The 72,089-nt window shown below is 39.6% G+C and overlaps 1 protein-coding gene across 2 annotated transcripts; it reads right to left on the bottom strand.

Moving 5' to 3' along the window:
- Nucleotides 1-14,920: 14,920 nt before the first annotated feature.
- On the bottom strand, nucleotides 14,921-69,714 carry EMC6 (ER membrane protein complex subunit 6). Of its 2 annotated transcripts, none has more exons than XM_067143705.2 (5): nucleotides 69,519-69,714; nucleotides 69,167-69,327; nucleotides 54,771-54,863; nucleotides 43,068-43,126; nucleotides 14,921-14,978 (listed from the first exon to the last, which is right to left on the bottom strand). In XM_067143705.2, exons 1-5 carry the CDS (start codon nucleotides 69,559-69,561, stop codon nucleotides 14,936-14,938), a joined length of 399 nt encoding a protein of 132 aa, XP_066999806.2. In that variant the 5' UTR covers nucleotides 69,562-69,714; the 3' UTR covers nucleotides 14,921-14,935. The 2 variants fall into 2 exon arrangements, with proteins under 2 accessions (XP_066999806.2, XP_066999805.1); XM_067143704.2 differs by lacking the exon at nucleotides 14,921-14,978 and adding an exon at nucleotides 29,667-29,915 and having other exon boundaries at nucleotides 43,107-43,126.
- Nucleotides 69,715-72,089: the final 2,375 nt, after the last annotated feature.

Genomic DNA, 72,089 nt, shown 5'->3' with positions numbered 1-72,089 from the left:
TGCATATTCATCACTGGTCATTCCCAACGATTCCAGCGACCTAAGATGCGACTCTAATCGATCATGGAGTTGCAAGGGAGTGAGTTTCTGAGTCGCTGTGAAATTCTGAATAACTAATCCTAACAGTTCGCGAACATAAAACTCCACCAATAATTCTTCTCTTCCGAACCTACTCTGCAAACACTGAACTGCTTTCTCATAGTTATCAGCTGTAGGCGAAAAGCTATTTACGACGTCTCTCGCCCTACTGCCCTCTGTAGTAGCTTGAATTAGGTACTAGAATTTATCTTCCCTTTCTATGTCCGGATCATCGTGTATCCTACGGAACTGGCTCCAGAAACCTAACCAGTCTTTAACTTCACCACTGAATTTCCTCAGTTCGATCTTAGGCAACTTAAGTTTTTTCTTACCGGAACTGGAATTGTCACTCAATACATCGACACCTTCACTTGAGACAGTTGCTACATTCACTGCATACGAGTTCTCTACCTTCTGACGTCCTTCGTCTAATTACCGCGGTATTCTTGCACTTTATTGCATTCATTTTCATAATCCGCGTCATCGCTACTGTTGAGAAGCACGTCCAAAACTTTATCATCAGCTTCTTTCAGTTCAACAGCCAGTCTTTCTAACTTAGTTAAATATAATCTTACCTTGTCGAGTTGTGTTTCCGTCATCAATGAGTCAAAAGTCTTCGTAAATGCTGCACGTATGGGTTTTCTCGACTTTACGAGTCTCTCCATCTTGACTTACTTACAGCTTCTTCACGTCGAATCGAATCTGTCCAGTCACGGTCGCCACTAATGTTCCATTCAAACCAGAAAACCTACCTGGCAGACTGGTTCGTCAAAAATGCAGGCACTTCTTATTTTCGGAAACAGTAACAACAAATTACTTTATTCAAGGTAATATTGTGTTTCCGACACATCTATATACACAACATAATCATGACCAACGAGCTAGAATTACACAGAGAGGCGGAAGCGCTGCCTGGGTGAACCTAATAGAACGAACGTCCGCCATGTTTCCTGTTGTCACACAAGCAAGGGGGCATGGCCTTTAAATGACGAAAAGTGTAGAAAATGCGCATTTTAGAATCGCTGGGGGAGAATTAAAGTCCGCTGCCGAAAGCTTGAAGCATGAAAGCAAATACCGCCACTTCATCATATTGCGGCACGAGGCCAACATCACAATCAGTTGATTGTAGGGTAGTTCGAAATCATCGCACAGTGACATACGAATAGGCCTCGAAATCGGAACAAGAGCGTTACCTTGCTTGGCTGTTGTGGTTAAGCGTAAATAAGAATAAAAACGATGGACATAAATATTTATGACAGGAAACCTTAAAATCATAGGGACCTATAATAGGTTACAACCTCATTCTGTTAATATTTTTAAAATTATTGCAGACTCATGAGTACTGTGTTCCTTTCTTAATCTGTTTACCCTCCCGGGTTGGTTTTTCCCACGGACTCAGCGACGGATCCCACCTCAAGGACAGTGTTCTGGAGCGTGAGACACTGGGTCGGGGGATACAACTGTGAGGGATGGCTGCACCTGCTATGCTGAACAGGGGCCTTGTGGGGGGGGGGAGAAGGAAGCGGCCGTGGCCTTAAGTTAGGTACCATCCCGGCATTTGCCTGGAGGAGAAGTGGGAAACCACGGAAAATCACTTCGAGGATGGCTGAGGTGGGAGTCGAACCCACTTCTACTCAGTTGACCTCCCCAGGCTGATAGAATCCCGTTACAGCCCTCGTGCCCCATTTCAAATTTCGTGGCGGAGCTGGGAATCGACCCTGGACTTCCAGGGGTGGCAGCTGCTCACGCTAACCAGTGCACCACAGAGGCGGCCCATGAATACTTTACCACAATAATAGTTTAGTGTAATTATTTATTATAATATAGGGGGGATATCATGTTTCTCCCATTACCATATCATACTGGGATTACTAGCTTGAAAGTTGTCCATTATGAAGTGTGGCATAGTTTTAAAAACCAAGGCAACAGAAATCTACAATAAAGGCTGTATACATTTCAAAAATAGCAGTAAAATGCTGTATTTATCATACTTGGTGTACGTTTGAACGAAATAAGTGATTTTTTGTGGTTACGTTTTCTTGGTGGTGGGCGTTCCATTTCCTTTATTTGTAAATGTGAATGAAAATTAAATAGGGCTGGAAATGTACAGAGCATAAGCAACTGAATTGAGTGGGATACCATTTATCTCTTTTCGCCTTCACAACGCATTGTTCAGTTAATTCCTTGTTCTTTAAACGAAATCTGAAACAAAATTCGACAAATAATTACCGTGGCCATCCGTACTTTCGCTAAGTAAACAATAAAATGGATTTAATTACAAACAGAAATTACAAAAATGAATCTCGGCTATAATTCAGTAATACTTACTTAAAGTACGATATATCCTTGGTTTTATTACTCCGATTAGTACAACCATACGCTGAGCTTACGGCTGGCATTCTTGAAAGCGAGAATCTATCTTTTCACTTCTTAAAACTTAGGGAATTAAATTGGCATGCACGATCACCCTGTCACCTCAACATATGCTCTCGCACCAATTCGCTTTGTTTTGACAACTGTTGATATGGCTGCCCCTTATCAACTTGCTTCAAGCAGGGAGCGCTGATGTCAGGTATACAGCCCCTCTATGTTATTCTAGCTCGTTGATCATGACTCTAAGACTGTAACAAATGACTGTCTCGTGTCCGTGCACCAAAGCCCGTCAAACACAAAGTTATTTCACTCGGCTAGATCTCTACAAAAGGACAGAACGTGACACATGAATTGCAGTATTGGAGGCTATGAGGTTGGTGCGAATTTCATCTGGCTTGTTTCACTTATTAGTAACAATGGTGGCTGTGAAAATGAACTAAAGCGTCGTCTGGCATTGTCCAGGGTGAGTGGCTCAAACGGCTGAGGCACTGGCCCTCTATGCCCAACTTGACAGGTTCGATCCTGGCTCAGTCCGGTGGTAATTGAAGCCGCTCAAATACGTCAGCCTCGTGTCGGTAGATTTATTGGCACGTAAAAGAACTCCTACGGGACTAAATTCCGGCACCTCGGCGTCTCCGAAAACCATAAAATTAGTTAGTGGGACGTAAAGCCGATAACATCATTGGCATTAGCGAGAAGCTCGGTAATCATGCTACCAAATAAGTAAAGATTCAGCGCTTTTTCTCAATTCCAAACTCAAGTTAATGCAGATCGTAGTTTTTTTCGATAGCAACCTATGTAACTGAGACTTGGACACTCGAAGTAAGAGACTAGAAAAAAAATCGTCTCCTTCGAAACGTATACATGCAGAAGAATGCTAAGGGTATCTTAGACCGAACACCGTACCAACGGAATGGAAATAGACTTTCCTATAGAATTAGCAAAAGATACTTGAAATGCATTCATGCCTTTGCTGGCGAGACCTACAGTACACTGATCGCCGGGCTGAGTGGCTCGGGAGCATACGGGTCAATAGACTGTTCGCAATAAAGTGGGCATTTAATTTAAATATCCTGAAAGAAGGGTGCTCTATAACATGAGAGGAATACACTATATTACTGAAATGAGAAGAATGTTTGTTCCCAATTAAAAAACATAAATTTAATAAAACTGATAGAGTCACAAGAAACCAATGTACACGAGAAAAAACATAATTATACACATATAGAAGACATTTCTCGTGAAGCAATCATGGATTTGAGGAATTGTTTAAGATACAGTTGCGCACACTTCCTTAACTATGAAAATCATGTCGCCGCTTATCGCTCATAAGGTTTACTTGATTACATTAATTACATATTACATTATCACATATACGTGTTTCTCCGGGGTACGATCTTATCCTACTATATTACAAAGCGGACCCATACAACGTTGGTATCCTGTACACCACCATAAAATATCATAGAATACTACACATTCATGAATATGAACACACGAAGGATGAGAAATCACCTGTAAACACATCCGACATACAATACACTTCACACACTTAAATGCATTCGGAAACTGTGACCCTTTCAGTCTCCTGGTGTGGATCTAGGACCGTCGATACCATCCGGGATCGAAGCCGTGTTCGTTGGGCTTCGAGATGTGAGTCTGGAAACCCTATTCCGACTTCATTTAAATAAAAACTGGGGCGGATCACGTCATCTATTGAATCATAGAATCTACAAAGCTGGTGGTAATATATTATTGGCATGTGAATACCCAATACAGTGAGGGAGAATTCCTATATCAATATTACAAGCATTGACAGACGAAAGGACCCACTGCAGGGGTTTGGCATTCCTTCCCGTTATGGGCCATAAATATTTCTCTAAGTGGTAGCCTGTATCCGCCAGCTGGGAGCATTACTTTCACTTCGTTCCCCAAACATATATACGGAATTCTATTCTCAATTCTCTCTGACTTTCTCCAGGTACATAATTATTCATAGCTACCAAATATAATTTCTCAATGTTCCGGCCATATTCAGCCTTATCCATCACATCGCTATGATTATAGTAATTCTTATTCTCCTTTTTCAATCTGTCATCATAAACACTGTCACACATGGCGTCTCATCCCTGCTTTATACACGTGTATCTCAAACTCACATTATGTATGCATTAAGAAGATTCTAATCCAATGGGTAATTTAATTAATACAACTTCACCCGCGTAATTATATATTCTTTATTCCTTATTTTCCTCCAGATCTACAGTATTTACTACCTTAGTAATCTATTAATGGAGAAAATATTATTATTATTATTATTATTATTATTATTATTATTATTATTATTATTATTATTATTATTATTATTATTATTATTATTATTATTATTATTAATGGAGAAAAATAACAGTGCCCAATCTAGGCAAGCTCTTTCAACTTAAACTCTCCTAAACCTAAACAATAATGAACCAATAAGAATAAGAAGTAGAAGAAGAAGAATACAAAACCATAGAATAATTAGAATCAAATGTCCCACGGGCGACTCCTTTCCGGAGATCCGATAGCCAAGGTAAGCGTAATTATATAAATCACGGTTTGCACCTCGAGCCGTTATCTCTCCTTCTTCCAAGGGTAATCATCCTTAATATTTAAGGGAAGTAATTGGACGCATGCAATAATTTGTGAAGCATTGCAACAGAATATATTTGAAATATTGTGAAGACCCATATGGACGAATGGAACTTGGAATGAATTATGACGTCTGTTAAAGTATCAATTCCACACTTAAAATGCTTCGCACACATATAAACACCAGGGGTCTTAAAAACTACTTCACGCAGGAAAAATCTACAGAATAAATTCGTGATTATCCATAATCACAGAAGAAACACCCAAATAAAAATCGAATTAATAAAAAGCTTTACTCCCTTGAAACATACAAACAGCGTTCACCTACACTTTATAAATGTACATGCTAGAAAATGTTACATACATAAATTCTAGATTTCAAGTGGCTCTTATGATTTCCATGCATAGAATAATGAAGTGTACTCAACATTTATGTGTGTAGTCATGATGCCATCTGAGGGTACACCTCCGAGTTTAAGCCTCCATCACTGAAGACTCGTTAGCTCAAGCGATTCCAACTGAGGTGCTCCTACGGCCCCGGCAGCAGCCCCGGTGCTGTGCTAGCACCGTTGAGGTGGTGGAGAAAGGAGGGGAAGTGACAGAGGCAGAACCAAAGAGGATAGAATAGAATAGAGATGAAACTCAATGATAAATTTTGGTACTAAGCCACTCGCCGCTAGTAGTTTCAGTCTCTCACCCGAGATAGCGCCACAGTGAGCATTTTATACACTATCTTAACGCTATTATCAACAGATAGCGCAGAGAAGCGACATCCGGCGCAGTGACGCACATCCGGGTATGATTACGGCTCCTCCCCCCTCCTTTCCCCTGCCCCTCGACCCCCCCCCCCGCGGCAAACGGCGATAATAATGCAGTTCCACTACTTCCATGCCCAATACATTTGTGCCCGCTCGCATCTCGTAGACCATTTACAAAATGGCGGCGTAGGAAGGTATGGCCCATGCGATCTATTAAGGCAATGAACTTCTTATTAATACAGCATATAGGAGACCATGCACGTAACGGAACGGACTGATTTGGAAGACACTGCAGGACAGTAGAGGCTCATTTTGAATTGTTTTGAAAAAAATATAGCAGCGGACTGATTGTTTAAAGATATACTCTAAAAATTTCAACTGCAGAAGTAAGACGCAAATACAAGCGAAGCTTTACATTTGAAGATTATCCTAAACTCCTGAGGAAGATATTGACTGTTTTACGATCGGCGATAACATCTGATAAAATAATTCACCGGCGTATGTTATAAAAAAAGACGAGATATTATAGAAATAAATAATTTGTGGTGAGATACGTCTGACTTGGATCCGGTGAGGAACCACTCTGCGATTGAAGAAAAAGGACTCACCATATTGCAGAACCGATAATTTCGTATGAGAAGAAAGTTACCCCTGTGGTTATAAACTTAATATCTATATACGGAGAACTTATTCCAACCGAAGAAAACTTCGTTGTTTAGAATAGCAGTAGAACTATGGAATATATCATGACTGATTGCTCCGCAAAAGGAATTTTCTACGCTGTCTGCAGATTTGGAATGATGACTGCTTGCTAAATCTACATGATGGACTGAACTGGGGATAGACACCGGACAGCCAGAGAACCGGATGATGAGGATGAGCACCGGCGAGCCAGAGGACCGGCCGATGAGGACTGGACCGACCAGCCATGTGACCAGCCGATGATCAGGAAGACGTTATCCAACCGGAGATCCAGATCCTAACAGAGGGTCTAACCACAACCAAGGAATGGGGCGACAACCAGACCAAACGTAGCATCTGACGAGCTAAGTCCATACATTTTTTTTAGTAGAGTAGTTTCTTGCAATCTACATCCTCACTCTAACTTCGGCATGTGCTGATTAATTGGTGATATTTATGAATTTTTGCTAGGGGCTTCACGTCGCACCGACACAGATAGGTCTTATGGCGACGATGGGATAGGAAAGGCCTAGGAGTTGGAAGGAAGCGGCCGTGGCCTTGATTAAGGTACAGCCCCAGCATTTGCCTGGTGTGAAAATGGGAAACCACGGAAAACCATTTTCAGGGCTGCCGATAGTGGGATTCGAACCTACTATCTCCCGGATACAAGCTCACAGCCGCGCGCCTCTACTATTTATGAATTAATTAAGAACGTGTGTGAAACATAAAGTGAAGTGTGAGATATTTAAGGCTATAAGATAAGATGGCAGTGTAGAATTAGAATTCAATTATATCATATACAGGCTACCGCACTTGCATACATACAGTAGAAACTAGCATGAGTAAATGAAAGAAGTGTTACTTGTGAAGACCTAAATAGCAATGAGTCTATATAACTAGTGAAACTTCGATTAATCTCGTTTACCTGTACAATGATTACGTCACGAATTTACCTGCGCGACACAGATGAATATAGTTAAGTTACGTATTCTTTTCTTCATAGAAAGAGGGCATTGAACTCAGACTGCTGTTTTAAAGATGAGAGGTTATTTAAAATGCGTTTATTACAAGGCAATTCTAAAATGTTTGGCATATAGTTTTGGGTGTAATCGGCTATATGCGTACGGCAATAAGTATGCCGGTGGTATGATAGTGTATATTGGAATGGTGTTGAAATATGGTTATTTATTGGAGCATATTAAGGAATATTTGGAATGCAGATGTTTATTTATGTTCTGCGGTATGAGATTGAATTGCTATTCGCCAAGGAAACGTTGTGTTAGATTTACATGAGGTGAGTTTCTGTGCCATATGGAAAGAATATGTCAAAGTGTGAACATCGCGCAGATGATCATTTTAAGGTAAGATTGACATGTATTATGGTAGAATTGTGAATCGTGACAGTTTTTATCTGACATTGGTAAATGGCATGTACCAAGTACAAGAGAGTTCTTTAACATACGGTTTAGTAGGCTCATGACTAAGTATACATGTGATATTCTTTGGTGCGGTGACGTTTCAATATAATACGTATTAATTTCATTCTGTACTGTCCATACGAGTTGTGTAGCTCGTACACATGAGAGATATTGAGTAAGAGCAGTTAGCTAAAGCACATTGAGCCGTTGGTGGAGGAGTGTGTGGATCGGAAACTACTTGAACAGTTAGATAGTTGTTCATTTCTTTTCACGCAGATATGATTTCAGTTGTAGTGTTTTAAATATAAAGAAAATGATAATGGTTAGTTAGGAGCCATATGTCGTAGGCTCTAGGGAGGTATTGTCTTATCCCGTAAGTTGTTATTTATGCGTATTCAAGATGAGTGACCAAATAATCAGAGTTCAGATTTATGAATGGGAAATTTTGAGAGCAGTTTTACGATTTCATACTCACGCAAGAGTTTGTTTGGGAAATACATACGTAAAGATATGATCAGATTTACATTCGCAATCTGACTTTATCCCATTTAATTTTTATTACGTTTCAATTTAGCAAACCATCCATTTTATCACAGTGAGATGACTTAAATGTGGTGAGAATAATTTATATAATTAGCGTGACAGTATTCACAACGAGTATTTATATGGATACCGTGATTGCTCAGTGATCTCTTGAATATAATTAGAGAAAATCAAATACATTTCGGAACATGGCTACGAATATAGAAGTAAATAACTAATATGAACTTGAACATTAAATGAGAAAGAATGTAAATAATTTAAAGCTTAATTATTTTACTTTTATTTGAGCTAGCGCTGACTCTAATCCTTTATGCTAAAATGTTATTAAGATAATACTACCCAGAATTCACAGTAACTTACATTGAACATGTTTTATTCAATAAATTTTCTTATATTTTTCTTTTAGAAAGTGACTGTGTTTTGACTTCCTTTTGGATAACGGCTAGTTTGTAAGTTAGCTAATAAGTTTTGTGGATATAAGTAATTGATGAGTATGACAAAAAGAAAGAGATTCTTTTTGTGGTTTTCGACCACAGGTCCTTACTTGAGCGTATAGGTATTCCCATGATGTGCATCTCAACAGACCGAGTCTCTTCCGAAACCACGTAAAAAACAAACCCATATAAAATCACAGATTTTATGAGCGATAGATAGAATACCCTGAGAAAAAATTGAGTTACCGGGAGAACTTGGCACTGACCGCTCGATAGGCGGGTGCACATTGTAATTCATATATTTTTATTTCCAAGTACTTACTACGTTGTAAATAATGATCTGATACCCCTAGTTCGTATGGTTGATATTATAACAAATAAGAAATCCTTTCGAAAGCAAGACAACAGAGCACACCATATGCAAGACAATGGGGTATCACATCAATATCCAAGTACCACAGGAAAATAAAAATAACAGAATTAAATGCACTGAGACAGGAAATATATAGAACTACATTAATAGAACCATTCAGCTTTCAGCCCCTGAGGTGTACTCAAACAGGAAATACAGGATTTCAGGAGGACTGGCGAAGATATATTTCAAATAAACAAGCACAAGCAACAAAGATTTACAGTTACATCACAAGCACATGAGCACTTGGAATTCAAACAACACAAATACTGTAGCATCATGGGAACTATCGATTAAAATCGATATAAGTTCGAACAAGGTTAATCAATTGGGTAAAGTCGAATTCGATGCAATCCAGCAATATTATCTCCACAATGCTTGACGTTATATGACTAATTAATTTGTTAGAAGGGCCCACTGATTGAGGTTAGACTTGAAATACTTTAAATACTTCGAGACAAACTGCCTTTAATTATTAACAACGCTCATTTCATGCTTACTTGCGTGCCTCCTACAGAGCGTGTATATAACTATTTACACGTTATGAAAGACCTCCAGCGCCATCTAAGAGGAGAGACTGAAACTACCTGAAGCTAGCTACAGATTGGAACCAAAAGCTCTATTAGAGTTTCACCCCCCTGGGCAGAACCACAGGTCGTCAAGTCAGCGCGCAGCTTATGAAAACAATATTATTTATGACAGTTCTGTGAACACATAAACACACAATTTATTCTGTACATACTTTGCGTTTGCCTTAATGTACATTTAGAGTTTAAGTCGATTGCTGACATCGTTTTGTGGCAACTAATTTTCCAATAATAGGTACAATCGATTTGGCAGTAGAAATTCCAAGTACAGCCTCTAAGTCCGCATCAGACAGAGAAGTCCTAGTTCTCCATTTATTCAAATTCAGAATTGAAAACATCTGTTTTTTTTGCAATTTTCAGAGCAACAATAGCCCATAACGTGCTCGAACTGCGCCTTCTAAAGTATTGGGTTCAAGTATCTGTGGGACAGGGAGATAAAATAATTATCCTTTGTGGGTTCTTTTCTGCAATAGGTCTTACGGCGATGACGAGAGAGGAGGCTATGAATGGGAAGGAAGCAGCCGTGGCCTTAATTAAGGAACAGCCCCAGCATTTTCTTGGTTTGAAAATGGGAAACCAAGGAAAACCATCTTCAGCGCTGCCGACAGTGGGGTTCGAACCCACTATCTCCCGGATGCAAGCTCACAGCTCAGCGCCCCTAACCGCGCCGCCAACTCGCCCGGTGTTTTTTTCTTAGCACCACTTCTAATTCTAAACAGTTCTTAATAATACAAAACCAAAAACGAAAACAAATCTCCTAAATTGCATGTAAAACAATTCTTAATGAGTAAATTATTACGTATTTCTGAAGAACTTAGCAATTCCGATTTTAACTTAGCAATTTGTTCGGTTCTTGCTGCGCCAACAATGTCATCATAGGTGGAAACATGTTTATTGTGGTAGTGTCGTCGAACGGTTGAAGACTGTACACTTAAAATGACATGACAAATTAAACACTGAGCTTTCCCTTCGGTAGTGAGAACAAAATATGAAGGATTAAACGACATTTTTAACGAAGGTGAAACCAACTGCTCCACTGTCTGTTCTATCTAATAGATTCTACTGAGAATGACACACACAGAGAGAGAATGAGAATGAATGTACTGTCTCTTACGCACACATGCACCGACCACTGCGCGCGGTAGGTGGGGAAGGAGCGGAACGGTGCTGCTGAGTGCAGCGCTGGTGTGCCCCAGCAATAAGTGCTTGAGTTGGAAAGGCCTGCGTTAGCTCATAGTCCTTGGTTCATCTTCTTCTAGGTCGCGTACATGATGTGCTGATCTGCAACTTTCGGTCGGAACTCCTGGACGGTCCCTGAAGAGATGATTGCAGGCACAATGGCATGTTCTGGTCGACTCCAATCCTGGGTTCGACGAACACTCACATACATATGGGCAAATGGGAAACTGGTTAGTAATAATAATAATTTCGTGTGGCTATTTCTAGCCGGGTGCAGCCCTTGTAAGGCAGACCCTCCGATGAGGGTGGGCGGCATCTACCATGTGTAGGTAACTGCGTGTTAGTGTGGTGTGTGAGTTGCAGGGATGTTGGGGACAGCACAAACACCCAGCCCCCGAGCCATTGGAATTAATCAATTAAGGTTAAAATCCCCGACCCGACCGGGAATCGAACCCGGGACCCTCTGAACCGAAGGCCAGTACGCTGACCGTTCAGCCAGCGAGTCGGACAAAACTGGTTAGTGAAGTACTGTCTATGCGTCTTCAAATAACATACTATGGCTAGACTCACTCATGAACTCGAATGGACCACCCGATTAGCTGTTAAGTCCCTGGAGATCGCTACTCATTTCCCTTTTGTTGTCAGACGACACGATTAATGATTGCCGTTATTTTTATGTGAGCGTCACTTGTTCAATCAGACATCACTCCCTAGCTAATTTAGCACTTTCTATTAGTTCAATTAGCGTCTCCTACTACTGCACCTGCCTTAATTCCGGCCAGTAATTATTAGTAGAATATAGTCAACATCTCACTACGTCTGAGCGATTATCAGAAGTTTTACCTGCTCTTTAAATATTATGCATGTGAGCCGCTACTGATTTTAACATTTTGCATTCCCTTAATATGGGAATTACAGGCACCCATATTCGCACACCACAATCATTATTTTACACCATAAGGTCTGATCACGTTATCGGTCTAACACAAACACATTATTCTTCAGTAGCCCTGAACCACAATAACTGAGCACAATGGTTCACCGTGACCGACGAAGTTTCACAGCAAACGAACGCGTAAAGACTTTGGTAGAACAAATCAGACGCGGAAAACGGTATATATTACTTGACTTCATGGCATGCCTAATAGCATGGTAATGAACGGTTACAATGCATATATACTGACCCTTTGGTGGTCCATAAGGGATACCTACCTTCCTTACCTATCAGCAATTTGCAGGAGATCTGTCTCTTGGATCGTTACGGGCTCTTCGTCACTTGCTGAGGTAAGGTAGGGGTTCATATAATTGAATCTAGCTACTTGAATGAAGGGTCTGCTCAAGAAATATTTTTGTGTTTATTAAAGAAATAACGAGGAAATTTTTAGAAATCAATATATAATTTGGACTCATCTTGTCCCATCAACATCATAATAATTACAACGCATAGGAGCAGAATACTGGTTTGAGCCTTTGACTTAACTGCCTGATGGGCATCCTTACTAGAAACCATTGTCACAAATTATGAATGAAGAAAAGAAAATCTTTAAAAATCCTTAAATTCGGCTTCCATGCGAGACTGCATGTACCACCATAATGATTCGTGATGGTCCAGCCCTCGTAACACGAATTATGGACTCTAGGTATAATTAATGCAGTTCAATCGGTGTGTGCCACACAGTGGTTGTACGGCATGGACCCGTAATTGAATCGATGTGACCGGCGACTATGTCATGGACCGACAATTTTTTTTTTTTGCTAGGGGCTTTACGTCGCACCGACACAGATACGTCTTATGGCGACGATGGGGTAGGAAAGGCCTAGGAGCTGGAAGGAATCGGCCGTGGGCTTAATTAAGGTACAGCCCCAGCATTTGCCTGGTGTGAAAATGGGAAACCACGGAAAACCATCTTCAGGGCTGCCGATAGTGGGATTCGAACCTACTATCTCCCGGGTGCAAGCTCACAGCCGCACGCCTCTACGCGCACGGCCAACTCGCCCGGTGGACCGACATCTAAAATTTAATTTACTTTAAAGTCATTGTGGATGATGACCGCAAGGAAACGATGCTATGGTGGCATATGGCCTTAATCTAAGTCACTGAGGCTGATAACCCCTTGGCCATCCAAGTTTCTAAGCTGAAGCCTAAACCCAATTAAGTTACACAGGTTGATGAGCAAAGTTTCCACTTTACAAATCTCAGCACATTTAATGCTCAATCACAGTAAAATAATACAACAACGCTCACAATACTTTGTGGCAGTAAAATCCATTACCTTCGGACATCAATCAATCAATACTGATCTGCATTTAGGGCAGTCGCCCAGGTGGCAGATTCCCTATCTGTTGCTTTCCTAGCCTTTTCCGAAATGATTTCAAAGAAATTGGAAATTTATTGAACATCTCCCTTGGTAAGTTATTCCAATCCATAACTCCCCTTCCTATAAATGAATATTTGCCCCAGTTTGTCTTCTTGAATTCCAACTTTATCTTCATATTGTGATCTTTCCTACTTTTATAGACGCCATTCAAACCTATTCGTCTACTAATGTCATTCCACGCCATCTCTCCGCTGACAGCTCGGAACATACCACTTAGTCGAGCAGCTCTTCTTCTTTCTCTCAATTCTTCCCAACCCAAACATTGCAACATTTTTGTAACGCTACTCTTCTGTCGGAAATCACCCAGAACAAATCGAGCTGCTTTTCTTTGGATTTTTTCCAGTTCTTGAATCAGGTAATCCTGGTGAGGGTCCCATACACTGGAACCATACTCTAGTTGGGGTCTTACCAGAGACTTATATGCACTCTCCTTTACATCCTTACTACAACCCCTAAACACCCTCATAACCATGTGCAGAGATCGGTACCCTTTATTTACAATCCCATTTATGTGATTACCCCAGTGAAGATCTTTCCTTATATTAACACCTAGATACTTACAATGATCCCCAAAAGGAACTTTCACCCCATCAACGCAGTAATTAAAACTGAGAGGAGTTTTCCTATTTGTAAAACTCACATGTCCCCTTAAGCGTTACGTTAATATTTGAACTTTCCCAGAAAAATAAATTAAGATTTCCAGAATGTACCTTCAAGTTATTCACTTGGTTTAAGTTATTTCACAAATACAGTCTCCACTGAATTTAATAATTTAAAAAATTTAAATGATTTTACGAATCTTAATTAACAACAAATTCTACCTCCGCGGACGAATGGTTTCTTTAACAAGTCCCTACTCAAACTCTGATGTAATTAATTTTAATTCCTTTATAATTGTTATCGTGCAACTGGAAGAAAATTTACATCATTTATTTCCAGTATTATATCTCGTTGCATGACATCACACTATAAGTTTAATCTAATACTAGCAATTATTAATACTTGGGTAACCCTAATAATTAAGTACAAAAATCTGCATAAGTAACTCGTCATAAAATGTAAGCCAACTACTATGTCATATCCCAATATGACATTTTCATAAATCTTCGTGCACCCCTCAAAATAAATTAATCACTACTACCATCACTCTATTTTGGACACCTTGAAATTGGCTAACTTCGCTCATTATAGTCTAAATTCGTGGTTTCAAATATACATTCAGATCTCGGTTAAACAAATTAATATTATCTAATAACCTACACGTTAATCCCGGATGAAAATTTCAACTAGTTCTCGCACATTACGGTCTCCATTCTAAAGAATACAATCTCATTTTCAACATGTAACAGGCAGCACAAATACAGCTGTCTTCGAGCAGCAAACAAACTCGATCAGCTGGCGGCATCGGACACAAGCGACCCTCCTTGTCAGCGCTTTGAAATAAAACACCCGTCCTATGTTCACGCTTAACTGGTCTTGAAGGAATGAAATCTTCGTCTTCGCAAATTCCTGAAACAAACAGATATGCACATAGATTTACTTTTAATATGTCATTCAAGTTATTATACACGTCGCTAATTAACACTTACGTGGATTCTCTCACACTTTACCATCTCAAATACCGTATTATACAAATATCTTCTCGGGTTCACGCAGAAATCCCGGCATCTTTACAGGCTTCTAATCACCTGATTCGCAAATCCTACCTCAACTATACGGCAAATCTAACCTCCTGCCTCAAACTCGACAAATCTCACTGACAAAAGAGCAGAATAATAATCCTTAGAATCCACGATGCATAATTTCGCACAATACTTTAATAACGAACTACTTCTCATAACATGACCTCGTATTTTAAAAACTGGATTTTCACCAAAATGACTAACTTTACTGTTATTTATTATCAATCAGACACAATTTAAACTGACACAGAATAACCACGGATATCTTGTACTACCTTCATCATCATTCATACATACATCATCATTATAGACTGTTATGCCTTTCAGCAATCAGTCTGCAAGCCCCTGTGAATTTACTAAACGTCGCCACATTTCTCGATTTGCAACTAGTGTTGTGACCTCATTTAGTTCTATTCATCTTATCTTTAAATCGTCAGAAACTGAGTCTAACCATCGTCGCCTTGGTCTACCTCTACTTCTCTTACCCTCCATAGCAGAGTCCATTATTCTCCTAGGTAACCTATCCTCCTCCATACGCCTCACATGACCCCACCACCGAAACCGGTTTATGTGTACAGCTTCATCCATCCAGTTCATTCCCAAATTAGCCTTTATCTCCTCATTCCGAGTACCCTCCTGCCATTGTTCCCACCTGTTTGTACCAGCAATCATTCCTGCTACTTTCATGTCTGTTACTTCTAAATTATGAATAAGATATCCTGATTTCACCAAGCTTTCGCTCCCGTAAAGCAAAGTTGGTCTGAAAACAGACCGATGTAAAGATAGTTTGTCTGGGAGCCGACTTCCTTCTTACAGAATACTGTTGATCGCAATTGCGAGCTCACTGCACTAGCTTTACGACAACTTGATTCAATCTCACTTACTATATTACCATCCTGGGAGAACACACAACCTAAATACTTAAAATTATCGACCTGTTCTAGCTTTGTATCACCAATCTGACATTCAATTCTGTGGAATTTCTTACCTACTGACATCAATTTAGTCTTCGAGAGGCTAATTTTCATACCATACTCATTGCACCTATTTTCACTGCAGGCTTTCGGTGCAATCTGCCATTAAGACCAAATCGTCAGCATAGGCCAGACTGCTTACTACATTTCCACTTAACTGAATACCTCCTTGCCATTTTATACCTTTCAGCATTTGATCCATATAAACTACGAGCAGCAACGGTGAAAGATTACAGCCTTGTCTAACCCCTGTAAGTACCCTGAACCAAGAACTCATTCCACCATCGATTCTCACTGAAGCCCAATTGTCAACATAAATGCCTTCGATTGATTTTAATAATCTACCTTTAATTTCATAGTCCCCCTGTATAGCGAACATCTTTTCCCTCGGTACCTTGTCATATGCTTTCTCTAGATCTACGAAACATAAACACAACTGCCTATTCCTCTCGTAGCATTTCTCAATTATCTGGCGCTACTGAAGATCTGATCCTAACAGCCTCTCTGTGGTCTGAAACCACACTGGTTTTCATCCAACTTCCTCTCAACGACTGATCGCACCCTCCCTTCCAAGATGCCAGTGAATACTTTGCCTGGTATACTAATCAGTAAGGTACCTCGATAGTTGTTGCAATCCTTCCTGTTCCCTTGCTTATAGATAGGTGCAATTACTGCTTTTGTCCAATCTGAAGGTACCTTACCAACAATCCATGTTCATTTCATCCCTGACTTCCCACTATAATTCAGCATCTATTCCTGCTGCTTTATGACAATGGAGTTTATTTACCATCCTTTCCATTTCCTCAAGCGTAATTTCACCACCATCATTTTCCTCCTTCTCATGAGCTTGGCTGTTCGCAACACCACCAGGATGATTTCCTTTTACATTGAGAAGATGTTCAAAATATTCCCTCTACCTCTCCAGTGATTCCCTGGGATCTATTATGAGTTCACCTGAGTTACTCAAAACACTGTTCATTTCATTTTTCCCTCCCTTCCTAAGATTCTTCATTACTGTCCAGAAAGGTATCCCTGCTGCTTGACCTAACCTTTCCAGGTTATTACCAAAATCTTCCCACGACTTCGTTTTGGATTCAACAACTATTTGTTTCGCTCTGTTTCTTTCATTTACGTACAAATCCCTGTCTGCCTCGGCCCTTGTTTGGAGCCATTTCTGATAAGCCTTCTTTTTACGTTTACAAGCTGCTCTCACTTCATCATTCCACCTAGATGTTCGCCTTTTCCCATCTTTACACACAGTTGTTCCTAGGTATTCCCTTGCTGCTTCTACTACAGCATCCTTGTATGCCACCTATTCACTTTCTATATCCTGAACCTGCTTACTGTCTACTGTTCGAAAATTCTCACTAATAATATCCATGTACTTATGTCTAATTTCCTCGTCCTGGAGATTTTCTACCCTTATTCCTTTGTAGACAGATTTCACTTTCTCTACCCCAGGCCTAGATGTACTTAGTTCACTACAGATCAGATAGTGGTCTGTATCACCGAAAAATCCCCGGAAAACTCGTACATTCCTGACAGATTTCCTGAATTCGAAGTCGGTTAAGATATACTCTATTATGGATCTGGTACCCCTAGCCTCCCATGTGTAGCGGTGAATAGCCTTATGCTTGAAGAATGTATTCGTAACTGCTAAACCCGTACTAGCACAGAAGTCCAGCAAACGCTTCCCATTCCCATTAGCTCCCATATCTTCCCCACATTTACCAATCACCCTTTCGTATCCTTCAGTTCTATTCCCAACTCTCGCATTGAAATCGCCCAATAGCACCATTCTATCCTTGGTGTTGACCCTGACCACGATGTCACTCAATGCTTCATAAAACTTGTCAATTTCATCCTCATCTGCACCCTCACATGGTGAATACACGGAGACAATTCTAGTCCTAATTCCTCCAACTGACAAATCTACCCACATCATTCGGTCATTTACGTGCCTAACAGAAACTATGTTGCGTGCGTGCCTGATAAACAGCCTTACCCCAGATTCTGCCCTTCCCTTTCTAACACCCGTCAAGTACACTTTATAATCTCCTATCTCTTCCTCGTTATCTCCCCTTACCCGAAAATCACTTACTCCTAGCACATCCAGATGCATCCTCTTAGCTGACTCAGCCAGCTATACTTTCTGTCTTCCATAAGCCCCATTTATATTGATAGCTCCCCATCGAATTCCATTTCGTTTGCCAAGTTGTTTCCAATGAGTCCCTTGCCTGTCAAATGGGAGTGGGACTCCGTTACTCCCATAGGTCCGAGGCTTGCTTAAAATGTTCTGAGCTCGGTAAATTCATGAAGCAGGATGCTACCCTACTTGCACATAGTCCAAGTGAGGATCTCTCCTCTAACGGGTTATGGACCACCAGTGAATTGTATAGTCCTAGCCGCCTGACCCCCAGGGGGGCCACGACTCAGAATATGTCCGAGATGCCCACTCCCATTCCATAGCAACTGGTATCCCAACTCTCAGGACCACTTACTAGACCACTCAGCCATTGATCATTGTTCACGATCTAGGACGTGACTACAGTAACCCACACCATGAACCATCATCATAATTCAAACAGAAACATTTTACGCTAGATAAAAACATTTTAACTTGAAACCACAAAATACAGGCAATAATTTCACGGAATGAACGATCTACTTTGGACGTGATAAACTTCGTAACCCTCATTATTGACTATTTACAACACGTTACAAGGCACTCGTAATAATTTATAAAATTTATCCAAGCAGGAAAAGAAAACAAATTACCTTTTGTCATATTTCTGACATTCACGAAACAGAAGGGTGACCAAACTGAGTCATAAATACCCATTACAAATACATATATGTGTGACGTCTAAAAACAGATACAAAAGGCGGTGAGATAGCATTACGCCTACCTTAACTGCACGTCAGCTTCCATTTTTGGCTTACCAGCAACCCTCTGATATTTATTTAGTCATTTTAATACTTCTGGCCTCAAATTTGGTTTTATTCATGTTTCTTTCCGGAAAAATAAAGCATAAAGAAAAAGAAATGCCATTCACTCGGTTTTTTCGCTTATCGCACTCAAATGATTGGATTTGTTGCCCGCACACGAAATACTTTTCTTTACAACACAATATATTATAATTTCACCGATACTACTTCATCTTGACCGTCTTTACACCCGATTAATTCTGTGATGAACGACTACCTTCATTTGGAGTCAAAACCCCGGCCACCTCGGCCAAAATCTATCTTTGCTGGACTTAGTCTATTTCTCGACGATCGATTGACTCAACAGTATAACTCTCTCGCGCAAGCTTCAATGATACTATGTAGGGTGATGGCGACCCCTTTTATTTATAGTTTCTGTCCCCCTGTCCGGCATTTGTTCTTGCCGCCAAGAAAATTTGCGTACTTTTTCCGACTTTGTGGAAATGTATTTAAAGCAGTTTTCGCTATAATCAAGTACTTGCTAACCTGCTAGTGACATTGTTCATGATCTTTTAAAATCATCTCATACCAAATTTACTGATTAATTGACCTCATTTGATAGGCACCATATTCTGACGACTCGGCATGGGTAAAATAGACACGCGCGTCCTTCATGAAATATCCACAGAAATGGCTTAGCAATCTCAAATCTGTCTTACTAAAGACCAATTGTCTTACAGATAATTACAGGACACTCATTATACTACATTCATTGCTAATTCCTTTATTCTATATACTTATTTAACAAAAACTTTCTTCTGTATCCATCCACCTTCAATGCGTGCGAATGACGTCACACCTCATAGCGTGGGAAAGAAAGCAGGCATCTTCCTGCCTCGTGTCGCCTCTGCGATATAAATATATATTCGAGCTTCTCATTACGATTGACATGGGGCCTCATGTGGTAACTTTAAGACTCGAAATTCTTCAGACACAAGGTCATGGGTTCAATACATACATATATACCTGAAATAATTTGGTCATCTTATGCACCGAACGAACGACCTTAAGAGGCTTATAGTTCTTCGGAAGGTGAATGGGAAGCGGGCCACAGAACAGACACCTACACGATGGCTAGATCAACTGGTCTGAGGCTACATAAACTCGTACTGGTAGCCCAAGACAGAGAATCACGGCCGATACTGTAACATGCTGCAACTATACCCTCAGGACAGTGAATGGGATGAGAAAAAGAGAGAGAACCAAAGATATATTATAACAATTATTTAAATAATTGAGGGAATGTTCTACATAAGCGTCATCAGCAAACAAAGGAACACATTCCTGCTTCAAGTTCACCATAAGAGGCAGATATTTATTTCCATTTGTTAACATACGGTATATTACGATCCTATCTACTACTATTTCGCCCTCCCCACAGCTTCATCCTATATATCTAAAATAGCAGGAGTCGCCCTGCTATCAGCAGCCCTGTAACTGTGACATTGCTGAAATCGTAGTAAGTCTTAAAACAGTTTGCTGCAGGCTCGTACATCTCCTTTTCTGGATCGACTCCCATTGGCTGATTTTTGTGTATGGTGAGTTCTATAATAAATTCTGATCTACTCGTAGTATTCCTGTCGATCACTATGTCATTTCTGCGAGCACTTAGATTTGCTGTATCAGAGTGGACTTCCTCAACGTATTCTTCTCGGCTAGGGCTAAGTGTGGAAATATACGAACTGTGAGCAACTAGCATGTAAAATCTACTTGTCTAAACCTTAATATTCCCGATAATTGACTTTAGCTCAGTGGTGTATAATGATGCATCAAAACAGGTTCCTTAAAACTACTCTTCAAATTCCCATCTACCATACCACTGAATTTAACAAATCTTTTGTTTGCCCACCATCGCGCATTGTTAACTTCTCTTTAACCTTTCGCGTTTCACAAATACGATACTGTGAATTGTACCCTGTTAAAGGACTCCTCAACATGAAATATACGATGCATGCATATGTCATTTTCTGTGTGAGAATTTAAGTGTGTTACAAACGATTATCGTAATGCTACAATTTAAATAGAACGTCTGATATTATGGAAAACCTGCAGTAAAATATATTAGTCTTTTTGCTCTCCTAAGCAGTAGCTCGTGTCAGCGCAGAAGGGATTAATACGGACAGACGTCCAACATTTTCTGGACACACCCTATATTTGAAGATTTCTTACTTTAGTGATTTGTTTCTTTCAAACCACATGTTTCCCGTTTAGTTCATCGATCTATACAATTAATAAAAAATGAGATGATATGTCTGTCTGTCTGTTTCGGACAGGCTCGAAAACTATTGGACCAATTGAGTCGAAATTGTGTAAGAATATAGCTTTAAATCCCGAGTCACGCAGGAGATAATCTCGATTTTTATACACTTCACTGTTTTGAAGTAGTGAGGGATTTTTCAGGGGTATGTCCCAAATTCAGGCAATTTTTGCCCTACATCAACTAAAATAACGAGTAAGCGGTTGGTCATACCGAAAAATGAAGTGTACCGTGTGGCCTACTACAAGAAACATCCTATCCATTTTTCTTCGCAATGTTAACCGTTTTCTGGAAAATTCAGCTTTGTGTTTTTGCTGTGATGAAATAACTAAAATGAACCCTATGCTCGTTTAGATAATTTTCCAGAATGAGGAGACGTTTCATGTGTTACTGAACTTTGTAAACTGTAAAAGAAGATAACAGGTTAAGATAAAATATCCTGCGCGTTAAAAAATTATCTTGCAGCATCTAGTTATAGTCGAGATCGAGGTTAGTATTTGTGGCGAATTTCAGTATTTTTTTTTTTTTTTTCAACTATTGTAGGCTACTCTCGAAACTATTGCCCTATAATGCCAGACCCTACTCCTAATATCATACAAGCACAGACACTGTTCGCAGAAGATGAATCTGCAATTGGCGTTGGTGGAGGAATTCCCAGCTTCAGACAGCTTTTCAAAGAGTTTTGAGCTTTTGAATATTTCAGAATCACTTGACTTCCCACATGATCCTACGTCTACGCATCTAAATAAATTATTAGCATCACACATGGCAAATAACACGATTGAGAAGGACCGGTAGTTCTTATAGTACATAGAACCACTATTTGCAGATTGTTCAATTCTCACATGTTTTCCATCATTTGCACCTATACAATAAGGAAAGCATACTGTTCAAAGCCCTCAGCTATTTCCAGTCATTTTTCTGTAGAGTGCAGTGGCGTGCGGTGAACACATTCGTTACCCCAGCTGGAATTTTTTTTTTTTTTTTTTTTTTTTTAACGTAAGCAATCGTAGCCCCCACTACACTCTGTAAAGTCAACATTACCATTTCATGAGGCTGCATTTTTCGTCGAAAGGTCCACGTGAGAAAGGTCTTAAAGATTATTTTCAACCACACACTCGCGCATATTTCCAAATTGATATTCACGGCTGTGACATCACCATAACTTAATCTATAGCAGATTCTTAACAATGTACTTACAGTTTCACCCGGTGACTTTTCGTGATAGTACAGTCATGGTTTTCACAGAAATACACTGAGACTATTCGTTTTTAACTTAAAAAGCGTAACCTAAACTAAATCAGCAAAACGTAACTGGTATTTTACCGTCGCCGAAGTTTTATAGTTTCACTCGCTTACCGAGTGTACGCACATCAACGACAAACGAGGGGAAATATTGGTCTCGACGTATAACATACGTTATATTAACAAAGAATGCCGCAGAACTCGCGAAACCTTCACCTGTAATCCAAGAGGAACACTACAAAAACTCACCATATAGTATACAACCATCGCGGACAACCAAATACATAGTTATTTTACTTCGCGCTTAACTCAGTGTTCATACTGGGCAACCTAAATATTTTTTCCAAGGCTATCGGAAAACATTCTACAGGTACCATCAATGAATTGCTCGAAAAAAACTTTATACATTCCGAGATCCAAAAATAAAATATATTCTTCTGTATTACAATTGATTTCATAAAGTGCAAGTGGCTATACTGTAAACATGTAGATATTTTTCTTGAAGCCTCTAGTGTGTGGCGCTGAACACTTCCAGGGTCAAGTATTAAAACTAACATGCCTTACCTAAGCTAGCTGGCCTGTCGCCGTAAATTGCTGGTCGAGATGGGCCTACAGCCCCGCCCCGCTCCCAGGACAAGGAAGCTTCAAGTGCATGCGCCATCCTAGCGACTTTAATTTCGCTGGGGTAGCTCACTTTCACGCTGGCAAGGAAACCCAGCTCGTTGGAGAAGCTGAACTGCGGTAGTGTGAGCGGATTGTCGAGACAGCTGTACTTGGCTTGGCTCATATGTTCGCAGTTTTTTTAACATTATAAAAAGCGTTCTAAGGAATAATATGAAAATGTTAATACAAAGGTATTTACCCCAGCAGCGCTGCCAGTGCAGGCTACACATGTCCATATTGCTCCACATACTTCTCTCTGCTGTTGATCTTCCCACATCGAATTGCACGTAATGCAAGTGGCTGCGTCGTTATTTAATTCGAGAGCGAACATATGCATGAAGGAGAGAAGGTCTTGACCAGGTGCTGACTTAGACTGGTGTTCAATGGAACTTGATCTCACGAAGCTTGTGGGTTTTTTTACGTCGCAATGATACAGATAGGTCTTATGGCGACGATGAGATAGGAAAGGTCTAAGAGGGGAAGCGGCCGTGGGCTTAATTAACGTACAACCCCAGCATTTGCATGGTGTGAAAATGGGAAACCACGGAAAACCATCTTCAGGGCTGTCGACAGTGGGGTTCGAACCCACTACTCCCGAATGCAAGCTCAGAGCTGCGCGCCCCTAACCGCACGGCCAAACTCGCCTGGTGCTTGCGTATAAATAACGTATAAATGACCAACACTGATTGGCATGGCTACAATGGTGTCGGGAAACTAACGACGCTAATTCCGGATGGACCCCCAGGCTATAAACATAACGTGCATGGCAGAGAGTGGGATTCTGTGAAGTCAGTGCACGCTGGAGTCTTACTTCTTGAAAGAGGGACCAGCCAAGCAAATGTATTTCTGAAGAATCCTGGGTGTACCACTTCACACCCAAATCAAAGCAGGCTAGTATGGTGCGGAAACATTCCGATTTCCCGCCATCGAAGACATTCATGGTCAACCAATTGGCGAATAAGGTCCTAGTGATGGTATTCTGAGACATGCATGGCATACTTTTGGTAGAGTTTCTTCCAACTTGGACCAATGTGAATGCCGAAACCTATAAAATTGACAAAGTTGCATCATGCCATTCGAGCATGGCCACTCAAACCCCCAAAATCTCACGTGTGCAAACCGAGGCGCAGAGGTTCTGTGCACTGTGCGTCGGCCTGACTCAACTCTGCTCAGATGGTGGAGCGCTGCAGAGCAAGTGAGGAAGAGGGAGACAGAGCTATTGCTCATAATTGAGGAGTGGGAATATACACTCTTGGTCAACCTAGCGAAGTCGTATTATACACCTTGCACACTGCCTTAGAGCCAAACGACTGCTTCTGTTCATGTAAAAATTGAGAAGAATGGCTGGGAGGTACTAGATCATATCCACCATACAGTCCAGACCTTGCACAGTCTGACTTTCACATATTGAGACCTCCCAAAGAAATTCCTAGGTCAACGCTTCTGTTCAGGTAAATTGAAATCGGTTGTGCATAGGTGGCTGAACTCCCAGGGAAAAGAGTTCTATAAACGAGGCATATTCAACTTGTGTGGTTTATATATTTTAAAAAATAGGTAAATAACCATATTTTCTTTTTTTTATATTCATTAAATATTTCATAAAATACATGCGTACTAACTTTCCAATAAGCCCTCGTACTTTTGAAATGCTTAATTTGCCTTGTTCTTTCAAGCGTTCTACCAACATCCATTCTGGTCAACTGGGAGAAGTGGATTTTGAAAAGAAGATCATTTATGAACCTAGTCTCATATTATAAAGAAAAATATTGACGGCAATATATATATATATATATCTGATATAGATGTTGATTTCCATAGGGAATCTGAAATATTTGTTCCGAATGAGTAAATTTATAATACCAATATAAATGGTCCGTTATTGGACATTATAAATTTTGCAGCTAACTCATTCCTGGTTGCCAGCGTTTCGCCCCCGTGTGCTAGGCTGGGCTCATCAGTTGGTACCTAGCACACCTACCAAGACGCATGACTAGTAGTGCATACCGTGGAGGCTGGAAAATTTATAATGTTCAATAACGGACCATTTATATTGGTATTATAAATTTACTCATTCGGAACAAATATTTCAGATTCCCTATGGGAATCAACATCTATATCATCTGATGGCCAAACAGGCATCAATTTCTGGTAATGGGACAAAGTCTCTCATAGTGCATTGGCACTGCCGGTGGCTACAATTGACCTACGCAGTGGCCTCCACGGTATGCATACCAGGAATGAGTTAGCTGGAAAATTTATAATGTCCAATAACGGACCATTTATATTGGTATTATAAATTTACTCATTCGGAACAAATATTGCCGGTGGCTACAATTGGCCTACGCAGTGGCCTCCACGGTATGCACTACTAGCCATGCGTCTTGGTAGGTGTGCTAGGTACCAACTGATGAGCCCAGCCTAGCACACGGGGGCAAAACGCTGGCAACCAGGAATGAGTTAGCTGGAAAATTTATAATGTCCAATAACGGACCATTTATATTGGTATTATATATCTATCTGTCACAGGGTTAATAGTGAGAGCACGGGGATCAATCCGTAAATTCTTATCCCAGTTTTGGACTTCATCAAGGATGGAAAAACATGTGTTAACAATTTTGAGGCACGAACAACAACCACATGTCATGGAAATGAAAATGGTTCAGTGGCCAACGGGACTGGATCACATCAGAAATGAGGGTATTCATATGGCACTTGAGGAAATGCAAGAGAATTGTTTGCGATGGTATGGCCTGTGCTACGCAGAAACGGTTCTTCAGTTGCGAGAAGGGCATTTCACTTGTCCTAAGAGCCGCAGACCACAAAGGCGACTAAAGAAGCGCTGGCTCGACACTCTGCAGGAGGACATGCATGTGGTGAAAATCTCTCCTGAAGATGCACAAGGCCGCATCATGTGGAAAAGGAAGTGCAAAACACAAGACCCTGCAATGAAGTGGGATAAATGCTAAGAAAAAGAAAAATATTTATACAGTCAATAGTATTGCATACTCTTCGCTTCTTAGTTCGTTTTCTAATTTCATGTGAAATACTGTTTCCAGTTAAATTAAATTTCCACTTTTTGATGTTTGTAAACTCTATTGCAACCTAACTGATTTATTTCTCTTTAATACGATTTATTACATGGTAATTTTTACAACCAATAAAGCAGTAATGGTGAAGTTTTTTATTGGAAAACGAAGTAGTCTTTGTCCTAGTGGCAACCCTACCTTAGTGAAGTTATAAAATTAAAATAATAAAAATGCTCCTTGTGTTCCAAATTAGTGTTATTGTTCTGATATTTTAAGATCTTCATCGAATGACCTTCCGACATTACAAGTTACTGGAAAGCTGATATTTCAGCAATAAGAAAATCTTATAGATGGCTGTCACCCACTTCATGGTCTGTTACAACAGGAACTTATTTGAGGTCTAACATATTCCATGACCGGCACTCCTTAGTATTTATATAGAACTGCTGTTTAATCCTCTGTACATACAAATATGAATGTGTATACTTTGTCATTTATAGGCAGCCCACAATTGTGGGAAATATAGATATAGGCTGAATATGAGATTGCTAAAAAGAAATTTTGATTACTTGATTAAGGAATCTGCCAAACCAACATTTCAATAATGTACATTCTTCAATGTATAAAATTGTTCTTATTCTCGTATGAATTTTGAAAATATATTTCTTGTAAACTACAAAAAAAATCACTTGATTTATGTTCAATATCTGCAGATACTTCACTGGAGAAAGTCGACCACTTTTTATATCTAGGAAGTATCCTCTCAACAAATGCTAACCGCTCACAAGAGTGGATAGGAGAAATGGAACTCCCCGCTCAGCATTTGGATGTTTATCCCATTGTGTCTTCACGAATAAGGACCTTACAATGCATACAAAGATCATAGTTTACCATGTTGTTGTCATATCAACACTGCTTTACAGTTGTGAAACTTGGATCCTCTACCATCAAGATATTAAAAAGCTAGATTGCTTTCATCTGCCAAAACTTAGATCCATCCAGAACATCAAATGGGAGGACTGTGTCACCAACCTTCCAGTTCTTGAGAAAGCGCATGCTATAAGCACTGAGGCTACCACCATAGGCCACCGTCTCAGATGGATAGGGAACAACTGTAGCAGCATGAGTGAAACCAGGCTTCCTCGTCAACTCCTGCAAGGTGAACTCTGCTGTGGCACAAGACTTCATGGAGCCCCTTTGAGGCATTTCAAGGATCAGCTAAAGCATCCTGTGAAAAGAGCTGGAATTAATGCTCAATCCTGGGATACGCTTGCTCAGAATTGTACATTTTGGCACCACACTGTTTCTACATCAGTTATGGTGTTGGAAGAGGAACGACAACAACATGAAGAGGATAAAAGAAAAGCCTGGATGCTCCGTCCTCCTCCAGCCATTCCATGTGATCTGTGTGGACGTATGTTTCGTGCCAAGATGGGCTACTAAGTCATATGAAACACATTCACAAAGCATTGCGAGTGTGGAAAATATAAACTGCCAAAGAATATGTTTACTCGGTAACGAGTTTCATCCGCCGCCGCTGAACTGTATCATGTAATGTTACGTTTCATTAGTTTTATATGATTTGTCACTATATATTGGAAGTTGTAAAAAATGAGAAATATGCATAGGTGGAGGAATTGCACTCAGGAACTGTCCAGGGTATACCTCAGCCTTTGAATCACTGGAATGGTATAGCCAGGAGGGGGTTCTAGTTACAAAATGGTGATAGAACATAATGAAGTGCTTGTGCACTGATACAAGTGTGATATTCAGATTGGAGTGCCAGTGCACTACCAAATCTTATATTACAATAAGGAACTAAAACAATATGATCAAGGTGGTAGTTGACAACAAATGGTATGTTCAGAGTGCAATCTAAAATCCAACTTTCAAGATTTTTTAGAAAACAGATTAACCCTTCAAGCCAGTATTAAAAGTTGGCCAAGTTTTACCCTACAGTGGTAATAAATTTTAGAAAAATATCACAATTTTATATGCTGTCACAAACATTGCTATAACTTCTAAACGACTTGTCTCATTTTGTTCAAAATAAGTGGATACGCAGTTCATATCGTGCAGATGTTGTGTATACATATAAAAAGGTGGCATACAAAGTAAAAAATGCCTAATTACCTTCTTGTTGGAATAAAATTTGAATCAACAGATGTCCATGACCACTCAGGTGAGCATTCACTTATATCACTATCATTATGTACATCACACATAAATAATCACCATCACTAACACTTTCATCATCACTCAGATTATTCTCATCACTACTTTCACCTAATACACATTCTAGAGCTACATTATATAAATACAGACCATGCGAGGATGCCGCCATGTTGTTTACAACGATCGACGTTTATGAAACAAATTCTTTTTACGTCAACACAATGTTGCCTTACATAGAAGATATTCCCCTCATAGAATGATACCCTGTGCTGCGAGCCATGCTAAATGTTCACGTTGACAACCAACAGATGGCACGCAGATGTAAACTAAAACATCGCTAGCCTAATCCGTACACGTCAAACCAGCTTGAGCGGTTGAAAAAATCTGTGAATGTTCAACCCCTTGAATAGATTTTCACTTGTTTATTGTCAGTTTCTGTTTATATTCTTTAGTGAAAATTTCATGGGGCAGGGGTTCTAAACCCAAGTGCCCCCCCACTTGGCTACACAGTAGAAATTTAGCATGTGCAACACAAGATTCATAGCATCATAAGGGATTTGAAATATTACAAATCTTATGTGTAATATGTTGTAGAGGAGAGATGTGTTCCCCGCAATAGCCAGTGACCCACCCACCGGCTGCCAGAAGTACATTTACTTTTACAACCTAATGTAAATTATCACACGCCATTATTCATTGCTCTAGCGTGCTGTAGTATTTCCACTGGCTGAGATATGACGTCATTCCTAGCAATAAAGTGAAATGCCTTCCTTTAGCAACCCGTACCCAATGAAAACACAACTAAATGCAATGTGTAATGAAACAATGTAGTCAGACCAAAAGCTTTGTCACTAGCAGGCATGATAAATGACTCAAGCTTTTTGAATGCGCTGTTCTCAACATACGGAATGCTAGAGGCCTAACGCCACTTCGTGTCCCAGACTCCCTCTGCTGGATTCCAGTCCAATGGTTTAATCAATAACCTACCCTGCCACTAGCCGAACCTAAGCAATCCACACCAATGGTTTTGTCACGAGTTGGCAGCCCTGTGCACCGCACAATCACGACTACCGCGAGAAGAAGGCAAGAAAGAAACAAATGGCAGTGCAATTGCGCCTAGAAGTCTGCTCTGTTGCAGTAACTGAACGCCCCTGGTACAAATTCAAAACAAAAGGAAAGGTTAAATGTTACAAGCAGAAATAACATATTTTATTATACACTGTACAAAAGTCTTATACATACAAAGTCATATCTGAGAACAGAACTTGGTATGATGTAATAAAATATTAAAGTAATGAGAAATTCAACACAACACAAAACAGTGCAGATTTGTTTCATGGAATATTTTCAGGAGGAAATCTCTTCTTTAAATGAAACTTGAAATGGAATGATGTTTTAGTTGCACTTAGTATACATGGACCATTCCATATAAAAATCTGGACATAGAATTAAGGACAAGCACCATTACAAGCATAAAATACCACTAATATGAACTTTAACGCCTAGTTTACAAGATGCCAGTTGATGAGAGAATTGCGAGAAGACAGTTGACAGGCTTACAATTACTGGCTACTTGTGAACACTTCCGTCCAGTTGTCTAGGCAATCGACTGTCTCCAGGAGTAGCGAGGACAACCAACTGGGCCCAACTGCAATCCCCACCACCCGGAGCTCAGTATTGTCGAGAAAGTTGGTGCTGTGTGAATGTGCCAGGCCAGTAGCTGCACATTTATTTTGTGCCAGTTCGCTTGCGTCAACTGAGAAGTGCAGCTGCCCGCATGGTCTTGATAATTTAAATACTGTAATTTTGAAATTATTTGTAAGCTGTTCACATAATTATAGCTCCAAAGTGGAGTGACGATACTACCGTAAAATAGGGAACTATGGTGTTTGTCGGACCAGCACAATGACCTGTACAAAGACAAAAATGCTTGTCAAATGGCACTTTCTGAGATTACCAATAAAATTAACATTCAAGCATTCGGTGGGATTGAGGTCAAAACTTTGCACAACTCAGCAATGAATTCCCGGCACATATAATTACAAAATACATTTTAATTCCTCACGGCATATAATAGACGCTGCGCACTCAGCCATTTCTAGTCATCTACTGCCGTGGCAATAGCGTCCTCATGTGAACGGGTTCTCGTACAACAGCACTGGCCAGCCACTGTCAGGCAATAATTAGGGGACAACTGTTGCCAATACTTGTCTCATCAAGTGGCATCGTGTATCTGATGAAAAAACTGGAATTAAAGCTATTGGATGCTAGCAAGTGTATAATACTAGGGTTGGTACTTTGTAGGGAAACACTTCTACATATGCCAGGAAACAAACCAGTGTCTCTAGCCTATACCTAACGTACATCACAGTAGGTGGACTCTCCCATATGTGTGAAGAAGAGCACCGTTTGTGAGCTGCCGATCAAGAGGAAAGTGGAACAGCGAGGTTGTATCAAGACTGAATGTACCCACATGTGTACTGCGCGGTAGTGTCATCAAGGTCTCAGAATCGTCATAACCTTACAGAATAGATGCACAGTGAATAAAAGCTTTCAATGACTAGTATGCCTGGGCCAGGCCACCCTAGTGTCATGTGCTGGCAGTTGCTGGTGACCTGTGCTTCACATCCTGAAGAACTTCTGGGCACGAGAAACACTGCATCGTGATGGACTCGTGTCGTATCATCACACTGGATGAGACACGAGCCTGATCATACGAGTGGAATCATTACGGGTCCCCATGAAAATCAACAGCTCAAGAGAAACCCAGCGACATGAAGGTGGTGTTTATTCTGGTGTATCACTGTCATGCCGTTATCCTAACGCATACCATACGCCAAGGCAGACCTTGAATTTGTAGTATTACTGTTCAGTTTTGGAACATAATCTGTGACAGTGTTGCAAAAAAAAAAAAAAAAAAAAAAAAAAAAAACGGATACTTTCTGCAGACTCCTCCCATCCTATTCGAGGACAATGCTTGGGCACATGTGTTACAGCTAGTGGTTGAGTTATACACTTGACAGGAGACACGCACTCCACCATATCCTATACTCAAGAGTTAAGCCACTGTGAACTGATTTGATTCCAAAGATGAAGAAACCACTTTGTGGCATCCGCTTCCAAACTGCAGTGCTGGTGACACTGTAAAAGTTTCACGTACGAAACAGAACAAATCCTCATGATTATGAGAAGACACATGTAACATTCAAAAACCTGCCAAAGTTGTCGCAGTACTTTCACATAACTTTCTTTACATAATCGTAAATCTCAGTTTCCACAGGATTCCATCTCACTCTACCACTATTTATATTTAACGTCAGCCAAGTGTTACACGGGTATATCCAAAACTTGTCTGCTCCTACGCAAGAAAAGGACTTCTTTATCCCGAATTGAAAATTACGCACTTTAATGTTCTTATATTTTAAATTATGTTTGTAATATCACCAACAGATGTCAGGAGTTAATACACAGGGCTCTTAGTTAGGCTTAACACACAGATTTGGAATGAAAAAGAAGACAGGTTTTACTGCTAGGCACGATTTTTATGGTGATGTTCTTTTCAGAAGTATGTTGACATGTTTTAGCTATTGTAGACATTATATCCCGAAAAAGAATTCAAAATGGACCTGAAATAGAGGCATATTTACTAGATAGTCTTGATGAATACTAAAAAATGAGCAATAATGGGTACAAATTTAAAAAGTGAAATTGATGCAGGTGAGTGTGACAACAACATACGGTATGCTCTCGATTGTCCAGTCGCGGATTAACCGTTCACGTTTTCGCCCTATTAAAAATACTGTAATTGAAATTGAATACATTTGAATTTGACAGTTTATTTGAGGTTGAATAAAAAGAAGATGATGAAAGTGTTTCTCATTCTGTGGCTCTACAATGTATAGATACCCTGTTGGATTATATGGGACAAAGGGAATTTGAATATGGTGACATCATTGCCACATGCAAAATAAGTCTCAAGGTAAGGAAGCGGATGAACAACCAGAAAGGAGAGAACTTCAGAGCACAATAATGTGTGTGTGAGTTATCTCTATAAATGTATTATAGCCTATTTTATATGGTACTGTATTTAACATTTTTATAGAAGGCAGTTTTCTTGCAATAAACACAAGCTTTTGGATTATCCGTGCCATTCACCCCGCCATTAGCGCAGATAATCAAGAGTACACTGTGACAGGACAGATTCTGACAGAAAGTTAATAATAGTGATGAGGAAATCATAGAATGGTATGAGGTCACAAATCATGACCCAGTTTACAACATAAATAAAGTTTCAATTTGTTTCCCATTTTGACACACAGTGTACTGTACACCTCTATTAATGATTTTTTTCAATTTCAATAACTATATTGTAGTATTAATAATAATGAATTATGGAGTAGGCAAGAATGTGAAGTACAACCAAGTTTTGTGGATGTAAAACATAGTGTTTTGGGACATTAGTCAAAACTACGTGTGACGTGCCATGTGGCACTTTTGCTCGAAAAGAGGCAGTTGAGTATTTATTTCTTCCAGAATAAATGGATGCCTGCAATCTATTCTGATGAAATTACATATCACTAGCTTACTAATACTTAATTATATTTTCAGAATGTTTGCGGCTAAAAGTCGCTTGCTCGGTGGGGAACGCGGATATACCCGCCTAATCGAATTATATTTTTATTCTCAGTTGCCTGCCTGCAGAGGTTTACTTCCTTTTCATCAACGTGTTCCGGATGAATCTGCCGTCTGTTGTGAATTTTTTCAGCTATGTTCTTTCAATACCAATGTGTTATCTACGAGTTGCATCATAAAGAACACATCTTACCTCCGGGCAAGAACGACCTAAGGCGTAATTGCCTCGCGCTGAAACTTTAGCTCGTCACCTACTCGTCCCTTGGATGCAATAATATTGCTGTAGAAGGGATTTCTGGAGATAAGATGCTATATAAATAGACTCTCATAACGCCTTAGAACTGTGACTCAATTTATAATGCTCAGTCTTGAGTTCTTCCTTCAAGACAGGAATGTGTGTTTACCGCGAGTCGTGAAAGTTACGCAGCATTTATAATCATTCGCATGTTTTCCATAGTATAGGCAGAACTAATGTTTTCCTTCTAAACTGCAGGGACGAGGGTTCGATTGGATTATTTTTCTTACATTTTTTCATTAAAATGTCTAAAAGGAATTACCGACCCCCACCGTTAGAGGAGGATGATTTACGGGCCATGATAAACGAAATGCAGGAATTTAGTGGGGAGGATAGCGATCTTAGTGAAGTAAGTTCTGCCGAGGGGGAATTCGTAAGTGACAAGAATTTACCTGGAACAAGTACTGCAGGCTCGAATGTACAGGGTTTGGGCCCAGCTAATGCGAATATTCTGCAGTCGCGAAATAGGCAACATGTGTTCGATTCCAGTTCAAGTAGCGATAATGACAGTGACAGTAGTGACGATAATACTGATAATATTCCAACCAGTGCAGCTTCTTCGTCAATCTGGACTGAAAATGGACAAAGAAGGTCCCGCTTTGATCCAAAATTCCACCATGGTGTAAACGGAGAGTTTTTAGGGAAAACAAAACCGAGCAAAATATTTGCTTTACTTTTTGATGATGATATATGCCAGAACAAAGCTGAACAGACAAACCTTTATGCCCAGCAAAAAATCCCACATAAAACCTGTCTTAGTAAGATGAAATGAAGAAGTCGAGACCAAGACTGGGTTCGGAGAAATAAGGACGAGATAAAGCTTCTTATGGGCATATTTCTGCTGCAGGGTATTGTACAGAAACCTAAATTAGGGCATTATTTTTCTCGCAATCGCTTGTTGGCCATGCCTATTTTCTATGAGCTGATGACAGAGAAGAGGTTTTTCCTCCTCCTCAGCTTTTTACATTTCTCTGATAATGAGGCATATAATGGACAAATTCCTTCCAAAATTTACAAGATAAAGCCAGTATTTGACCACCTGGTAGCAAAATTTTCGGAAGCTTATACCCCTGACGGCAAAGTATCAGTTGATGAGAGCCTCTTGTTATGGAAAGGGTGGCTAGGGTGGAACTGACGGCAAAGTATCAGTTGATGAGAGCCTCTTGTTATGGAAAGGGTGGCTAGGGTGGAACTGACGGCAAAGTATCAGTTGATGAGAGCCTCTTGTTATGGAAAGGGTGGCTAGGGTGGAAGGTTTACATACCAAAAAAAGATCACGTTTCGGAATGGAATCATACAAATTATGCAAAGCCGAAACAGGGTACGAATGTAACATGATCTGGTATACCGGACAAAACACAGAACTTCTCTCCGAGGTTCTCGGAGTAGACATATTGAATATTTCAAAGCCTTCAAGGATTGTATTTACGTTGGCTGAGAACATTTTGAATCAGGGGTATCTTATCGGCATGGACAATTATTACAGCAATCCAGAATTTTTCAATCTTCTGAACAAATTCAATACAGACGCCGTTGGTACTGTACGAAGTAATCGAAAGGAACTCCCGAAAGAAGTTATGAAGCGGAATCTCAAGAAAGGAGAAGTATCCGTTTCATATCGGAAAAAGTTGATGGCTCTCAAGTGGAGGGATAAGAGGGAAGTCTGTATGCTGAGTAGCATCCAAGACAGCGAAATGAAGACGGTCTCGGATAGAAAAGGGGGGAAGAAACAGAAACCCCTTGTATGCATTGATTAGAATGATGATCTATGATCTATCCGATCAACACATTGTTACTTACGCCACTACAAGAAAGAGACTGAAGAAATATTACCAGAAAATATTTAGACATTTACTGGATCTAACGGTGTTCAACTCCTTCAGGAAGAATGGAGGAAAGTACACTAATCTGCAGTTCAGAATGCATCTTATCAAAGAAATTCTGGAAAAACAGGATCAACTCCTCAGGAGGCACTTCCTGCGCGAATCGTACGGGCATATCCTCCAGATCCGTCCATGAGATTTATGGATAGACATTTTCCTGAAATGAATCCCCCTTCTAAGTCAGGCAAAAGGAAGCACAAAAGCAAGAGGTGTGTGGTGTGTGCTTCCCAAAAGGAAAGGCGCGACACAATCTTTATATGTCCGGATTGCAGAGTGCCCCTGTGTCCTGCTCCCTGCTTCCGTGTGTATCATACTCAACAACTGTAAAAGACATAACGCTGTGAAGACTGTAAATATTACCTGTAGTGCAGTGTAGTGTAGTGTATATAGTCTCTGTGTGTCAGTTATCAATTATAGGTACCGGTATATAAACTGGATCCCACAAAATTGCTAACCACCATAACAGAAAATGTCATGAGTATTATAATTTATTCTATTCTCAATGTTTTAAGTGCATGTGAAATTGGTAAACTACAATTTAAATGTACAAAATATTTCTTTCCAGGCAGACTGTTAATAAACTGCTTAAAATATTTAGGTATAATTTACTGTATAAACGAAATCCACAATTTTGCTATTAGGAAGAAAAGAGCTCAGTATTATAGTACGAAATCACTTAGTACGTTCTTGCATAAAGTATTCAAAAATTAAAATATTACTATTTTTCAATGCTACAACACACTATATTGAAGTAAATATTCCTCTTAGAGTCCTTTAACAATTTATTTTAGTCTTCTATTGTTTTTAAGCAAGTAATTAAATATTTTCTTCAAGCAGGGAAATCGCTCCCCACCTAGGAGTGAGCCGGAGTGTACCGAGCTCCCCGCTTAAGGGGTTAATACTATGAAGTAATTCAGACTCTGAAGACCCAAATTGGCTTAAGGAGAGAGCTATTCTCACACATAAGAACGACACCGTAGCAAGCATCAATGATTCCTTATTGGACAAACTTCCTATAAAGATGGCGAGATTTAACTCTGAGGACTCCATGGTCTACATAGAGGAGGGTTTTCCACTGCACAATCTCAGTCTGAAAGTTGGAACACCTATAATGCTGCCACAGAATCTGATATCTCCTAAGCTTTGTAATGGCGCCAGACTGCAAGTGAAGTGCTTACATAGTAATGTGATCAAAGCAAACTTCTTCACAGGATGTGGTGCGGAAAAAACACTTTTCATGCCCGTGTACCTTAGATTCCCTTCGACTAACACTACCTATTCTAACAACTGGAATTTCCTGTCAAACTTGCTAGGCAATGACAAAAAACAAAACCCTGGGGCAGTCATTAAAAGTTGCTGGAGAGAATTCAAAGAATGATTGCTTTTCCCACGCCAAGTTATACGTAGTCTGTTCACGTTTAAGCTCTCCTGACAGCCTTGTGATTCTGCAGCCACAGGGGCGAACAAAAAAATGCACTGTACAAGGGAGTTTTATCAAACAATTTAACTTCAACAACAACCTTGCATAACAATTTGAATGGCAGTAGAATTCAATTGAGACTGGTTGAATGCAAGGGAGCTTGCCATTGTAATGAAAACACCCTAACTGGATTGTGACTGGCAGTAGGCATGTCATTATAATGAAAACTCCCAAACTTGATTGTGACTTATTTATTTAATCGTATGGTGATTTTATACAATATATATACACAAGGCAGAATCAAACTCTAAAAGTCCATCCTTCTCAGCCATTCATATAAACCAGGTGTGAGAGCGAACAAATCATCAGGAGTGCCAGGGTACAAATGAAGAGGACACCGTTGGACCAACTGTCTGTTCTTCCAGGTTACAATCACACATCGGTGAACTGATCCAACCCCACTTGTACCTGAAATAATTGCAGCAACCATGTCCAGCTCTTAACCTGGCGACAGTAAAAAACGGGGGTGGGGGGGGGTGTCATTATAAGTAAGAAGGATAATGAAAACAACCCAAACCTGGACTTTATATGAGAAATATGTGGCGACCTCCCAGTGGTGTTCCTCGGGTAACACTAAGAACAATGTAATCTAATAAAATCGTACTCACAATGTGTATAGTATTGTACCTAGAAATCCGTAGCGAAGCATGAGTACAAGAGCTAGTATACTGCATGAAGCTAACACCATTATCTCAGCAGATAGCGACACCGCAGGAAAGTACTGAAGTTTGTTGTGGTCCCCTTGATAACATCAGTGAAAGTGAAAACAGATGCTTAACAACTTACAAGTTATTTCAGATTAATAAGTAAGCTGACTTACTATATACAGCTCATCTATTACAACATGCAGCTGAGACCTACCCAATGACAATGAGGGATGGAAACCAAATATAAGTAGCAGTGGTTAGTATATATGTTACTGAAGACAAGGCACAACAGAGTGGGTGATGAGGATACAGAAAGAAAGACAGAAAAATCAAAATGGAGAGGAATTAACTGAGATGGTTTGGACATGTTAAATGGGTGAATAAAGAAAAAACCCTGAACCATAAACTACAGAATTACAAGTGAAAGGAAATAAAGGTCGAGGAAGATTACCATGGATGGCCTCGGACTAGAACATGGTAAGTAGTGGGGAAGACAACAGTAAAATTATGAGGAAACAGCCTGGCTGCATTCAGATAAGATAAATTATTATGATGAAGCTAAAACTACAAGTTCTACTTAATTTTTAAGTTTAAATGTTCAAAGTTACAACTGTATATTTCTTAGACAACAATTAACCTGTTGATCAAAATTTCACCTTTAACATATGAACTCAGAAGAGGAGATGAAACACTTATGAATACAGTAAAATACTAGTATAACAAAATTTTGGGGACCTTAGAATTTAATTTGTTATAGTGAAATTTTGTTATACTGAAATAAATCATTTCTTAAGAACTCGCCCCTTGCTGAACCTGTTGAAGAATCTACATTATTTCAACATGAATTTACACATAAAAAAACCTTAATACTATATTTATTAAATGAGAGGAAAATTAGGATATATATACATGAGCTAATGATATTTTAAGTACAGGACCTTCAAGAATCTTTCAGCATCTCAAACTTTACCCTGTACTGGTACATTCTCCTAGACTTTATATTATGAAAAGTCTGTAATTTTCTTCTGAACACTCCCAGACAAAACGAATATTCAAGGCAGTCAGCAACCACTGCATATGAATTTAATACAGATTCTGGAACATCACTTCATGACAGAAGAAAATCCTGAAGACTACACACCATGTTTGCTGCCTGCACAAGAGTCAAACTCTGTTGAACACTCTGAGGCACATCTTTTTCTTCTTCTACTCATCATCACACGGATTCCTGTCACTTATAATGTCTATTGTTTTAGAAATTGATATGTTGGAATACATGTCCGTTATGTTACTTAGATGTTATTTTGTGTTACTTTCCTCCAATTCAAAATCCTTGGTTCTGTTGCAAAATTCAATTATGTTGTTGAGTACAACTGTCAAAGTAAACTTAAAATATTTCTTTTAAAAAATCTGGACTCGAAGTTATGAAAAACACCAAACAACAAATATGAAAACATTTGCACGGGGGCCAATAAAAATATCAAAGAATTATTGCAGATCACACTCTTTTGAAAACAAATGTTAGTAGAAGGCTTTTATTTCAGAGCGGGGGGGCTATTAAACATTATTCTCTGGTCACACTCTTTGAAAATGAATTGGAGGTTACACTCGACCATGTGCTACTGGCAAGAATGACTTCGGCCGCTATTTTGAATCAAACAAAACTTCGACCAACTTAAGTGATCAAGCCAAAACTCAAAGATGCTAGTTGAACACTTGCAACCTCTGCGTGCTTCAAGATGCAGATGCTCAGTCCACTTTCTGACATTTTAATTTTGTCTTCATTAGTAAGGAATGTCATACTCATTTGCTATTTCTCCTTTCTTTCCCCCACTTCCCGAAGTATTTTACATTTATCCTTTAAAGAGATCTGCTTTTGCTTCTTTTGATCCATATTGGCGAAAGAGTTAACTGGCATGTTGCTTCACGAACGAAAGATAAACAATGAACGTGTCACGAGACGTGAATAAACGAAAAGCAGTAGAGATGTGAAACCGTAACATGCATTCCTACCCAGCCAGTAGCGTTACTTTAAAATCAATATCCAGCTCGACTAATCGTGTACATTGCAAGTGACTAATCACAAGTTTTAATCCATATTGAAATCTGTTGTATACAATATATAATGTATTGAACAGGTGGATTATAATAAAACTTTGTTATTGCAAATAATCGTGTACATGTATGGAAAATGGCTACCTGTAAACGCGAACACTGTAATCCAATCTGCGCACCCCAATATTTGAATATTTTATTAATAAAAAATTGGCTGTAATTTGCATTTTATGTATAAGAAATCAATCCTACATAATGACGTTCAGTACTGGTACACCAAACTGAATACGATAATCTTTGCATGCTGTTGGATAGGCAACCCGCTCGACAGATTTGTAATGTGTTTGCTTACCTTTCACTGATTTCTAATAGGGTAATTTCGCCTTTGTGTTGTACAGGGTGGGCTGCCCGGTATTAGCTGTGTAGATACATGTTGTAGGAAATATGCGGACATTAAAATAGGATGAATTTCAATTATATTTTGAAGGAAAAAGATGTTAGATATAAGAAAAAAAACAATATTTTAATTTGTTATACTGAAAGTTTGAAATTCGTTACAATGAAATATTATAACACACATTAAATAGGGAAAAGGGAAGGGGCCTAAAAGTAATTTCGCTATTCTGAACATCTCGTAAACTGGCGTTCGTTATAATGATATTTTACTGTATTTGCAAATAAATTTCAGAATTGAATGGTACAGACCAGCAATCTTTTAAATAACAAGTCCAGAGACATTCTATACAGCCATTTTCCTGTGATGTTGCACAAACAAAACAGAAGACAAAATTTAAACTGAACCTGGTTTCAACTTTTGTATGCCAAATCCCAGATGATGTATGAGGCAAAAATTATCATTTTACCTAAAAAAAAGATACCGGAGACCACTCAGAAAGTACCCCTCCAAAAGTTCATTGGTGGAGTTCGACTTCACCCTGTATAAATATACATGAAAGAAATCCTTAACTTACCATCTAACAACCAACGCAATGTTCTACAGCAGCCATTCCCAAACTGTGGTCCTCAGACCCTTGGGCAGCCGCGACGATAATCCAAGGGGTCCGCAATAGTAATGTAAGTTGTAAGCACTTAAAAAGAAATGTTATTGTACACATACAATTCATAGATCATTATTCTAAATTTAGGAACTATGCCTTCACTACTGTATAACTTACATACAGTATGTGTAATTCTTGGCCGATAAATGGTACAAGTTGGCAGTATCTTGTATCACAACTCTACGTCTCTGAACAACTTTTGCATCCGAGACATCCCCTACACCCTACAATTTGTAGAAAGGAAATAATGCGTTTAATGCCTTTCATGACAACATACCTGTGTGAGTGTACCTTTTCCACTCCCACACAAATAAAAAACGAAGTACAGAAACAGAACTAATGTAGAGGCTGATCTTCAGTTCGGGTGATTACATTTGTAAAACGCTTGGTCTTTGGAAAACAACACCATCCGTCCCATTGGTCCATCAACCATACCAAGTGAATTTTCTCAAGTAAGTTTCCAGATACAAACTATTGTAATTATTAGCCAAGTGTCACAATGTTTTATTAATTTCTATGCATGTATAAAATGTCTTTATGTAAATGAAGTTACATTTAAATTTGAAGGAAATTAAATATTAGTTTTAAATTATATGAATACAATCAAACATGGTATCATTATAAATTCTGCTTTTTGTTTACTGAATTCAGAATTATGTTCTGTGGCTAGGGGGTCCTTGGACTAGAATGTGATATGCTGAGGGAGCCTATGACACAAAGAGTTTGGGAAACCCTGCTCTACAGTTATACTAAATCGAAAGGTCTTGGAATTTTCAGAACTACATGGGAAGCCATCCTACAACAGCTCAGTTCGCACAAATGTTTACACATGACCAACAATCATTACATCAACAACACAAACGACTTCAATAAGTAAAGTATTTGCCACCTCCAGTAAGAGAAGGAACAAAAAGAAAACCTACAGCATCAGTAAATAAATTTCTTTGATGCTAGAAAAGCAAGCAGTGCTCCCAGTATTGTATAAATGGTGCCACCTTCCTCAAAATGGTAAAGGGGTTTTTAAGGAATACAGCTAAGTCAGCAACTGGGTTCACAGCCACAAAGGACTCGTTAATAGCAAATGACACAATGGCCTCAAGACGGTTGTTAATGAAGCAGCCGTACAAGTTATTCCAGACAGGACCTATAACTAACGGTTGTCGACACTGTCACAACAAGATCAAGACCCCCTTAGGTCACTGTACACGCAATCAAACTCTATTCAATGCCAGACATCACAGCATTCCTTCCATCCAGGGCCAGACCTTGGCATGGTTGTCCATGAAGTTCAGTGCATCTTCACTACTAGCAGGAACGGGCAGACAGGCATCATCTTGCCCGATGAAAAAACATAAAGCGGGTATATATCTGATCCGACTGTCAGATTCATCAGTGATGCGACAATGCCAGCAGAAGTCAACTAAGTAAGCAAAGAGCAAAGTCATCTCCATACAGGCTATGAAGGAAGAGGTGGAAGGTAAAGGCTTACACCATCCGTAAACTGGCACTTCGTGGTGTAGACTGGTTATCTTTACGCCCAGGAAGTCAACTAACAGTAAAAGAGTAAATTGAAAAATATCTCAAGAATCTTAGAAGCCATGGGACCTACATCCTTCTCTGTCGACTTCTGCAGCAGACTCAGAATCAAAAATTATGTCATCTATACCGATGCCCAAACAGTGTTGAAGGGATCCATCAAGATATTAACACACCACTTACGTTGATACTCCTATTAATGCAATCAATCAACTGCAAGTCACAAATTTCTCTCTTTCTTTTTTTTTGTATTTTTTTTTAAGGTGAATGGAGGAGGATAGGGTACTTAGGAGAACAATAGACTGTGTTATGGAGGGTAAGAGAAGAAGAGGGTAACCAAGATGACTACGGTTAGACTCAGTTTCTAATGATTTAAGGATATGAGGTTTAGAACTAAACGAGGCCACGGAACTACTGCATCTACAAATAGAGGACTGTGGCGATGGTTAGTAAATTCACAGAGGCTTGCAGACTGAATGCTGAAAGGCATAATAGTTTATAATGAAAATGTGTGTATTTATGTTTATGTTTAATTTTCTTTGTTCATAATTCATGTAGGATGTTAACTTATAAATTTGTTTTAGCACTCCGGATCCTTGTGATCACCTGTAATTTCAGAGAGATTAATATTAATTTAAAAAATGGTCACTCATGAAAGTGTATGTATTCTTCATACATACATGGAATATGTAATTAATTTTTGTTGACGTTAGCATCATTCTGCTACACTGTCCTAGATATAATATGGATAGAAGAGGAAAAACATTTAGGGGCAGGGGGGGAAGGAGTTCAAGAGTCAAAATGAAGCTTCTCCTCGTGACTCATAGAGGTAAGGTTAGAAATATCCCCACAAGAGTCATGAGAAGGTTACTTAAGCCAAAATATTTAACCTATTCAATGAAGTTAACTGTGTCAACAATCAGCACCAGTACCAAGAACTGATGCGTAATGGACTGACTCAGCAGATGAATCGCGTATGACATGAATCATACAACAAATTACCATAAGTCCACCACAGCAGAATTTAACAAAAAAGGATACGTCCAGAACAGCACGTATGTCTGCATAAACTGTTAAGGTAAATACATTTTAAAATCAGGAGACATTTACATACAAAACCCGAAAAACAAACCACTTATAAGAATCAATAGAACCAAATTTTCATCTTTCAAACTGTGCCGAAGATGAACAAACCCTACGAGCCTACTATAGAAAGTCTCCACACTTTAGGAACACTAGACATCACTAGCCTTATGATAGCTAGTGACTAAGGCAGATCAACGAAATTTCTGATCTTAAAACTTAGCAAAAATTGTCAGTTCAATAGTTACAATAATATTGTAAAGGGTGATTCATATAAACTGGGCAGTTTTCAAAACTACCCCATTTCTGTCTGGTAGCAGATAGGAAGATGCAAGTATGTTCCAAATATGAAGAAACTTACCATCATAGCAGATGTTAAAAATGACCATCTTCCCATAGCCACAGCCATACCCATCGCTCCATGCTTTTGGCATTTCACTGCAACAATCCCTCATCTATTCTACTGATTTCTGTCACGATGTTGGCCTTCAAATCTTCAATTGTTCATGGCCGATTTTGATACTCTTATTCTTGAGATAACACCACAGGAAATATTGTGGTATTGTTAAGTCTGGTGATCTTGGCAGTCACAAATTCTTAGAGATTACTCTGTCCTGAAACAAGCTGTACATCAGAACAAGAGACTCAGTTGACACATGGAAAGTCTTAATGAAAATAACCATGAGTTACCTCAATGTCATCCAGTTGCTCGACAAATTGCAGGAAAATGTGTTTGTCCCAGTCTGTGTTCATCATATACAAGAAGAAGAATGAACACGCTATTCAGTTTGCCAAGAGTGCACACAAAATATCGACCTTCTGTGAGTGCAGGGGTCTTTCATGAATACTGTGTAGGTTATTTGTGAGCCCCATTGCAGGTATTCTGAGAATTTATCTAACCAGTCAGATGGAATCAGACCTCATGTATGAACCACAGGGTGTTCAGAACTTTCAGTAACCATACACTAATACCCAAGAACCTTATCCAGCTCCTGCAACTTGTGAATGGCAGTCATCTTGTATGGCCACAACTCCTTTACCTTAGTTGCTCTTTGACATAAGGAATATGAATACCCTGCCTCCTGAGAGACAAATGAGTTTGAAGCAAACATCATCGGCCACATCTGCCAAATCAGATGTCTGATGCTTGCCAGACTTGCTCAACAAAGACTCAGTTGTTTCCAACTTTCTCACCAGGCTCTTAGGAGAGCCACCCACACCATACTCTCTGCTGAATAGCTATGATGGACTTCGTAATCCAAGAATTTTTCACTAAAAACATAGGCTGAGGCAATGTATACTACATCTTGAATGATGTGCAATAAAGTAACAAGCAAGCCAGCAACAAGCAAAAGTGAGAAAATAATTGCTGCCTAACAAATAACTTGTAGCGATGATATGGGCTCATGCCGTCTCAAGAAAACAAGGTGGAACTCTTTACGTTTTGCAGAGAGGTGGTGGTGGTGATTATTGTTTTAAGACGACTTTGCTCTGCGCCTTCAGAAGAAAATCTCCACTGTTCCCGACAAAGTCTTCTACAACAATGAGGGTTTGAATTTAATAATATTTTACCACTGGAGAATTGTATTGTAGTGGTACACTCGTTCGTCACCAGGTCGCTCGCTGTATGCTGGCACAGCACTCCAAGTGGGAGTTGATTACAACATAAGCTCCAGCTTCTATCACACCGTGCGTGCTTGAAAAGTATCACAGAGGACATCAGACGAATCCGGGACGAATGTGGTAGATGAAACAGAAACTAATAAAATAAAAGTAACAAAAGACACCAGAATAGAATGGAACAGAGCTGAAGAATGGAAAGAAAGTATGTGGAGAAAAGTACTGGATGGACCGTGTGAGAGGGGGGCATAGGCGGTGTGTACACACGTATGAAAGTATGACATTAACACATAGTCTGGAATGAACCAAGCCCAAAAGCCCAGACCGTGAAAGCATCAACGTTAAAAAATAACAACTTGCGCATTGTTAGCAAATGTTGCAAGTGATAAAAATCATTGTTATCCGTATTGAAGATACTGAATGTAGGATGCTAAAAGGTTTGTTTCGTCACCTATTCAATACATATAAATTTTACAATTTAGGAATTTATTATTGATTCCACTTGAGACATGTTTCACCCTTCATTGAGGGCATCATCAGTCAAATTATTTCCTCAAGGCAAAAATCAGGTACCTGGTTAGTAGTTGACATCCACAAATTAATACATATTATTAATACACATTACAAAAATTAAGTATGAGAAACAGTTGTACAATAGTGATGGTTGAACATATAGGTTTATAGAATAAGAAGTCAGCACCAATGCGTAAAATTAAAATAGTAGAGTTCGGCAGTGGTGCTCTGGAGAACAGTTGACGCAATCATAGGAAAATATAAAGTTTTAAAAATATTTACATTATAACAATCAAGGGAAAAAGGGTGTAGTGCTCGGCGTCAATGTTTGTAACCAAAAATTAATGTCAATGGTTGGTAACTATACAGTATTTACATTGTCCAATTGAACAGTTGAGAATAAGGTTTTTAAAAATATTTACATTATAACAATCAGGGGAGAAAGGGTGTAGTGCTCGGCGTCAATGTTTGTAACCAAAAATTAATGTCAATGGTTGGTAACTATACAGTATTTACATTGTCCAATTGAACAGTTGAGAATTTTACAATTTATATACATATTTACACAAAAGCAGCTTGGTGAGCAAGGATATAAAAAAATCTAGTACCAAGTGCGTCCTGTTGTTTTAAAGGTTGGAAGAAGAATATAGCATTGACATTTCAGAATATGCGGAGTGGTTTATAATCGTTAAAATCACCGGGGGTTGGGAAATGTTCATAGCTAAATGAAGTTTTATAGGACTCAAGCTGAAAGTTGTCTGGTTGCAGCACCGAGATTGGTACGGAGACTGGTCAGTGTGGATGGAGACTCATGAGTAGTCAGTGCGTTTGAATGGCAACAACGATGACAGTTATTTGTAGGTAATTGCTTATTAGGAATATGTTGCGTGTTGAAACTTTCGCTTATTCTTTTAGTTGACTTCTGTAGCTTCGAATGTTATGTGAAGACATCGGTGTGAGATGCCGGTGAGACTAAACTGATATTATTCCGTGGAAAAACTATGACGGACCTCGGGATGAAGTTATTGTTTTTTTGCTGGTCTGGTGAAATAGAATAGAGTTGCTTGTGTTGTGAACTGCGGTGGAAAGATTAGAATGTATACGGTAACTGCAGTCAGAGCGTTGTAGCTGGGATGAGGCATCTTCTTATTCTGACTGCGAAGAGGAGCAGTAGTGGCACGCCATTTTCATGCCAATGTGCGCTGAGTTCTGGCGTGTTGTTGAAAGTTTTATTGTATGAAGTGGAAGTTATCTGTAATTGAGATGTTAATAGTATTAGTCGGTGTGTAAGAAAGGTTTATGGTAAATAATGAAGAGTAAATGTTATGTTACATACCTGATGTGTCGCTGAGAGGTAATTGTTGATGAATATTGGTGCACTATGAAGGAGGCTCGGTCGGTAATATGCACATGCGGTTGGCAATGGCGGCGGGAGGGGTGGAAAGCTTTGGGGGGGAGGGGCATGGGCGGAGTCATGCGCAGAGGTGAGCTGTCAGAATGGAGGAAAAACTGGCCGAAGCTTCCAAACCCGTTACTTAGAACACTACAATGCCCAAAAACATAATAAATTTTCCGCAATGAACACCCACATGAGGGACACTGGCCACCACTTCACCACAATAGAACAAGACTTAAAAATCCTTAAAAAAGTTGAGAAAGGCAAACTAATGACTGAGTTTGAGAACCTATACATCTTTCTAGACCAACACTTCAATAAAGATAAAAACCTCAACGAGATTGTTACCTCTACTACAGTGATAACACCAAACAAGGCACAAACACAGTTAAAAGGGGAAGGTAAGAGTACAATACACAATACAAGAAAACACTACACACTCGGGAAAAACAGTAGCTAGCATTAGGCGGGTCTCCAACAAAACAAGTACGTAACTATCAGTAGGGCCAACTAGTGAACAACAAAACGAGAAGATGGAAGGGCTGGGAACCTACCAAAGGCATGGACATGGCTTAGATAGCGGATTCCGAAATAAATCACCGTGATCCTTAGTTTTAAAAAAATATTATTTACAAGGTAATTCTACAAATACATTCCAAGTTATGAGCTATAAGTTCAGTGATATACATAGGTTATTCGTAGTAGTGTAAATTCAAATTACAAATCAACTGTGCATCTAGTTACCAATACCTAAAGTGATACAGAACTATAAGAGGCAAACCCCAAGGGAAATACTATTAAACTACAATATACATATTTTAGTGAAACAACACGGGAATGCCTCGGAAACGAACAGGTAAGTCCAGCAGAAAAACTAAGGCGTCATAAGCAACTAATTTGGTGAATCTAGGCGAGGTTAGGGCAGACTCCTGTATGACAACCAATTCAATGAAGAATCCCACTTGGAGTGATCTGAGGAGTGATAAGCGATTAGGGCAGATCGCAGGTTACGATTCACTCTCTCAGCATAATTGGGCTTCGGGTAATACGGGGTAGTGGTTACATGAGCAATGGATAGATCAAAACAGAAATTCCGGAACCGGGCCGAAGTAAAGGCTCTTGCGTTATCACTTACCAAGAATTGACAGGGTCCAAACGAGGCGAATATCTGTTTCAAGCACGAGATGGTAGTGTTGGCGTTAGCCATCCAAGTGGTGAACAGCCACGTGAAACGCGAAAAGGCGTCACCACACACGAGTATGAAACGACGACCATTCCGAGATCTCGGGAAAGGCCCAATATAGTCTATGAACAGTCTTTCCATGGGGCGAGAAGCTTGCTCAGAAGACAAGAGACCTAGACGAGTTTTCGGGGCAGGTTTACTGATGTTGCAAATCTTACAGGACTTGACAAGGGTACGGATCTCACTATCCATGGATATCCAAATAAAGTGGTTACGGATTTTTTCTCTATGGGTTCACCAGCCTCAGGAATTTTAGCAGAGATCTACCTTGATTTCCTAGAGCACACCGCCATCGACAATAACATCAAATTTTCTAATATCCAATTCTGGGCTAGGTACGTAGATGACACATTTATAATCCTAGATGAACGCTCCAAAGATGTGCCATCCACCCTCAAAAACCTTAATAACATTGATCATGACATTAAATTTACCTTAGAATCAGAGATAAACAACTCCATCAACTTCCTAGACCTAACAATCAATAGGCACCCCTCTTCGTTCACATATAGTATCTATAGAAAGCCCACTCAAACGGCCACTACTATAAGAAATGACTCACTACACCCCCAAACACACAAAGCTGCTACATATAATAGCTTAGTAGACCGAGCATTCAAAATTCCGATGTCAAGAAAAAACTTAAATAAAGAATTGAACACCATTCGCTCTATAGCAAAATTCAATGGATATAATGAATCCTTTATTGAAAGAATAATCAATAAATTCAGACACCGCCCAAAAACCACCCTAATAAAAGAAAATACTAGCACTGCCACGTTTTCCACATTTACCTTCAATAAAGAAATTTACAACGTCACTAACGTTCTTAAAAAACACAACGTTAAAATAGCCTTTCATACTAACAATAGAAGCACAGAGATCCTACACAACTCTTCGTCAATAAATAAAAGTAGTCCTTTTTCTAAATCAGGTGTATATAGGTTTTCTTGCCAAGACTGCAAAAGTTCTTACCTAGGGCAAACAGGACGCAGCTTTAAAATCAGATATGCAGAACATGTCAATGCCATAAAACACAACCGTTTTTCCGCGGTCGGTCTACATATAAAAGAATTTAAGCACAACTTTACTGAAATAAATCAAGATCTTGAGGTATTAGATATTCTAAACAAAGGTTCTTTCCTAGACGTCACTGAAAACCTCTATATATTCATTTAGACCAATATTTCAATCCCAACCTAAACTTAAATGATATCTCAGAGAAACCAAAGATCCTATTCGACGTTCTCATTGAATTTTTCAAAAACATGAATATCCCGAAAAACAGATCTGTCTTTCAGATTATGCATAATACTTTATCACGCCACACACTTTCACCACATCACCCTCCATACTTCCCCTCCTTCCACTCCTCCTCCCCTACCGCTCCTTCCCTCTCCCCTCCTAATCCAACAATGGCCGCTCCCCAGACCTAAACTATCCAACACACTCTGTTCCTCTTCATCTCGCGCCATAGCTTTACTGCTTCATGTCCCGCAATAAACATCAAAGAAACCTGCCCCCACCCTACACGTAACGCTGCAACAATACACCACAAATACTGGCACAGTCAACCTCCAAACTCTCAGAAAACGTATTCCTTAATACCAATTTTATATTCTTTTCAAGCTGAATACCGGACCTGTGAAGATTACAAGATTATTTTGTGCATCTACAGAACGGTGGTGTTAATGAAGCTATGTAATATAGAGAGAGACTTTCAAAGGTGGTTAAATGAAGAAGTTATATCATGTTCAAGATCATGCTTTCACATCTCTGCACAGTATTTAAAATACAATTTATCGTTGGTCTTTTATAGCTATTGTTGAGAGTGAAGGAGAATTTCCTGTTGTGTATGTTTATCAGGAACTCAAGGGAGAATTCATTAGTTAGTCGGAACATAGAAAAAATGATGAACTCTTCTCAGAAGAACTCTTAAGGTTTCACTTTACTTTTTCCTGCCTGCTGGCTCTTCAGAAGTGTGTGCGCGTGCGTTTTGTATTCATGAATCATTCAAGGCAAATATTTTCGCACTGCAAGATGTGTGGTTAAGCTTATTATTAATATGTATAACTTTTGCTTTCTCAATGATGCATTTGTTTCTACATTCGTCCCTGTTTTTATCTCCTCGTAAGATGTGTATTGTTTAATATAACACCTTGTGTAAAAAATTGGGTTAAATGAAGAAGTTATATCATGTTCAAGATCATGCTTTCACGTCTCTGCACAATATTTAAAATGAAATTTACCGTTGGTCTTTATAGCTATTGTTGATAGTGAAGGAGAATTTCCTGTTGTGTATGTTTATCAGGAACTTAAGGGAGACTTCATTAGTTAGTCGGAACATAGAAAAAATGATGAACTCTTCTCAGAAGAACTCTTAAGGTTTCACTTTACTTTTTCCTGCCTGCTGGCTCTTCAGAAATGTGTGCGCGTGTGTTTTGTATTCAGGAATCATTCAAGATGAATATTTTTGCTCTGCAAGATGTGTGGTTAAGGTTATTTTTAATATGTATAACTTTTGCTTTCTCAACGATTCATTTGTTTCTATATTCGTCCCTGTTTTTATCTCCTTGTAAGATATGTATTGTTTAATGTAACGCCTTGTGTAATATAAATGCCTACATGCTGGCCTATTTCCCACATTTTGGCTGATGATGACGCCAAACAGCGTCGGAACTAGTTCCAAGTGCAAATATATGTTATAAATAAACTATAACATTTTTGTATTGAAAAGGTGGACCCTTTTAAGTTTTCCTATCTTCCATTCTCAGTTCAATACGGACAAAAATGAAATTCTTAGATTTAAATCTGCAGTTACCGTATACATTCTAATCTCTCCACTGCAGTTCACAACACAAGCAACTCTATTCTATTTCACCAGACCAGCAAAAAACAATAACTTCATCCCGAGGTCCGTCATACTTTTTCCACGGAATAATATCAATTTAGTCTCACCGGCATCTCACACCGATGTCTTCACATAACATTCGAAGCTACAGAAGTCAACTAAAAGAATAAGTGAAAGTTTCAACACGCAACATATTCCTAATAAGCAATTACCTACAAATAACTGTCATTGTTGTTGCCATTCAAACGCACTGACTACCCATGAGTCTCCATCCACACTGACCAGTCTCCGTACCGATCTCGGTGCTGCAACCAGACAACTTTCAGCTTGAGTCCTATAAAACCTCATTTAGCTATGAACATTTACCTACCCCCGGTGATTTTAACGATGATAAACCACTCCGCATACCGTATTTCACGGCAGAATCGTCGCCACCGCGTAATCGTCGCATCCTTTATTTTCAATACAAAAATTGGACTTTAAACCTTTAATTACATAATCATCGCACGTCCAAATTTTGTTCACTAATCTGGTTAAAAGGTAAATGGAACTGCAACGTAAGTTGCACATGAATGCGCAATTTAAATACGTGTATTGGTTTATGGGCAATTTGGCAACACAGTCACGTTTGCGACATGTTGCACAACGTATAAATAAATAATACCGGTATATGTACGACGCATGGCTTACCGGTAGGCTATAGGGAGTTTGACAACGTGGTCGCGAGACAGTGTACTATTTATTCACCCCCTACATATTATGAGTTCCCATTTGAAATACGTAAGGCTGTAAGTTATCGCTTATCGGCAACGTCGCCAGGAAATACCGGGTAGGTAGGTTGAGTGGACCTCGAACCAGCCCTCAGATACAGGTAAAATTCCCTGACCCGGCCGTGAATTGAACCCGAGGCCTCCGTGTAAGAGGCAAGCACGCTACCCCTACACCATGGGGCCGGCTCCTGTGTTATTGCGCACGAAGTGAAATCCAAGACGATAACGCAGATTTCCACGGAATTATTCAGCTCACGGTCAGCCGAATTATTGACGATGTCTCAGTTGTCATCGCTAGACTCTTATCTTACTACTACGTCATAAGTGTCCGGGCATGGGATGAAAACTTTTATCCAAGCAGTCAAGATAATTATTATCCAATGCTATTAAAGTTTTATTTTATAAACTCGTCAGTAATGTAATGTAAAATCATCAATAACTGGGAAGAAATATTAACCTAATTACCGTATGTTTAAAAGAAATTGAAAAAAATGAATGTTTGTTACTGACGTCTCAGAATACAGTCAACTATACAGTAGATCTACACCGCGCTAGCTAGAGCTCCGGTTTGCGAGCTTTGCGCAAGCGCAGTAGTGTGTCGCAACCAACGAGCTAAACTGATAAATTGCTGCATGCTTCCTTGCTGCCTAACAGTATTGACTGCTCTGGAATGGACAGATCACAGATGCATTTATTTGTTTCAGATTTACGTGATTAATGTAGACATGTGTGCGTGAGAATTTAAGTTTTTAATTTGTGTTTGGGGTGTTTGCAGAAATAATTTGTTTTAATAGTGAACAATTACGGAAAGTCATTTACCGTGTATCGCAAAACATTAACGTGTGAAGCATTTATAAGCGATTATGGGTAAATATAGAAACTATTCTGCGGGCTTCAAGCTAAGCGTAATTGCCTTCGCTGAACAGCACGGGAACAGAGCTGCAGAAAGAAAATTTGCAGTGAGTGAAAAGTTGGTGCGTGACTGGCGGAAAGTAAAAAAAAGCTAAAAAGCACAAACTCTAGACGCGCGTTTAGAGGTCCTAAAACAGGGAAGTTTCCTATAATTGACGAAGAAGTGTTTAGGTACGTCAGTGAAATACGTAACAATGGCTGCAGTGTATCATATGAAATGTTACAAATTAAGGGACAGGAGGTAGCGCGCAAACACAACATACCGGTAACTCAGTTTAAGGCGACTCGTGGGTGGATTAAGGGGTTCATGCGACGACACAATCTGTCAGTGCGAAGGAGAACAACACTAAGCCAAAAGTTGCCTGCTGATTACACGGACAAGATTGTAAATTTTCACCGATTTGTCATACGTTTGCGCAAGGAAACTTCGTACTTGCTTTCTCAAATCGGTAATGCCGATCAGACTCCATATCTTTTTTGATATGCCTCGCAACAGCACTATTGCGCTAAAAGGATCACGGAGTGTATTAATGAAAACCAGTGGTAGTGAGAAGTTGCGGTGCACGGCAATGCTAGCCATTACAGCTGACGGGAGAAAGTTGCCGCCTTATATCATTTTCAAGAGGAAAACGATGCCTAAGAATATACAGTTTCCCCGTGGAATTCATGTACGAGTGCAACCAAAGGGTTGGATGGACGTAGAACTCGTGCTGGACTGGGTTAAAACTGTGTGGAATAGAAGACCTGGTGCACTACTAAAACAACCAGCTCTGCTTGTTTTAGATAGTTTGCGAGGTCACCTCGTGAACGAAGTGAAGCAAATTCTCACTACAAATAAGACACGACAGATAGTCATTCCTGGTGGCCTAACATCTACTTTGCAGCCACTAGACGTATGTGTTAATAAACCCTTTAAAGACCACTTACATCGATTTTACAACGAGTGGATGATGAGCGGCGATCAGCAATTGACGCCCGCCGGAAATATCAGGCGTCCACCCTTGGACTTGTTATGCTCGTGGGTGAAGAGAGGCGAGGACGGCGCATCAGATAGCGAAACCTGCGATAGCGACACCGAAGATTTGGAATAAATTGCATACCGGTAAGTCCGCATTTCACAACAAAGCGATAATTTTTTGCAAGTGTAATATTTTAACTTTAATACTCAAATTAATGACAATTAACTTAATACGTTCATTTTTATTTTCAGGTTGGAAAAACGTTCGCCGAATTGTTGCGAAAAATTATGAATTTTGTTTTAGACTATTTTAATTATTTTGATGTATAAACACGAGTATTACGTGCATCTTAAATTTGTATCAAATACAATTTAGTTATAAATACATTTTTTGAGTAATACAAATACTGGTATTAAATATTCATCGTATAATGGTCGCACCCTACAATTTTTTCGAAAATTTTGGTATAAAAAGTGCGACGATTATGCCGTGAAATACGGTATTCTGAAATGTCAATGCTACATTCTTCTTCCAACCTTTAAAACAACAAGACGCACTTGGTACTAGATTTTTTATATCCTTGCTCACCAAGCTGCTTTTGTGTAAATATGTATATAAATTGTAAAATTCTCAACTGTTCAATTGGACAATGTAAATACTGTATAGTTACCAACCAATGACATTAATTTTTGGTTACAAACATTGACGCCGAGCACTACACCCTTTCTCCCTTGATTGTTATAATGTAAATATTTTTAAAACTTTATATTTTCCTATGATTGCGTCAACTGTTCTCCAGAGCACCACTGCCAAACTCTACTATTTTAATTTTACGCATTGGTGCTGACTTCTTATTCTATAAACCTATATGTTCAACCATCACTATTGTACAACTGTTTCTCATACTTAATTTTTGTAATGTGTATTAATAATATGTATTAATTTGTGCATGTCAACTACTAACCAGGTACCTGATTTTTGCCTTGAGGAAATAATTTGACCGATGATGCCCTCAGTGAAGGGCAAAACATGTCTCAAGTGGAATCAATAATAAATTCCTAAATTGTAAAATTTATATATATTTATAGGTGACAAAACAAACCTTGTTAGCAAATGTCGGTAAGTAAATATTCCCAGAGTTTCTTCACATTTAGAAAACAATCACATCTTACTATCTGCTATCAGATGGAAATGGGATCGTTTTGAAAACAACCTGGTCACCCTGTATGTGGTAGCTACTGGAGTATTGCAGGAACTTAAAAATAAATAAATTAATTAATTAATGTCTACTGTACTGCAGAAAGATAGCATTAACAAAACATATTTCCTGACCATGTACAATTGTTTTAAAAGGATACGAATAGACCGCTGAAGAAACCATTGGTCAAAAGAGCTCTTCTGCTAATGAAATACTTCTCCCAGTGTGATCCAGCTTTTAAAAGTATTAAGCACTGAAAGAAAAAGAGGAAGCAAATTAGAGCATGAACACTGAGAAGATGTTTATAATAACTTGTTAATTGTCACCTTGGAGGAAGAAAGTACTGCATCTACAACAAGACATATTATTTCAAATAACTTTACAATAGATCAAAAGGTATACAGACCACTCCTATGAAAAGATCACACATAGGCTACATTCATTCATTACTGTGTCTGAATCAAATAAAGCTTTCCCTGTGACTAGCAATAGTTATGACTTCGGTATTTGCGACCACAGCTCTTCTTCTGAACGTTTGTCAGACCAGCAAGAGACTTGGCTCCTGTACGGTGCAGCAGTCGCAGAATTCATCGTTACTCAGCATGTTCCACATCTTCAGGTTGGTCTTGCAGTGTGAAACTCCCATCCTCAGCGTCTGCAATGATTTCCAAATTCCACATGCCAAGCCATGACCTGGTGTCATTTTCTCTGAGAGAGGGATTTCTTCACGCAAGCAGCTTCTTGTGAAACTTCGAGGGCTACTACTCACCGCAAAATGCTGCTTTGGGACTTAAGTCCCTTGTCAGGCTGGTCGATGGCCAAAAACAGATGTCTTGAATCAAGTTTCCGTCGCTTTTTCTCAGATACCGCAGCTGCAATTCTCTGGACATGACGTGGAGAAACTCCAATAAGAGGGTAGATCTTCTGGAGTGATGTTAGTCTATGACATCCAGACAGAATCATGAAAGTCTCACTCAAAGCAATATCCAAGAGAAGAAAAAACATCAAACTGATGCTCCATACTCAGCACAGTCCAAGGGCTGGTGTTCTGAGAATGCTGCACTAAGCTACATTCATTATAGGCTCTTATACTGAATCTTTCAGTTTGTACGCCACTGTGAGTGACAACTTGCCAATTAATCCTTTATCTCCTCACTGTAAGTGCCTCCTGTCATTGTTCTCACCTGTTTGTACCAATTATCTAAGGCATTTGATAGGGTAGACGGGCAAAAATGAGTGCAACTGGACTAGACATAAGAGTGACTGAATGGGTAGCTGTATTTCTAGAAAATAGAGCTCAGAGAATTACAGTAAGCGAAGTTTTATCTGACCGTGCAATAATTAAGAGGGTAATTCCTCAGGGCAGCATTATTGGACCTTTGTGTTTTTATATATATATATATATATATATATCAATGATATGAGTAAACAAGTGGAATCAGAGATAAGGCTTTCTGCAGATGATGTTATTCTGTACAGAGTAATAAGTTACAAGATAATGAGCAACTGCAAAATGACCTCAATAATGTTGTGAGATGGACATAAGGCAATTGTATTATGATAAACGGGGTTAAAAGCCAGGTTGCGAGTTTCACAAATAGGAAGAGTCCTCTCAGGTTTAATTACTCAGCTGATGGTGTGAAAGTTCCTTTTGAGGATCACTGTAAGTACCTAGGTGTTAATATAAGGAAAGATCTTCATTGGGGTAATCACGTAAGTTAAATGTGATTGTAAATAAAGGATACAGATCTCTGTACATGGTTATGAGGGTATTTAGGGGTTGTAGTAAGAATGTAAAGGAGAGGGCATATAAGTCTCTGGCAAGACCCCAATTAGAGTATGGTTCCAGTGTATGGGACCCTCACAAGGATTACCTGATTCAAGAACTGGAAGAAATCCAAAGAAAAGCAGCTCAATTTGTTCTGAGTGATTTCCGACAAAAGAGTAGCATTACAAAAACGTTGCAAAGTTTGGGCTGGGAAGACTTGGGAGAAAGGAGACGAGCTGCTCGACTCGGTGGTATATTCTGAGCTGTCAGTGGAGAGATGGCGTGGAATGACATCAGTAGACGAATAAGTTTGAGTGATGTTTTTAAAAGTAGGAAAGATCAAAATATGAAGATAAAGCTGGAATTCAAGAGGACAAATTGACTGATTGATTGATGCTTGTTTTTTAAAGGGGCCTAACATCTAGGTCATCAGCCCCTAATGGTACAAAATGAGACGAAATGAAATGGCAAATTAAAAACCCAAAATCCACCACTGACCACAATTCAAAACATGAGGACGAAGAATGAATGGATGAATATGAAGTTAAAACGATCAGTGGAACTGACCCACAGTGCCTCACATGCACAGAAACTGGCGTAAAACAATAGTATTACTGACCAAGGGACTGCTTTTTATAGCATGATACTGAACCGATGATGCTTGTAGTTGAAAGAAATCCAAAATCCAAGCCATCGGTCCCTCATAATGGTACTTATTGGTAGAAAAGTAGAACCATGGTATTTGTCATGTTGCGGCACTAATCAAGAGTAGCATAGACTCGCGTTATTCCAAACATTATGGTACTACTCACAGGTAATGAAATTCGCACATGTATTACAGACGTACTGTGTTTCGCATATTGCGGTGCCATTGACAGGCAACGCAAACCTATGGTGTTCATCACCTAAGTGTACTAACCACAGAGACTCGTACTATCCCATGGTGTTCCTCATATAGTGGGTACTAATAATAGGCAAGCCAGAACCATGGGTTCCGTCATCCCATGGTGTCGCTCATATAGTCCTACTAATCACAGGTACTGTAAAAGCTCTCGCTTGCTACTAATCACAAACCTATGTGGTACCTAACATAGTGGTACTACGTGCAAGTAAAAGTGACCCATGGTGTTCCCCGTGTGGTGGTACTAATCACAAGGAGTTTCAGGGTTCTAGCGTAGACTCGCGGTATTCCAAACATTATGGTACTACTCACAGGTAATGAAATTCAAACATGTATTACAGACCTACTGTGTTTCGCACACTGCGGCACCATTGACACACAACACACACCTATGGTGTTCATCACCTAAGTGTACTAACCACAGAGACTCGTACTATCCCGTGGTGTTCCTCATATAGTGGGTACTAATCATAGGCAAGCCAGAACCATGGGTTCCGTCATCCCATGGTGTCGCTCATATAGTGCTACTAAACACACGTACTGTAAAAGCCGTCACGCTCTCGTTTGCTACTACTCACAAACCTATGTGGTACCTAATATAGTGGTACTATGCGCAAGTAAAAGTGACCCATGGTGTTTCCTGCGTGGTGGTACTAATCACAAGGAGTATCATGGTTCTAATATAATCATCCCTTGGTCGCCCCTTTTAGTCGCCTCTTACGACAGGCAGGGGATACCGTGGGTGTATTCTTCGTCTGCATCTCCCACCCACAGAGGGTAGAGGACAAATTGGGGCAAATATTTGTTTATAGGAAGGGGTGTTAGGGATTGGAATAACTTACAGAGGGAGATGTTCAATAAATTTCCAATTTCTTTGAAATCATTTAAAAGAAGGGTAGGAAAACAACAGGTAGGGAATCAGACACCTGGGCAACTGCCCTAAATGCAGATCAGTAGTGACTGATTGAATGAATCATTCTCATTGCATTCATGTCCATTTCTTCCATCTTATGAGCAAGATATCCTGAATACACCCAGCTTTCACTTGCGTACAACAAAGTCTGTTAGAAAACTAAACAATATAAGGATTGGCATGATATGGGCTTTTGTGCTTTTGCCGTGCCAAGGAAATAAGGTGAAACTGTTTACGTTTTGCAGAGAAGTTTGCTCCGCGTCTTCAGAAGAAAATCTCGACTGTTCACAAAGAAGACTTATGCAATAATGAAGGTTTGAATTTAGACGTTAGTAACAGAAGTGTAAGTGGTACGGTCATTTTGTCACCAGATGGCTCACAGTACACAGTACAGCGCTAACATTCGAAGCAAAAGCTGAAGGCTCCATCAGAATTGGTGCGGAGGGTATATCTGGTGTACACACATATGAAAACATGACTCTGACACAAGCCTGGAATGAAACATCTGGTGATGAGGAACGTACGAATTTGGAAAACAATGAAACAAAATAACGACAGTCAAAGGACAGGGAAGAGAGGGTCTTTATAATGTGTTTGCGGAGGATCTTGGAAATTTGGTCTGTGGTCTTGTGGATGTAAGGCAGGTAGGCAGTTCTCTTCACTACTTCTTTCTGTGAGCTTTGCTTAGTTGTCCCTCTGGGATGCAGGGCTCTATGAATCTGTACATTGTTATAACCATTACACTTGAATGGGACTTTGAGTGTGTCCATCTCCTCCTGGATGCTGTGTCGCTCTCGTGGCGAATGTCGTGAGAATGCCCTGTTTTTGCACTGGGTGGTGGTGAGAATCTGCATGGAGATAGCGATTTGTGTGGGTAGGCTTATGATAGACGGTATAAGGATAATTATATCCAAGAGCTTATTTCTTTCTTACAGCATATTCTTGATCATAACTGTGAGCTCATTACCTCTGATTTGATTTCTACCACAGTGGGCACTTGAAATTATCCCTTGTTCCAGCTTCATATTCCTTACCAGGCATGCAGTCCTCTAAGGTTTCCAGACCCTTGGACAGGATGCTCTCCCCCTCTTCTAGCTTTATGGATGAATAGACAATGTTAAGTCATTGGCATCCTTGCAGATTTGTGGGAACTTCAATGGGTGCACTGGAGCATCATCAAGTCGTCGTCTTTTTTTTTTTTTTTTTTGCTAGTGGCTTTATGTTGCACCGACACAGATAGGTCTTATATCGACGATGGGATAGGAAAGACCTGGGAGATGGAAGGAAGCGGCTGTGGCCTTAATTAAGGTACAGCCCCAGCATTTGCCTGGTGTGAAAATGGGAAACCACGGAAAACCATCTTCAGGGCTACCGACAGTGGGATTCGAACCCACTATCTCCCGGATGCAAGCTCACAGCTGCGCGGCCCTAACCGCATGGCTAACTCGCCCGCAATCTTGATCCACGACGACTTGGCTATGAACTGGACATTCTCATGGTTTTCGATTTGGACAGTTGTTATTAGTAGCCTGTGTATCTGATCTTGTTATCTATTGCTATGTTCGTTATATTTTACCATGAAAGTTTACATTTGTTCATTAGTCTGTTGACAGTAAAAGCGAAATTTTCTCAGTATAGCTGTATCTTATGCTTCGTGACTAAAAAATAAATTTTAAAAATTTCATCTCCTGCTCTATTATCAAGGTTGGGCAGTTTTGTAATCAGCGGTAAACACGAAAAATGGAAATATGGAGCAAGAAATATGTGCACAATTTTTTACAAATGTGACTGATTTATGGCTGTAAGTTGGTCACAAATTTCTGTAAAAATTGACAGTTTCTGCAAAAATCTAAAAGAAAAATGATATTTTTGTTACAATTTCTTTTTGTAAAATATATTTGTTTTGAAGATGTTGGCTGCAAAGGAATGAGAAATTAATTTTTTTTTTACAACCTGCTTTATGTCACACCGACACAGATAGGTCTTATGACGACGATGGGATAGGAAAGGCTTAGGAGTGGGAAGGAAGCGGCCTTGGCCTTAATTAAGGAACAGCCTTAAATGGGAAAATGGGAAACCACAGAAAACCGTCTTCAGGGCCGCCAACAGTGGGGTTCGAACCCACTATCTCCCGGATGCAAGTTGACAGCTGCGCAGAATGAGAAATTAATTAATCGATGAAATTAAATTATGGTTTCCTTCTTTGGAACCTTATTTTTTTATATAGGCCAAAGGCCGACATTTATACAAGTGGCGGCACGTGCTTCCGCTAGTGCACCGTCACTGCATTGCCCTACATAGGAGGCTTGCAGTGGTGTCTCAACGGCGCACCAGCACCAGCGTCTTGGAAGTGTGTAGCATGCCAACTGATGAGCCCACTGCTACAATCGAGCGAAACATGGGTAAACCTATGATTGAAAAAGCCTAAAAACTTAAAGAGCTTGAATGAGAAACTGTTTGAAAGGTACATTAACCTGAAAGACTATTATTCTCTTTTATGACCTGCAGGACCGCCGATGACCAGGTTTTGCTGATGCTTTGAAACATTCTGTTTATTTAGCAATACATTTATTTTTTAATTATTAGCTGCGAAAATAATGGAAGGCACGACCGCAAAAACTCCTATTATTCTCCCAGATTTCCCCCTTTGCCTCCACAGTCATACTGTGGTTTTCCAATTTTCTCATCCATTGGTACGGTGACCCGAGGACGACTGTACAGCCCAGTAGATGAGATGAAGTAAAAATAAAATTTTCAAGAAAGATATTACCAGTATTTAAAATTTCTAAGATCGGGAGAAGTCATAATTCAAAACATGACCAAAGTGTGATTCGCATAGAAACGCTGAATTTTGTCACATCAAGAAACAAACCCAATTTCTTTCCACCTCCAATACATTTTAGGTTCCTTAACATAAATATATTAGTTGCTAACAAGCACTGCAGGTTCATGAATCAACTCTTTCTGCTTGGTCTGGAGACAGTCGAGGAGCAGGGGAGATGGATTAGGTATGTCTAGCAAGGAGCAAATAATAATTTTTTTTTACAATTTGCTTTATGTCACACCGACACAGATATATCTTATGGCGATGATGGGATAAGAAGGCTAGGAGTGGGAAAGAAGCGGCCATGGCCTCAACTGGAATGAAAACGAGAAACCACTGAAAACCCTCTTCAGAGCTGCCAACAGTGGAGTTCAAACCTACTATCTCCTGAATGCACGCCCATAACCGCACAGCAAACTTGTTCAATAATAATAATAAGAAGAAGAAGAAGACAAATGTAGGCCATAAAATGTAAAATAATAATAATATAATTTTCAAAATAAGAAGACCTTTCTAACTTGGTTCAAGGAGGTGAAAAGACACCAACAGGAGATGGGGATCACTTATGAAGATATACAAAAATGCACTCACTCAGGAGGAAACTAAAAGACCACCACGGTTTTCAACAAATGCCAAAGCTGAAGATCGGAAAGACGTGGGCGGAGGAAAGAAAAGAGCAACAGTGGCAACAAATGAAGGAGCACTGGGCAAAGATCAAAACCCAGAGAAGACAGCTGAAATAGTGTGGACCTTTGTAGGCAGATATGGAAAAAAGAAATTAAAAAATAATAATAACAACAACGGGATTAATAATAACAGTGTTATCAACTTTACATCCCACTAACTACATTGACCAGCAAAATGAATGGATCACTTGAATTTTCAAAGGAAAAAGCATATTAAATTGTGGAACATTTGTTCTTTTACTTCACTGATTATTGAAGTGTTATACCAATGGGTTTTGTCACTAGTCAGAACATACAGTACATTGACCAATGAAGAAATTGCTAGTGACGTCAGAGAAAAGTGTAAGGTGCTAACAACAAAAGAGCACTATCCTCCATGCCCAGTGTAATGCACTCTCGCAATACTAGCGGGGGTACAGAAATGAAATTATACCAAGAAGACCAACTGAGGGTACTGTTTACTGGCGATTACATAATTATTTATTTATTTATTTATTTATCATGCCTTTGTAGGTGGCGAAGTTAGGGCTCTTGGCCCTCTCTTATACTTAGCCACTGTAGTGATACATCATTGAGAGCAGAGTTTGAGTACATAATATTATATAGTAAATAATAATCTACACAAAAATACACTACACTTTTCTAACTCACATTCATTCGATCTTCTAGTCATAGCTGGTTTAATCTACTCCTATTCCATTCGCTCTGCATACTATGAAATCCTCCGCATGTTCATTTGTACCTCCTTTTCAATCTCCCTCTGTAGATCAGTGGTGCAGTGTTGCCCTCCAGATCCCAAGATCAATAGTTGATGCTGTGCTACCCTATATTCACTACATTCAGCTGCGCACGGAATGACTGTAATTTGTTTACTTCTATCGCGGCCTTCTCACTGAGGACGAGAGTACGAGCTCGAGCGGTCAACAATGCTGCCAACTTGTTTAGTTGGGAACTAAGGCTAGTCATGAAACCACTGGACTGTGGCGTTAAGCCCCCAGGTTAGGGCTGCGAAGCAGCTTTTAGGTCTCTAGCATTCTCATACCTGCCAACTTCACAAAACCAAAAATCAGGAGATTTTGATACGAAAATCAGGAAAAATCAGGAGAAATCAGGAGATACAATTGGTCAAAACTGCTTATTCTACATGTCTTGCCAATACAGTACTACGATATATTTATAACACTTATTGTCTCAAGCCCAACTGTTGCTATATGAGGCTACGAGGCTAAAAGTTACACATATCTATTCCCTCACAGCAAGTATGTGAGTGAGATGATCGGTCTCTGATAAGTCTACCGAAAATAGTTTGAACTCATGCTCCACATGTGTGAATCAGTCATGCACTCAGATGCCATTACTTAGCAAATGCATAGATTAATATATTGCATCAAGCGCCCGCGTGATTATGCGAAGCGCAATGCTAATTGGGTCAAATAACTAGCTGAAGTACCTGTGCTTCGCTACGGAATTCTCAGAAAGACTGTCCTTATAGTTTTCCCAACTGAACTCAACATAGGTAATTACAATGACGCCAGTATGAATATCGCGATTAAAAGCATGCCATCATATGAAATATTCGATAAAATGAAAACAGTACATTTTCTCACTTTTAGCAAAAAGTACTACGGTGTCGATCTAACAGCTCAAAGTTTCAGAGCTAGAATGACCAGGCTGCAAACAGCCGCGAACACTCCTGTGTAATTATTTCCATTTAAATGTGCACACTGCTCATTCAAATCACTACCTCAGAGTAGGGACTGAAGAGCTGGAATACTATGATGTTCCAGTGTGTTACGTACCAGTAGTATCAGAAAATTATGAACCAGAGGAATGGCATACTAAAGAAGAGAGAGATCTAACTCCCCACTCCCCAGCTACTATATACACTTCTCAGGGACATGTTTCGCCCCTTGTTAAAGGCATCATCAGCCTGTAGGTTACCTTAAGGTCAAATGTCTGAAACATTATCTATTCATACATGGATTAATGTCCCTGAGAAGTGTATATAGTATTATGTAGATTTCATCCATGTAGCACATGGCTTGTATTAAATAGGTGGTGATAATAGAATAAATTATTTGTGATAATTTACTTGTCAGTTTCAATACAGATCAATCATGAGAATTGTGTCTTGCAAAACTGAATAGGGCCAATGACCTAGATGTTAGGCCGCTTTAAACAGCAAGCATCATCATCATCATCATCATCATCAAAACTGAATAAGATATAAATAATCGGAAATTGTATTCTCTATAACTTTTGTTATGTAGTAGGCTACTTTTCAATATGACCAGTAAGATAGGTAATTAAAAATGAAATTTTTGGCACCTTCCCCTAAACTACCATTTTGAACAGAGTGAATAAAATTATTTATAGCATAGACTGTAGTTTCTTATTCCCCGACTTTACATAAAATTCTGTTCACCCATTTTCTCGTACCTAGGCGCTGATATGGACTTAGCAAAAAAAAAAAATCCAAATTCATGAATATCTCTGTTATCATAGCCAGTACGGTAAAAATGTATAAGACATACATGATAGGAAGTTTAATAATATATAACTTTAGTTATGTAGTATTTATCGCTAGGGCCAATAATAAGAAATATTTGAGAATTAAATTTTAGGCCTTCCCCTAAACTACCATTTCACTCAGTGTGAATAAAATTATTTATGGCCTAGAGTGTAGCGACTTATTCCCCGACATTATACACAGATTTTCATTAAATTCTCTTCAGCCGTTTTCTCGTGATGAGCGTGTGTGCATACGTATGTACATACATACATACATACAGACAGAAATTACGGAAAATTAAAACTTGCATTTCCCCTTCTTACTATGGTCACGACCGGTACGGAAATATCATCTTTTTTTAAATTCTGAGCAATGTACAGACAAAACTCTTATTTATATTGAGATACATTAAAATTAGTCAGAATTGTCTCCTAATAGCTCCTAAAATCTCTAGAAAAGTCACTAGTCGTTATCACTGAAATTCTGTCACTAAATTACTAAGAAAGACTCAATATATAGTGAGTAGTCCCTAGAATCGACTAAAGAGAATGGAATTGACTAGACTGATGTGAACAAACACGAACATAGCGCACGCGAGAACGAGAGATTGACAATCGATATATGCGTCGCGATATACAGTTTTCAATAAACATCACACATTCACGCATTTATAAACATCGATATTTCGTTTGAAAGCAGCCAACGAGCGAAGGACTTCCGGCCCCTGGCGAAAAAATGCTGAAATGGCCGGATTTGAAAACAAATGTTTGAAGTTCACCAAAAAATAAGCTAAAATCGGGAGAAATAATAGAATAATCGGGAGGCAGAAAAAAAATGTCGAAAATCGGGAGTCTCCGCCTAAATCGGGAAAGCTGGCCGGTATGCATTCTGTAGGGCGATAAGAGCGCATTTTATTTTGCCAAAGTCGACAGGCGAATCCCTATTTAAAAGCTCCTTCCCCCTAGACGTGAGGATGCCGCAGCCCTGTATCCACCACTGCATTAAGGTAAGGTTAATGTAAAATTATTGCTCTTGTGTATTTCACATTGTGTTTCCTTTACGCTGTGTTTTTATTTGTGCTTTTATTCAGCCGCAATCTAATTGTCAGCATTGATGGCAACGACATCACATTCTTTTCACGTTGGCCAATAAGATTGCAAGTAGCTACTTAAGCAATGGACAATGGCGGCCGCTGCTCTTTGTTTCGTTATAAAAGTAAATGTACTTCTGGAGGCAGGATGGTGGGTTTCTAGACATTACAATGAAAACATATCTCCTCTAAGAGGAATTCCAAGTAAAATTTGCATAATTTCCACTTCCTTATAATGTTATAAACTTTGGGTTGCACAGTGTCAACTTTTGCCAAAATCCAAGATAGCAGGTTCAAATTTTGCAGAGGTAATGGGATGTCTGAAGGGCAGAATAAAAGCCATTCAGCATGAAAAAGACCTCTGGGGGTACATCTGGTGTTTACCGAACAAAATTCATTAAAACTCAACAATAAATCACCCAGCAGACTGTTTACTCCGCTATCTGGTAGAGAAAAGAAACAACGTTCAGATGGTGTCAAAATGCCTGCACATGGCAACTGATGCCGTACGATTGTTATTCTTACCTCCTTTTCAAAATGAATGAAAGCTGCACTAATCATTATCGCTCAGTCATGAAGACTATCAGATGTGTGACAAGATTATTATTGCCATAGATGGATATATAAGCTCTTGGTAGAAATTTACAAAGAAGGCCGCAAGGATTATTACATGACATGTTACTTTAAATGCTGCTATTCTCACCTAAAATGATTGTGGAAGAGAGATGTGTTCAATACGCTTGCCAGGGACCAACCCGCCCGCCCCAAGAAGTACATTTACTTTTATAAGCAAAAATACTGTTTCAGACGCTATAGTCCATTGCATATGCGGTACTATAACAGTGATTGGTTGACGTATGGAAGAAGATAACGTCATTGACACCTAGGATGAGGCCGAGATTTTGACACCAACCTTTGCAGAAGGAAAAAATGATTAAGTGGCTAGCGAAGTTTAAAAGTGTCATGGCGTTGGACGGTTGCGTTACACTTTCTGAATTCCTCCTTTAATCTCGAGGCTTACGGCGAGAAATAAAAGTCATTTATTAGCTTTAACGCATTTTTGCACTTCCAAGTCAATCTCTGTCATGGGAACAGTGGCCCCTTCAGGGCTACACTCCCTTCGGGAGGCTCTTTTCTGCGGCCTCGGCGCATACTGTCCGCATGGCAAGAAAAAGGGTAATTTAGTAGGCCTAGTTGTAACCTATCTTTGGACATCCAGGCCAATCTCTGTCATGAGAACAGTGGTCCTACACTCCCCTCGAGAGGCTCTTTTCTATCGCCGCAGCGCATACTGTCCGCGCGGCAAGAAAAAAAAGTATAGCCATTTAAAACCAACAGCAAACAGTTGGCAGCATTGTCGTTCCTCTCGGTGCTCCTTCTCAGCACTACTAGTGGGCCAGTGAACTCGCGTGCGCCACCTAGTAGTGGCTCACGTTACTAATCCTTGCGGCCTTCTTTGTAAAACTCTGCCCTGAGAAAAACAGCTGACCTTCTGAGTCCAAGTTGGCAGGTCAATCTTGGCTCGGTTTGGTGGTATTTAAGGGTGCTCAAATACATCACTGTGTCGGCACATTTACTGGCACATAACTCCTGTGGCACAAAATTCTGGTCCCTTGCTGTCTCTGAAAACTGTAAAAGTAGTTACTGGGACGATAAACTAAAATGAAATTTATTTGATAGTTGATAATGATAACTGATGCTTTACAGGTCAAACAGTGAAATCCTTGGCACAGAGTGTGTCCAGAAAACAGTGGTCTACCTACGTGAGGTCCAAATCCAATTTCCATTTTACAGACTCGTCATGTCTGTAAGAAAGTAGGCCTAGATTGCAAGTTATTTTTCATGGAGTCCAAGCAATAATGGTTATCTGTATTTCACAGATCACTCTATAGTTAGGTATTAATCCAGCCCGGGAGGCACTACATCTGTAATGTTATAAGTGAGTGGAAATTAATGCAATCTAACTTGGAGAGCATCCGAGAGGAGAGATGTGTTCATTGCGATGTCCAGGAACCCACCAACCCACCCCAAAAACTACATTTACTTTTATAACCTAATTAAGATTATTACACGCCATATTCATTTCTCAAGTAGCTTCTTGTATTCCTATTGGCCAATGTAAACTGGCACGTGATCTCCTTCCCGAGAAGGAACTTCATCATAACGCGTTACCAACCGCAGCACAATAAAAGCGCAAGTAAATGTAACATGTGAAGAAAACAATGTACAATACAGAACAGCAATAAAGATACGTGAAACTTGTCTTAATGTAGAAGAAGGTAGAGGGTTGCTGCAGCCTTGAGGAATTCGTGCACCCGGGCGTTTAAGGGGAACGAGCTCTTAAAGAGAGATTCGGCAAGATAGCCGTGGAAAAATCGTTTCCTCCTGCCGAATCCCGGAACCGAGTAGCTCCCGTGCTTCTGATAACACCTCCGGTTTTCAATATTCTGCGTGTGCACGGTAGGGCGATTGATGGGCATCACCCTCCTGTTCCCCCTATTTACGTGACCACTCTTCTTCGTGTCCACAAACTGAACAGAGTGATTCACGCGGAGGTGCACGAATCCCTCGTCCTCCAAACAGTCGTAGGCCTTCCAGCAATCTGATATTATTATCGTCCCTGGCAAGATCCACTCTTTAATGACGTCAAGTAACGTGGCTTTATCCCTTTTCTCGACAGGGACCACGAAAAAGTTTTTGAAGTTTTCTCATTCGACGCCTCCGAAGAGCACTGCTCTTCTATCCGCCTGCCGCGATCGTACTTTCTTTTCCCGAACTGGCTTTCGTCTATTTCCACAACGAAGTTGGGTCCTCCAATTTTTTTTTTTATTATCGTCGACCCACGCGATGCAGACCTCCCTACAGAAGTTGGACCAATCGACAACAGTTGTACCACAGAAACCCAACTCAAGTTTAACAGTAGGACCCAGGGGTTTCGGTGAAAGGCACCAGAGGATAGCAAACTGACCAGTTTGAAATAAACTCAAATTAAAGCCTTCAAAGAAAGTATCTGTTCTCCCACTAGCTCTCCAAGTACATTTCACACCCTGTTCGGCTCGTTGACACTGAAATTCAATTTTTTCATTTCTTTCACCACACTTGATCACATGCAATGGAACATCACATCCGCACTTTTGACAAACTGTCTTATTCGACAACAAACTGTGACGTTGGTACAATTCCACTAAATTGTTTAAATTGCTGTGATATTTGATTGCAAATTCGGTGTAGGTAGTAACACATCCACCGCAGGCAGCCATTACATCAATAATGAAGCAACAATTATGTAGGGAACGTGTGTTATTGAATACAATCGACAATCGGCAATGGAAGTGAAACAAAGATCTTGTAATTCATATTTGAAACACTAGACCTCATAGATAGCGCTTATGTCGTCATCCCAGTCCACGAAAGTAGAGGGCTAGGGCCGCGCTCAGGAAACTAGGGGCCTAACGCCACTTCGCGGCTTCTAACCGACCAGACCAATGGTCTTGTCCACGGCAAGAATCCTAACTATCCAGACCAATGGTTTTCTCCACGGCAAGAATCCTAACTGTCCAGACCAATCGTCTTTCCTCACGAAACTAGGGGCCTAACGCCACTTCGCAGCTTCTAACCGTCCAGACCAATGGTCTTGTCCACAGCAAGAATCAAACTAATAATCACCACCACCAGCTATCGAAGCAAGCGAAGCAAGCATAGTTCCTAAGTACAGAGGTTGGCAGCGCTGAGCACTGCAAGAGAACATCCTTTCCGAGTAGGCTGCGAGCAAGGAAACAAACGACAGTCGCTACGCGTGAGTGCCTCCCGAGCTGGACTAATGATTATAGTTATAATGAATTCAATATTTAAGGGAACATACCCATAAGCCTACAACAGCAAACACATAAAATCCAAAACCATAGAATCCAGTGAGACCCAGCAATCCAGCAGTAGATCCGGACAGAGCAGCCATTGATGTACGACAGTATTCCAGAATACCAGCATTATTTCGAACTGCCGCTTCCCCATATGCCATCATTTCTGAATCAAAGATGAATTAAGTTTATAAGATCACCACAATTTTCCCTATGTGGTTTAAACTAGTAAAACAAGTACTACTGTTCACAAGAATTCAATAAAAGAAAACTTGAATTGTCTTTGAATCACCTGAATAAATGAATTACCAAAGTATTGTGAGACACTGTCCCTTAACCTAAATATATAATTATTACCTCCAGATTTGTCGAGCTTGGTTTTCACTCTACCGGTGGTCATCTTTGCCTCTCCGACAAATAACAATGTCTATAACAAAATTTCACTCAACAGGACTGCTAAAGCAAAATACAGAAGAAATGGCTAAATCACTCAATTTGTTACCAATGATAATGTGATTATAACCAAAACGCCATACAGCACCATACAGTGCAATTGCAATACAATACAAAAAACAAAGCGACGGGACTTCCGGTAAACTGCTACCAACATTGGGAAAAGGATTTACTCTTTGATCACTACAAATATCTTTACAAGCGTCGAATCAGTTTTTAATTTTCGAACGTTTATTTCCCAGGCTTATTACTTATAATCCATATTATGACCGATCCAGCTTCTTGACTGAATGGTCAGCGTAGTGGTCTTCGGTTCAGAGGGCCCCTGGAGTTAAAACCACCCACAGGATTTGTGACAGTTTGAAAACTGTTGCCAACTGCAATTATTGCGCAAGCCTGGCGATGCTCGATTGGAAACTAGTTTGAAACCATCCCCCAAATACTTGCCAATCCTGCAAGAACGCTGCCGAACACCCCGTCGACCTGATTGCTCGGCGCAACAACGGGAAAGACTTTTAAGGACGTGCATTGAAGGAATTGTTTTGTTTTACGTTGCAGCCGTAGGAAACTGATTGTCAAACAGGCCTGTGTAAAGTAATCAGGATGGAAGGTTTGTACATTTACAGTATCTCCGCCGTTAAAATAAGTTTCTCTTCATATTTAAAATCGAATTTAATAACACTTACTGCATTTCCTGTTTGCAGGTACCGGTAGTAATCAACTATCAGTCAGGGAAGTACAAGGAGAATTTCTATTGATGAATGAGGCTCAAACTGAAAGACAAGTACTTTTATTTTGGAGCGAGCATGCTACCCGTTCTTTGATTGACTTTTACAAAATATACAGTTTAAAAATAGGTTCCATGGAAATACGAAATATGAAGCGTTTGTGGGAAATTTTAGCGAAAAATGTGAACGAACAACAAAAAACTAATTTCACTCCATCCCAGTGTGAGAATAGGTGGAGGGTTCTTGAGCGGAACTATAAAAAAATTGTTGACAGCAATAATAAAGGTAAGACACATAAATATTTTGCATATGAGGAGCAAATGAAGGAGGTCTTCGCTAAGAAGAAAAACATTCAACCAGAATTGTCCACAAACACTACTCTTGAAGTTGTTCCAGCCTCCCCAGTAACCAGCAATAATGATGATGTTTCCATTAATACCGGTATCCCCGAACCGATGTGTGAAAATGCACCCTCAACCAGCAGTGTAGGCCTACTTTGTCATTCACCACCAACGTATCAGGAGACACCCCACAAAAGAAAAAGAACAGAACCAAGAAACAGCATTTTGGCTCTGATGAGGAAGGATCGACAGGAATACTATAGTAATATGAAGTCTGTTCATAGAGAGAAGCTGCAAATGGAGAAAGAGAAGATAGATATTGAGAGGGAGAAACTAGCGGAACGTCGTCGGAAGAACAACCTCATAGAAGAAAGAAACACAATATTAAAACAATATTTAGAGCATAAAATAGATGTTCCGAGTGATATGTAATCAAGAAGGAAAACAGTAGTGTTAGTGAATAAGTGCATAGTGTAAATTATATATTTGTCATCTTTTTTTACAAGTTGTTTTACATCGCACCGACTCAGATAGGTCTTATGGCGACGACGGGACAGGAAAGGGCTAGGAGTGGGAAGGATGTGGCCCTGGCCTTAATTAAGGTACAGCCCCAGCATTTGCCTGGTGTGAAAATGGGAAACCATGGAAAACCATCTTCAGGACTGCCAACAGTGGGGTTCAAACCCGCTATCTCCCGAATACTGGATACTGGCCGCACTTAAGCGACTGGAGCTATCGAGCTCAGTTTTGTCATCTTCAGGATTATTGATTAAGGTCACCATAATATTTGTAGATTATTCCTTTTCAAAAGTTAGTTGGGTGGAAATCAATCCCCATCAGAACTCGAAAAACGCACTTTTTTTTTTCTAGATTGTTATCCTCCCCGAATGTTGATAATATTGATGGCTTAGTACACACTACAATTTTCTTCATGGCTGATGGATATTCTATTTTAAAACTTCATTAACAGTTACAATGTGAACTCCTTTTTTATTATTATTATTTATTTGTTCTTCCTACAATGACAGGCTGCCCTAAATCTGACAAAGTACCCTGTAACATTTAAATATTGAAGAGTTTTCTGGAGTTAATCCTTTTCATATGCAGTACTACAGAGGTGATTTCTAACAGTTTGGACGGAGCCTTTAATGGCAAGATGGCTAAATCACAGTACATATTGTTGGGAATACCCACACTTTTGAAAAACTCAACTAAGAATTTTGATATGGTTCCTCTTGCTCTTATGAGTCCTACAACCCTTGTACAGGAGATGTTGAAGTAGCTGATGGTTGGTTCATAAACGATTTGCTTCCCCGCGTCTACTTCTGCTGGCTGACTGGAGTCGACCTCACATCTAATGGTAGGCTCCAGAATATATGCGGAGTCCTTTTCTTGGTGAAATGCCA

Source organism: Anabrus simplex, chromosome 3, assembly GCF_040414725.1.
Source record: "Anabrus simplex isolate iqAnaSimp1 chromosome 3, ASM4041472v1, whole genome shotgun sequence".
Lineage (NCBI taxonomy): Eukaryota > Metazoa > Arthropoda > Insecta > Orthoptera > Tettigoniidae > Anabrus > Anabrus simplex.
This window is presented reverse-complemented; position numbering and strand designations above follow the sequence as displayed.

Coding starts and splice junctions, on each gene's coding strand:
- EMC6 (XM_067143705.2), bottom strand. CDS start 69,561: ATGACCACCGGTAGAGTGAAAACCAAGCTCGACAAATCTGGAG. Junction 54,864..69,166: donor TTGCTGTTGTAGGCTTATGG/GTATGTTCCCTT, acceptor TTTTTCTTTCAG/TGCTTAATACTTTTAAAAGC. Junction 43,127..54,770: donor GTTTCTTCAGCGGTCTATTC/GTATCCTTTTAA, acceptor CAGTTTATGCAG/ACATACGTGCTGTTCTGGAC.